Source organism: Nelumbo lutea, chromosome 7 (genome assembly GCF_056320005.1).
Source record: "Nelumbo lutea isolate HS-2025 chromosome 7, American lotus-T2T, whole genome shotgun sequence".
NCBI classification, from domain to species: Eukaryota; Viridiplantae; Streptophyta; class Magnoliopsida; order Proteales; family Nelumbonaceae; genus Nelumbo; species Nelumbo lutea.
The window spans coordinates 29,988,172-30,043,161 of NC_142690.1; the positions used below are offsets into that span (position 1 = coordinate 29,988,172).

General features: G+C 39.3%; 1 protein-coding gene across 3 annotated transcripts; it reads right to left on the reverse strand.

Moving 5' to 3' along the window:
* Nucleotides 1-298: 298 nt before the first annotated feature.
* Nucleotides 299-54,595, reverse strand: LOC148845931 (stress response protein). 3 transcript variants are annotated; one of them, XM_088954933.1, is made up of 6 exons: nucleotides 54,352-54,595; nucleotides 53,995-54,273; nucleotides 51,238-51,339; nucleotides 20,514-20,655; nucleotides 20,373-20,419; nucleotides 299-833 (listed from the first exon to the last, which is right to left on the reverse strand). In XM_088954933.1, exons 2-6 carry the CDS (start codon nucleotides 54,079-54,081, stop codon nucleotides 612-614), a joined length of 600 nt encoding a protein of 199 aa, XP_088811059.1. In that variant the 5' UTR covers nucleotides 54,082-54,273; nucleotides 54,352-54,595; the 3' UTR covers nucleotides 299-611. The 3 variants fall into 3 exon arrangements, with proteins under 3 accessions (XP_088811059.1, XP_088811058.1, XP_088811057.1); XM_088954932.1 differs by having other exon boundaries at nucleotides 51,238-51,345; nucleotides 54,352-54,589; XM_088954931.1 differs by lacking the exons at nucleotides 51,238-51,339; nucleotides 53,995-54,273; nucleotides 54,352-54,595 and adding an exon at nucleotides 42,056-43,630.
* Between the last annotated feature and the right edge of the window lie 395 nt (nucleotides 54,596-54,990).

Here is a 54,990-nt window from a genome sequence, read left to right on the forward strand (position 1 = left end):
TTCTATCAGGGCAAATGTAAGGCACTAAAAGCTGCTCGAATGGGCTTTGCTCTGACTGAAGCCGAACTCCTTCAACGCATCCCAACCCTAACAAACAGTAATATGATGCAGAAGCATTTTGAGCTGCATTATAATAGGCATTTTAGAATCATGGATTTGGAAATTGGTTTTGAATTTTGTGACGTTGGTAAACCAAATCGAGATGCAGACAACCGTCCAATGCAAAGCTACTGATGACTTAACCACAAATATCAGCGCGAACCATTTGGTTTCAAATCTGACAGTTGAACAAGAAAAATGAAACAAAGTACAATAATTTGATATTAACCCAAGGGCAGTTTTATATACTGCAATTGCTTTATCAGTTATCTCCCAAGCTTAGTTATATCATTCTGAGAATTTTGATCTTCACTTCTTTTTATTAGACATTTTTATCCCAACTTACAAGATAAATTTTACCAAAAAAAGGCAAGCAAATATCTTAACCAAAGAAAAAAGAAAAATTTTTGACAAGGAATAAATTCAAGCTCGTTTTGATAACGGAGAAAGAACACTCCACTCATCCACCGCCAGGGGGATCAATAAGATACAAAGAAACCTTTGAGAGCCCATTAGCTCTTCATGCTCCCAAAGAATCTGGAAAGTGGCAAAGGGCCGTTGTTCTCTTCAGTATCGCTACTAGAATGCTTTGTTCTCGACTTGTGCTTTCTTTCCTTTCTTCTCTTTGACCTTGATTTGGATCTCTTGGTTTCCTTCTCATCTTCACTGCTGGAAGACTCGGATGATGAACTTGAAGACGAGGAACTTGATTCAGAAGATCTTCTCCTCGAATGCTGTAAACCAAAGTCCAGTAAAATCAAAAGTCAATGATGATAAGTTACCCTGAAGAAATACCAAGATGAATGACGGTATGCCTTCCTTTCTAACCAACATAAAGAAAGATAGGGTGACAAACCACAATTTACATTTGGTTAACCATCAACCAATATTTTAACTTAAATTGCTTCAAAGCTCAAATGCTTTGAAGTCAAATGAGATGAGCCAATGGCAATTGTTCCCATCCACCATGGGTGTATATGTTTTTGTAGATGATGTGACTTAAATCAATCAAGTCTATGTTCATCATCCCACTTGGGGCCCTGCTTTCAGGTGCCAAAAAGGCATCAAAACAACTTAACTGTGGTATCATACAATAGGATCCATCAAAGTCCAACATTACATGATGTGTAAATGGTTTAAGAGCAATATGGCTAGATCAGATATATAGGTATATTTTTCTATCTCTAAGATTAGAAAGTTCATATTTCTGTTTTTCTTGAATTCTAAAAATATTTCTTGATGTGACTGGCTTTACAATTCATAAAAAATTTATGCTCTGCATCAAGAGTCAAGACCTCAATTTCTTTTTCTTTTTCTCTCCAAATCTGTTTATTTTTTTAGTAATCTTTTAGGATTAAAAATTCTAGCTTTTTTTTAATTAATATGTTTATGGGAACAAGGGATGTTGGTGCCCCACTCCAATGGTGTATAAAGAATTAAACTTTTTGTCAACTCAAGTCAAATTTTAAGTCCTATTATCATTTCTTTTCTTTTTTTTTTAAGATCATTTCTTATCACTTTAGAGTTTAGACCACATTTTTCTTTGGTCTTCCTGCTCTTTCTTGCACCAAGTCACTCCTCACCTGTGCAGTCATTGGTTGTATATACATATAACCAAGCCATCTCAGTCAACTTTTCCTGATCTTGTCACTAAATGGAGCCATCGTAAGTCCTCTCTAGAGTGTCCGTTTCTAATTCTGTCATTTCTAATCTTGTTGCTCATTCATTTCAACATCCTTTTCTCAGCTATGTTCATTTGTTAGACACATTGTTTCTTTATTGCATAATGTTCTACTCCATATAGTAAAGTTACAACTGTCTTGCAAAGCTTTAAACAGCATATCTCATGCACCTCTCCATTAAAACCACCTTTCCTTAATTCTATGGGCAGCATTCACATTGGTTTCTCTCTCATTATGGATGATTCATCCAAGATACCAAAGTGGTAGTTTGAGGTATCTTCTAATCATCAATCTTAATTGCACCACCACCACCATCTAAGCCTTGTCTCAACTATATAGGGTCAGATACACGAGTCCTGTTCCACTATTCATTCTATTCAGTGCCATATCCATTTTTAATTGCACCACAATTATTACTATATATTTTTTTAATAAAATTGCATTATGTATATTCTGTCGTAGTCTGACTTATCCTGAAGCCTTTGATTCTAAAGCATCAACATTCACATTGGTTTCTCTCTCATTATGGATGATTCATTCAAGATACCAAGGAGGTAGTTTGAGGTATCTTCTAATCATCAATCTTAATTGCACCACCACCACCATCTAAGCCTTGCCTCAACTATATAGGGTCAGATACATGAGCCCTGTTCCACTATTCCATTCTATTCAGTGCCATATCCATTTTTAATTGCACCACAATTGTTACTATATATATTTTTTTAATGAAATTGAATTATGTATATTCTGTCGTGGTCTGACTTATCCTGAAGCCTTGATTCTAAAGCATCTCTTTCATTGTTCTAGCTCTGCATTGAGCCCATCTATTGTCTTATCAATCAATACTATATCAGCAGCAAACAATATACACCATTGGAGCTCCTCCTGTAAATGCCTACTTAATTCATCCATAAGTAATACACAAAAAGGGACTGTGTGCAGACCCTCAATACAAGTTCATTGTGATTGGAACTTCTCTCATCTCCCCTCTTTGAGTTCTCAAACTAGTTATTGTCCCTTCATAAATATCCCTACTGACATCAACGTACTTGAAGTCCTTTCCTAAAACCTTCCAAATGACTTCTCAAAGAAACCTATCATATACTTTTATAAGTCAATAAATACCAAGTGGAGGCTTCAAAAATAAAAATAAATAAATAAATAATAATAATAATAATAATAATAAATACCAAGTCGAGATTTCTCCTCTGTTCCCTTAACTTTTTGGTTGATTATTGATCTCCTAAGTGAAAAAATAACTTCCATAGTTGATAATATCTCTCTAACATGATTCCTAATTGATTTTCTGATATACTAATTTCATGTCTTAAACATTGCTGAATCATCATTTACCAAAGTTTTATAACATGGCTCATGAAATTAATCCCATAACAATTGTTGTAATTGAATTATCACCGTTGATTTTACGTATGGGGACCATTATACTTTTCCTCCACTTAACAGATGCTTGGTTTTGCTTTTTTGTTTTAATAATCATGATAAGTCAATTATAATAATCTCATCTCATCCATACATTTCTAAATTTCTAATGAGATATCATCAGGTCCTAGAGCCTTTCTAATCTCCATCTTCTTTAAACTTTGGAGCCCTGATTCTACAAATATATCTATGCTCTCTAGGAATATGGAGAACGGTAGTGATTTTTATAGCAGACTTCACCAAAACTGAACTGGAAAATCAAAGTAGAAAGGTGGAAATCAAGCAAGCAAGTAGTTGCTGTAACCTGCAAGTTTTCTGGCTGACACATTCAAATCTAATCTCCCTGTGTGCTTTGCAGATGCCTTATAAAGTGTTGTACAGGAAGAAGAGAGAAAGGGAGAGAGGAGAGGAGAGACGAGAGGACTGAGAGCCCAAAAAGATACTGCAGGCGGCACAGTATGTTATATTTATACTAGGGCGACAACAACTAAACATAAAGAAAAGGAAAAGTACAATAGTACCCCTGCAGTACTATACATATATAAAATAACATCTGTTAACACTCCCCTTCAAGTTGGAGCATAGATATCAATCATGCCCAACTTGTCACATAGATCATGATGTCTTGAGTGGTGTAGTCCTTTTGTAAAGATGTCTGCAAGTAGGTCCTCAGAGCTGACATAGGGAGTACACATTTCGCTTGTGATGACTTTCTCTCTGATAAAATGCTTGTCGACTTCGATGTGTTTTGTTCTATCATGTAGCACTGGGTTAGCAGCAATGTTTATGGCTGCTTTGTTATCACAGAATAGGGTCATAGGCTTGTCCACTGGAAAACCCAACTCACTCAACAGATTCTTTATCCACATACTTTCAGCCACTCCATGAGCCATTGCCCGATATTCAGCTTCAGCACTGGATCTAGCCACCACACTTTGCTTTTTACTTCTCCAGGTAACAAGGTTTCCTCCTATAAAGGTGCAATAGCCACTAGTAGACTTTCTGTCATTTAGAGATCCAGCCTAATCTGCATCAATATACACTTCAACTTTCAAATGCCCGTGTCTTTGAAACAACAAGCCAGCACCTGGAATCCTTTTAAGATATCGGAGGATTCTTTCTGCTGCTTCAAGATGAGTGGACATAGGTGCATGCATATACTGGCTAAGGACACAAACAGCATAAGCAATGTCTGGGCGGGTCATAGAAAGATATAACAATCTCCCTACAAGTCTCTGAAACTGCACATCCTTGATAGGTTGACCTTGGCTGTCACCTAATTTATGGTTGGGATCAATGGGAGAGTCAACAAGCTTCACTCCCATTTTTCCAGTGTCCTGAAGTAAATCTAAGACATACTTCCTTTGGGAAACGAAGATACCCTTTTTTGAGCGGGCAAATTCAATTCCAATGAAGTATCTTGGAGGCCCTAGATTCTTTACTTCAAACTGTGTGGCAAGAAAACTCTTCAACCTATGGATTTCATCCTTCCAGTCACCAGTGACAATTATATCATCAACATATACTATCAAAGCAGCAATTTTACATTCTCCTCTTTTCACAAACAGTGTGTGATCAAATTGACATTGCTTGTATCCTTTTTGCTGAACCACAACATGGAATCTGAACCAGGCTCATGGTGATTGTTTTAGCCCATATAAAGACTTCTTCAACTTGCACACCTTCTGTTCATTGCCTTGAGCCTGAAAACCAGGGGGTTGTATCATGTAAACTTCCTCTTCAAGATCACCATTCAAGAATGCATTCTTGATATCAAGCTGATGTAGATCCCAATCCAGGTTAGTAGCAAGAGAGAATAAAACTCTAATGGAGTTCATCTTGGCAACAGGAGCAAAAGTCTCTACAAAATCAACTCCGTACACTTGTGTAAACCCCTTTTCCACTAAACGAGCTTTATACCTCTCCACTGTGCCATCAGCCCTATGTTTGATGGTGAACACCCATTTACATCCAACTGGATCCTTTACCTTAGGAAGATCTGCAAGTTCCCATGTGCCATTTTTATGAAGGGCATTAATTTCTTCCATCATGGCATCTATCCACTCAGGTACTGAAAGAGCTTCTGCCACATTCTTAGGGATAGGGACACTGTCAATGGAAGTAAGAAATGCATGAAAAGAGGGTGAAATGTTTTATAGGAAACAAAGTTGGAAATGGGGTGTTTAGTGGTGCACGATCTAACACCTTTCTTGTGAGCAATAGGACAGTCAAGGTCATTAGCAATAGAGGTATCAATTGTAATGGGGTCAGGGACATCATTGGGAACCAAGGTACCTAAGTGAGTATGATCCGCCCCCGAGGAGTTTGATGGCACTGGAGGTACAGCTTCTACATTCTCCACAGCTCTTGAATTTGGTTGGCTTTTGCGACGACAGAAGAAGACACGAAAAGGCGGAGGATCAGGAAGAGGAGGGAGCTGAACCAGTTTCTCCTCATTCCTACACTCCCCCTGAGGAGAAACAGGGAAAAAAGGCTCATTCTCAAAGAAAGAGACATCCATGGAAACATAGAATTTCCGAGAAATAGGATCAAAACAACGGTATCCCTTCTGAGTGAAGGAGTACCCCAAGAATATGCAAGGAATAGCACAGGAATCCAATTTCCCACGAATGGAAGATAGATTTTGGACAAAGCACCGACAACCAAATACGCGAGGAGAAATGGGAAGGAGGGCCTTAGGGAAGAAAAGTTGACGTGGGGCTTTGCACTCTAACCAACGAGAGGGGATACGGTTAATGAGGTAGGTAGAACAGAGGACAGCCTCAAGCCAAAAACGTTTGGGGACATTCATATGGAGTAGTAAACCCCAGGCCACTTCAAGAAGATGTCGGTTCTTTCGTTCAGCAACACCATTTTGTTGTGTTGTTCGGGCATAAGAGCTATGGTGAAGTGAACCATGCGAAACAAAGAATTCCATGAGATCACTATGAAAATACTCTTTCGCATTATCTTACTGAAAAATTTGGATTTCAGTTTGAAATTAAGTGAAGACCATCCATTGAAATTCTTGGATAATTTTTGGTACTTCCTCCCTGGTTCGCATGGGATATACCCAAGTATATCTAGAATAATCATCAATGATGGTAATAAAATACTTGTAACCACTCTCAGATGGTAAAGTAATAGGGCCCCACACATCAGAATGAACAATGTGAAAAGGAAATTCAGATTTTCTATTTTTTGGAAGAAAATGAGTTCTACAATGTTCACTCAATTGACACGTTTGACAAGAGAAATCCAAAACGGACACTGACTTAAACAGATCTGGAAACACAACTTTCAAAGACTCAAGAGACAAATAACCAAGGCGACAATGCCATAAATAAACTTGACTCTTACAGGACTGACTCATAGACTCTGTAACATGAAGACCAGCCTTATTCTCCAACATGTAAAGTCCATCAGCCATACGTCCTCTACCAATCGTCCTCCCCGAAACTAGATCCTGGATCACACAGTAAGAAGGGAAAAATGTCACTGAGTTGTTTAAGGAATTAGTAACACTACTAACATAGAACAAATTAACGGGAAATTTTAGAACATGTAAAACATCAGAGAGGGTAAGGCCAAGGGGAAGAGAGACGGTTCCTTGACCAGCTATGGAAGCATATGATCCATCAGCTAGTCTCACCTTGTCTCTTCCAGAAAGAAGGTGATAGGTTTGAAAGTAAGAGGACGTACCAGTCATGTGTTTTGACACTCCAGAATCAATGATCCATGGAGAGTTACTTGATGTAGACGTAAATGAGGATGAGGGAGGAGCATCCATCTGACAAATTGCTCTACCATAGAGCTCTAAATGGTCACGGAAGGAATTCATAATATCCTCCCTTGGGCCAGATCCAGATGAATGTGTCTGAGTCACAGTATGGATGGGGGACTGATTCTCTCAAGTGGCTATGTTGGTCATAGTGTGTTTCTTTGTACCTTGTTGTCCTGACCTTTTATTCACATCTGAACTTTGCTTCTTATTCAGATCTTGAGCCCATTTCGGCTTTCCATGAAGATCCCAGCATGTATCTTGGGTGTGTCGGGGTTTCTGGCAATGAGTTTACCACAATTTATCTTTGTCATCCATTTTTTCTGAAGATCTCCTTTCCTGGAAGAATTTCCTCCACTAGTAGTAACACTCCCTTTTGCGGCCAACACAACTGCATCTTCACCAGAACTGTTCATCAAATTCCTTCTGCTTTCTTCAGATTGTACAAGAGCATAAACTTCCTGGACTGAAGGAAGATCTTTAGAACCGAGGATTTGGACCCTGATAGACTCATATGTAGGGTTCAAACCATGTAAGAAAGCAAACACTCTCTGCTCGGAGACGAGTTTTTTGTACAGCTTTGCATCTTCATCACACTTCCATTCCACACTCTGATAATGATCCAACTCCTTCTGGACAGAAGTCAAGTCAGAGTAATATACAGATAGACACCTCTCCCCCTGTTTACAAGTAGATGATTTTGCCTATAATTGGTAGATTTTTGCATAGTGTCGCAGTTCCGAATATGTTGATTTTGCTTGTTCCCAGATCTCATTTGTCGTTTCAGCCCACATGAAATTCCTCCTTATTTGAGGTTGCATAGAGACTAAAAGCCAAGACATAACCATGTTGTTTTCCTGATTCCATCTATCATATTCAGCACTCCCATAGTGTGGTTCTTTTATTCTCCCATTAATATAACCTATCTTCCCCCTTGCAGTGATGTACAGCTTGATCCCTCTTGACCACTCTAAATAATTTAAACCATCAAGAGGGACAACAGTCATGGGAAAGGATAGGTCCACACCCCCACTCATTTCATTCAGCGTTGAGGAAACTCCGGATGTAGCAGAATCTTCACCGCTCATGATTTCAGTTTCAAAAACAACACCCAAAAGAGGAACATAGCCTCAAAAAGTTGTTACAGAAGGTACCAGCCACTTCCAGACCTTCAGTCCACCAAAAAGCTACTGTCGTAGCACATAAACAAGGTCCTTATGACCCTACGGTTTCACAGGGATCAAACGACCCCACAAAAAGAAGGAAAAGAAAGAGGTGCATCTCACCTCACATCCAATCGGCAGACCTAGTACAGGTCTAGCACAGGCACATGACCAGAAAGAAGAGAGTAAACAAAAGGTACTTCAGTCAAACATCAGGACAGCCGAACAGCAAATAAGAACAAAGTAAAAAAAAAAAGGTTACTTCAGTCGAACATCAGGGCAGCCGAACAGCAGATGATAACTTCTGAAAGTTTGTCACCCTCGAAACAAAGTCTTCTACATGCTGGAAGAGGAAAAGACAGACTGCTCGACTTCACCCTTCAGACCTAGACGTCCTGCTCTGATACCATGTTGTACAGGAAGAAGAGAGAAAGGGAGAGAGAAGAGGAGAGACGAGAGGACTGAGAGCCCAAAAAGATACTGCAGGCGGCACAGTATGTTATATTTATACTAGGGCGACAACAACTAAACATAAAGAAAAGGAAAAGTACAATAGTACCCCTGCGGTACTATACATATATAAAATAACATCTGTTAACATAAAGTAAGGTAAGAACAACTTAAAATATGTAGAAAAGCCACCTCCGTTGCTTAAAACAAAAGTGCAAAGTGTGCACCTGTCCAAAAATCACTAAACTAGTCCTGTTTTATGACTAATAAACCTTAATAGCTAATTCAAAGACCCTTTAACAGCAACAAATCAACTAGAAATCATCAAAATATAATTTTAAAACAATTAGCTAATAATTGTGGATGTTTCCCTTGATCGTTTGACTTGTCAAGTGCCTCTTCATACTTGACTGAAGCCTTTACATCAATCCTCTTTACTTTTAGAGGACTCAATCTACAAGTCTTGTAAAGCTAGCATGAGCTGGCGGTACTATAAAGATCAACAATGCTTCAAGTCTTGGATATATCCATGGAAGTAGGTAGGTCCACCATGTAGGCATTATCATTAATCTACTTCAAGATCTTGTAAGGTCCAATCTTTTTTGGCTGCAATTTGTTGTATTGCTTGTAGGCATTATCATCATTCCTTTAACCAAGAATGCTAACATACTGCTGTACCATTCATTTTTAAAATCTCAGCATTGCTATGCCCAGTTTAAGCCTATTGAAGCCTTAAATTTCCTCCTGATTGGGAGCAGGCTATGAAGCTACTCCCAATCACAGTTTACAAGGAAATTTCATATAATGCATCAACTGATTTTAGTACCCTTTAACCAACAATGCTAACATACTGCTGTACCATTCATTCTTAAAATCTTAGCATTGCTATATCCGGTTTAAGCCTGTTGAAGACTTGAATTTCCTGCTGGTTGGGAGCAGGATGAGAAGCTACTCCCAATCACAGTTTATAAAACCTTTTTTTATAGACCAATCTTCTAGGCCCAACCCTACGGGCATAGTTTTCAAGGCGCCAAGCCAAGGCAAGGTGACAGGGGGGCACCTAGTCACCTAGTCGCCTAGGCGATGCATTTTTTTTTTTTGAAGTAAAAACATGTATCCTAGGGTAGTTCCCTAGGTTCCATAATCATATTTCCTTAATAAATATCCATAATTTTCGTAAGAAAAGTATAAACTTCATGTTAAAGTAGAGAAAATCAACATATTCCAACATATTCATGAGAAGAAAAAGAAGAAAGAAAAGAAAATTCGAAAAATATAGGGGCTGAATCCCTATTTCTTTTATAGGAAAAGAAGAAAAGAAAAGGTGGAAGAAGAAGAAGAAGAAGAAGAAGAAGAAGAAATTAGTATATAAAAACACAAAATTAGTAAAGAAAATGAAAAAAATGTGTTGATTGGACAACATTTTATGTTCTTTCATACTTATTGGTTCAGGTTTTTGAAGTCTTTGAGGGTTCAATACAGCATTTAGCAATGTTTATGTTGATTAAACCCTAACAAATAAGAAAAAAAAAAAGAAATTAGTATATAAACACACAAAATGAATAGTTTAGTTTGAAAATGTCTATTTTATAATTATAACCTCAAAAAATTAAGAATATAAAAGTGTGTTATAACACACTACAGAAAATTGTTTGGCAATTAGGCGAGGCGAGACTCCAAGGGCGCCTTGTTGCCTAGGCGTCGCCTTGACAACTATGCCTATGGGTGGGTTGAAACAAGTTATTTAAGAGAGGGGCCTGCAGTAAACTCTATTTAAGACTTTTCGGTGGACAGCGTGCCCTAAATTAATTTAAAAGGGATTTGGATCCTAATAACAAGTTGTTAAACACTTAGGCGGTGTTCTGTATTGTGGATATTCCTTGGATCAGTTGGTTATGAATCTGAAACATGATACACCCATTAGGTGTTCCTTTAGGGGTGTACCATGTTTTAAAACCATCTAATGAAAGGTTTTGAAATACAAAATATCACATTTTTTATTCCACACCAAAATCTTGTGTATCAATCCAGACCACAGTAAATTGGATAATTACCACAAGTTAATAAATGACAAATATTTTATTTAAAATTTTGCCAACAATACATCCAAACCATAGTGCAGAACACCCTATGGAGTGTGATGTGAGTAGAAAAGTTTTGATAACCTGTTTTGATATAAAATCTGTAAAAGAAAGAAGAGAAAGAAGAGAGGAAAAGGTTTCTGCTAGAAAGAAAGAGGAGAGATAGAAGAGAATGGGGAAAAGCCAAAAAACTAATATGGCTGCCCTTTTCATTAGATTATATGCTCATAAAATAAAGAGTGTACACGTACAAGTATGCCCTTAGTAAGTCGGCTACTTGTAAGAAGCTGAAAAATTACACAACTTAAACATAAACTAATGGACCTAAGACCCAACAACAACCTAACCAAGTTATGTAGATAAAAAACAAGTAAAATCAGCCCACAACTCAACACTCCCCCTCAAGTTGGGAATAAATGTCACTTTCCCAACTTGAGTAGATCATGCTCCAGCTTGTTTCTTGCAACACCTTTTGTAAGAACATCAGCAAGCTGCAAGTCAGATGCAACATATGGCAAGCAAACCTAAGGAATGGATCCAGAGGAGCTCTGAAACACCATGTGCCATGGCTCTGTATTCAGCTTCTGCACTTGACCTTGCTACAACTGTTTGTTTTTTATTCTTCCATGAAACTATATTACATCCAACAAAAGTGCAAACTCCTGATGTAGATCTCCTGTCATCTAGACACCCTACCCAATCAGCATCTGTGTAAGCCTCTAATTTCAACTGTCCATGGTCAACAAACAATATGCCTCTACCTGGGTGTCCCTTCAAATAGGTAAGTATACTATCAATAGCCTCCCAATGCTGAACTCATGGAGCATACATGTATTGACTCACCACGCTCACTACATAAGAGATGTTTGATCGTGTCATACATAAGTATAACAACTGCCCCACTAATCTCTGATACCTCCTAACATCCTTCACTAGTTCACCATCTTAAGCATTTGCCCTGTGGTTCTGATCAATAGATGTATCAACTACCTTTGCCCTAAGTTTCCTTGTCTCCTGTAGTAGATCTAGAATATACTTTCTTTGTGAGATGAAGATCCCATGCTTGGACCTTGTCACCTCAATGCCCAGAAAGTACTTCAGCTCCCTAAGATCCTTAATTTCATACTGTGTGCAAATTCTTCTTTAAGGTATCAATTTCACTCAGATCATTTCCTGTAACTACAATGTCATCCACATACACTATCAAAACTGACACCAATAACCACCTCCTCTTCACAAACAAAGTGTGATCAAATTGAGTTTGAGTATAGCCAAATACAACCAATGCACTTCTAAACCTGTCAAACCAAGCTTCGGGTGATTACTCCAAACCATATAGAGACTTCTTCAACCTACATACCTTTCCCTTTTCCACATCATTGTAGAAACCAGCTGGAAGATCCATATACACCTCTTGCAAATCCCCACTGAGAAAAATATTCTTCACATCAAGTTGGAAGAGTGGCCAAGAGTATGTAGCTGCTAGTGAAAGAAGAATCTGGAATGAGCTCATCTTTGCCACTAGTGCAAAAATTTCAAAGTAGTCTATGCCATAAGTCTAAGTGTACCCTTTTGCAACCAACCTCGCCTTATACCTTTCTATACTTCCATCAGCCTTGTACTTCACTGTATAAACCCATCTGCATCAAACTATCTCCTTGCCTTCTGGTAGATCTACAATCTCTCATGTTCGATTCAATCAAACCTTTCATATCCTCCTACATATCTACCTTCAACTTAGATTTGGAGAGAGCCTCATTAACACCCTTGGGTATAGACACGGAGTCGAGGGAGGAAAGGGAGGCTCGGTAGGAAGAAGGTAATTAACTATAGAAAAGATAGTGTTCGAAGCAATGAGCAATACACTTTCTCTTCCCTTTTTCGAGTGCAATAGGAAGATCAAGGCCATCTACAATGGGGTTAGGAGCAAGGGTAGTAGTATCAATAGGAACTAAACCATCAGAATAAGGGGCATACCTGGATCACTGTCAATCGAACCTGGAATCTCCGATGAACCGATAGGGAGTGATGTGGATTCCCCTACTGTGGAATCAACCTCATTGTACAGTCGTAGGTGCTGTTGTGTAAAACACTGAGAAACAAGACACAAGGGAGGTGGTAAAGTGGGTGAAATAGGTGGGTCTAACACTAGAGTGGACAAAGGGGTTGGAACCAGAAGTGGTATAGATGGCTCACTTCCTTCCCCCAACCGGAAGTGGTATAGAGTGGACAAAGGGTTTGGACCCTCTACGAAAAAAAGATGTGGACTCAAAAAAGGTGACATCCATAGTAATATATCGACTCCCGAAGACTGGGTCATAGCAACAATACCCCTTCTGATTTCCTGCATACCCAGGAAGGCACAATACTTCGCCTTAGGGTCCAGCTTTGAGCGGCAAGGACCAAGAACATGGACAGAGCATACACATCCAAACACCCTTAGAGAAATATGGAACATCTCCCCCTCAAGAAAAAGAAAGCTGAATGGAGTGTTATATCCAAGAACATGAGAAGGCACCCAATTGATCAAGAAACTGTTGTAAGAACTGCATCACCCCAAAAACAAACTAGAACAGTAGAGCTCAACATCATGCTTCTTGCAAATTCCACAATTTGTTTGTTCTTCCTTTCTACTACACCATTCTGTTGTGGAGTGTATTGACAACTGCTTTGATGAATTACTCCATGCTCCGATAGATATGATGCTAGTTTTCTTTTTTTTTAAATATTCCTTGGCATTGTCCGACCTAAACACTTTTCACTCATACCCCAAACTGCGTCAGCACCATCTGATGAAACTGTCAAACCAAAGGTGGTACCTCATCACGGGATCTCATCAAATATAGCCAAGAATATCGAGAATAATCATCCATAAACAAAAGGAAATACCGATAGCCACCCAGAGAGGAAACATGATATGGCCCCCACACATCAACATGAACAATATCAAAAGCAGAAAAGCATCTTTTATTACTTGTTTTAAAGGAATGTCCATAATGCTTTCCAAGTTGGCAACCTTCACACTCCAAACTAGACAAACTGACAGACTCAAACAATTTCGGAAACAAGAAACACAAAGAAGCAAAAGACATAAATGCCCTAACCGATTATGCCAAAGCATAAGCTGACCCACTAGCTCTAACTCAATACCCCTGCTGACATGATGACTCTGATGACTAGGAAGCACATCAAGAAGATAGATTCCATTCACCTCACGACCACTCCCAATCGCCCTCTTTGATTCTACATCCTACAAAACACAATGACCAGTAGAAAAAAAAAACACTAAACAATTCAAATTCTTTGTCAAACTACTAACAAATAAAAGGTTAGTACTCAGTCTAGGGACATGAAGGACAAAGGGTAGGGTAACGGTGTCAGATATCTTGAGACCCTTTCCCAGCAATGGGAACATCTAATCCATCAACTGTGGAGACTTTATCTCTTCCAAAGTAGAGGTGGTATGAGGAGAAAATGGTGGAAATGTTGGTCATATGCTCTGAGTCTCCTAAGTCTATAATCCAAGAAGGTCCCTCCTTACCTGTAGTGCAAACATATTTTGCAATGGCATGTGAACTACCTGTATGTGCAAACGAAGTAGAATGGCTACCTCTTGATCCATCTGTACCTTGATGTCTACCTGATAATGGGTTGGAACTGACTGTATCCCTCAAATTCAGAAATGCCCATATCTCTCCAATTCGGCCCTCACTGCAGCCACTGCAACAAACTCTAGGAAAGTTGTAGTAGGTGGTCCTGATAAGTCACCAGTCACTGCCATATTTACATTTCCCTTCTTGTTTCCAAGTCAGCTTAGCACAAGGTGTGGGTAAAGCTTCCAAAAGGTATCTCTGGTATGTTTAGACTTTTTACAGTAGTCATAGATCAGATCCTTCTTGTCCTCCTTCCTAGGTTCATTCCACCCTTGTCTCCACTGGGCTTAGGCTTCACTGTGCTAACCATAGTTAACTACTTAAGACTTGGATTTCTCATCATCACATTCCTCCTGCTCTCCTCTCTAGACACAAAGGCATATGCCTGAGAGAGAGTTACACCATCTCTAGAAAGAATATGTTGTCGTGCAATGTCATACTCAGGGTTAAGTCCAGCTAGAAACTTAAAAACCCTATTCTTCTCTACCAGCTTCTAATAAGTTGTTGCATCTTTGCTACATTCCCAAACCACAGTCTCCAAATGATCTTATTTCCTACCATAAGGTTTTGAGAATTGAAAAATAAATAGCAACAGATTTATCTCCCTGCCTGGTAGCAATCACCTGGTTTCTCAACTGGTAGGCTCTAGCAACATTCTCATTCTGTGAATAAGTTTCTGCAACTCCATCCCAAATCTCCTTAGTTGTGTTAGCCCATAAAAAGTTTTTACTTATATGGGGTAGCATGGAATTGCACAGCCAAGTCATCACCATGTAGTTCTCATGTACCCACCAGGAGTAGTTAGTTTTAGGTTTCTTTTCCTCACTAGTGACATATCCTAATTTCCCACAAGCACCAATGGCCATCTTTGCAGATTGTGACCACTCTAAGTAGTTTGTACCATCTATCTTGACTGTAGTGATGGCCCTAGCCCCGAAGAGGTGTCCAGCACCAATTCTCCCTTGTCTGATTTCACTTCCAAGTTTGTTTCCAACTCCACAACCCTCCATAACTCCCGAAAAGGATTGAGAAATCAATTTGAGATGAAAAGATAGGTATTTATCTCCTTCAAAAAACCTCAAACACCTTTATGGTACCCTAGAAGCCCATCCCTCCAAAGATTCCTTTTTTCCATAGGAACAGGAAAAGAGAGAGAAGAGGTTGTCGCTCCCTCCAAAGGCCTCCAAAAAAGTTGGGACTTGAACCGCCCCCTTTAGAAAAACTCAAGGAACCCTAGAAAACTAGAGCGCCACTTCCTAGGTCAAAATTGAAGAGTACTACTAAATCAGGACTCTCTCCCTTTCTCTAGTTCTTTCTGATTTTGGTGTTAAACCCTAGACCAGCTACAAGGGATTGCAAATCCACCTAAAAATCCAAGAACTGGGCTTACCTGAAGTCTTCGATCAGCCCTTTACCTCATCACGTAGTTGGCTGATCTAGGGTTGCATGATGGAGCAGCTTAAGAAATCTTTGAACTTGCTCTGGTACCAAGTAGAAAAGTTTTGATAACCTGTTTTGACATAAAATCTGTAAAAAGACAGAAGAAAAAGAAGAGAAAGAAGAGAGGAAAAGGTTTCTGCTAGAAAGAAAGAGAAGAGAGATAGAAGAGAATGGGGAGAAGCCAAAAATCTAATATGATTGCCCCTTTCATTAGATTATATACTCATAAAATAAAGTGTACAAGTACAAGTATGACCTTAGTAAGTCGGCCCACAACTCAACAATGTGGTTCAAACAATGTAATTTCAACCACACTACAATGGAGTCTAGTAGATCCAAACACACCAAACCATGTGAAATACAAAATACCACACTAATGAACACTCCCTTAATGGGCCTGCAGTAAAGCCCATTTGAACAGACAACAAGCCCTAAAAGAGTTAAGCATGTGTTATAAAGGCCCACTTAGTCTACAAGGAGAATACAAATTGTACTTCCTTTTGTCATGGACATGGAAACCACCTAATTATTTGAAGTAGTTTTGATCTTCAATCCTTAATAATCTTGACAATCAATTTTGATAAATATTTTTTGATAAACACCACTTTTGATTTTGATAAATATTTGATTATTGATCTTTACAGGTTCTATATGATGATCAACACTTGGAGATCATTGGAATCATTATCTTGATAATTCAAATTTTTATGTTAATATTTATGAGTTCTATATGATGGTCCACATTTGGGGATCCTCAAAACCTTTGATCTTGATTAATCTTCATAAATCTTTGATCTTTAAGTATCCATCATGATAATTCTTTTAATCTTTGATTTTTGATGCTATATAATCTTTGTTGATGATGGTCTATGCTTAGAGATCATCAAACTATTGATCTTGATTAGCTTTATGAATCTTTAAATTTTAATCATCTATCTTGATAATTCTTAAAATCGTCGATTGTTGATTTTAACCTTGGTAAGTTTTATATGATGATCTACAGCTAGAGATCATCAGAACCACTGATCTTAAACATTCTTTATAAATTGTTCATTTTAACTCATAATATTGATGGATGTTCAAATCTTTCGTTCATCATCATAATCTTTACATATTTTGTATGATGATCTTTAGGATTCTTAATTGTCAATCTTGGTTCTCATCTTTAAGTGTGATATACACCCAAAGATAGGAATGATAATGAGACAGGATTGGGGAGGGGATCATATTCCCCATTCTTAACCCTGATTTAGAAATAAATCCCCGTCCCCGACCCCAATCACCGCCGCCAGGGATAAAAATTGTTCTCTATCCCTGATTCCCAACAGAGGTAGATTCCCTATAGGGACCCAAATCCACAAAAGTTTTTAATTAACAAAATTTTTTGAAAAATAAATTTACTTAAAATGGAAGAAATTTTAAAAATATAAATAATATTTTAAACATATATATATATAATCAAGGTCGGGGTGGGGTGGGGACTTCATTCCCCATCTAGTCAGGGAGGTCGTGTACCCAATGGGGATGGGGAAAATTGACATCCCTACCTAGAGATCACTACAACCTTTGAATTAATTCTTTGACCTTTGGTCGTGATCTACACCTAGAGATCACCTTAGATCTTCAAAGCTTGTAGTTATGATCTTAATATAGAGATCACCATGGTGGAACAAGAGTATCCCACACTTGTTTTGTAGGGAAAGGGGTAGGGACAACAACAGAACCAAGTAAAGCATTGAAAAACGAAGAGCAAGAAAATATCCCTGAGGACTCTGACCATATTCTATTATTTGGGCAAGACTAGCCTAGAAAAACAACATCCAACAAAGAGAACAACTCATTTTCAAAAGCCACTTCTGAGTCTCTCAACCCGCTCCTCAAACCCAAGTCCCAAGAACCCTCATTCACATGAAAAGAAGAAATAACCTTCAATTTGTTTAAAGATAAAGAATACATAACTAGGAACCTATCCTTAAGAGGAGCATTCCCAACCCAATTGTCTTCCCAAAACAAAATTTTATTACCTGAGCAAGCATCATACCTTATGAACGGTTGAAAAGAAGGTAGGAATCCAATTATTGCTTTCCATGGGGATAAATGAGGGGCCCTGGGGTCGATGCCAGCATCCCATCCATTTGCTGCCATACCATGAATGCTCCCAACCACTTAATGCCACAAGCTCTCCTACTCTAAGAGTAATCTCCATAACCACTTTCCTAACAAGACTAGGTTTCTTAACCTGATATAACCAAATGCCTAAACCACCATCCTCTCGCTTCCCAGTGACAATTTCCCACTTCACTAGATGATCCTTCTTTGATTCACCCGGTTCCCAAAGAAATCCCTCATCAGCTTTTCAATTTGACTTGCTACCTTAGCAAGGATCTTGAAAGTGAACAAGAAATATACCGGTAGGTTGGCCAGAGTAGACATGATTAGAGTGATTCTACCCCCTAGTGAGATGTAATTTCTCTTCCAACTTGGTAATTTCTTTGTGATTCTTTCCAAAACTGGGTCCCAAAAACTCTCTAACCTAGGATTAACCCTAGAGGGAAACCCAAATATATCAAAGGCCAGTCACTTACCCCACAACCTAAAGATGTTGCCACAGGTAACACCTCTTCTTCTTGCCTATTTATTCCCGCTACACAGCTCTTATTTCAATTGACTTTCAAGTTAGAGACCCATCTGTAAAATAAAGAGATCTGAAGGAATTTTTCACACAAAAAAGCTGCCCTCAGATTCAAACCTACATCTCATGCTTGCCAGCCTGAGATTTTATCATTGCACCAAGTAATGGCCCCATCTGTAAAATACAGAGATCTGAACTCATAACTAATCCAGGCTTGATTTCTCCACTATATGATGTCATTCTGATTATCGAAATATAATTTCAGATCTGGTTTCACTGCTATACCTTATACACCACCTATTTCCGAACTTAGAACACCCAAACAAAACAAGTAACTAATTTTGTGGTTTACTGATATACTAGAAACCAGACCTGACACTTGCTTTAAAACATATAACACCAAATCAGATTTCAGAATTTGGACTGGGAATTACTTGATAATCACTGCTACAGGTAGACAACACACATGCATCACCAATTCTGCTATATATACCAGCACATATGTCTGCAATCTGTAATCAATTTCTAGGTGGGGTCTTCAGGAACTTTGAAGGCAGGGTGGTGACTTTATTCAGGGCCTACTGGAGTAGGAAATTCTTTGAAAGCTTAATTGAAGGCCATGTTGCAAGGCCTAAAATTAGAAAAGCAATTGGGTTTCCAACAGTTAGAGGTGGAAGGAGACTCAAAGTTTATTATCTTATGGGCAAAGTGCAGCAGACATGTTCCCTGGATATTTAGGCATTCTTTTAGGGAAGTGGAAAGTATTTCAAAGAATTGGCGAAACAGGATTCATGTAGCCAACCCCATATAGTTGGGATAAGGCATGGATGATGATGATGGTGATGAAACTATTTCAAAGGACTTGAATGTTCAATTTAAGTGGGCGAAAAGAACTGCAAACAGGATGGCGTCATGAGACAGGAACCATTTTGGGCATCATTGTAAACTTGTTATTGGGTTGATTATTAATCGCAATTTTCAGTTAATAAAATTTTCCTTTCTGATTAAAAAAAAAATCAATTGCTAGCATCATTCTTCTATTACACAGTTTCTGAAAATTTAATCTCTTTTTATATAGCCACCAACCACCACAAGCATACCCCTCTTTGATTTCTCAAACAGGGAATCTTACCACAATCTCACGCACAGCACATCCACTGCTTTTGACCATTTAAAAACACACCAAATTACACACTATTTCTGATCAAACTCTAATACAAGGAAAAGCACCAATACCATGTAATCAAATCTATGGTCTCTTATTTATAAAACATTAAGAAAACAGAAAATAGGAAAAGAAAGAAGAGATGGAGGAGAAGAAGAAGAGCAGTTTTGATGGGGAGGAAAAATTAACTCCTACCTGCATCAGGTTGTTATTTATAAAAGGAAACTGATTGCATTAGGAAAATTTATTTTTTATTTGATCAATACATTATATTAGGAAAAATTATTAATCTACCCTAAGTAAAATATGAGTGGATGGACATAAATGCCCTGCCACCCACTCTCTCTAAGCAAACATGTAGTATTCTAACAGAACTCAAAATACAAACATAGACATACATACGTGGACCAATCAATCCATCAGTCACTATTCGATGGCCTGCCAAATCTCTCAAAACAAATTGTAGTAGGATTATGCTAGCCATCCAATAGATAGCATTACTCCATATTTTCAAATGATTGCTTAAGATCATGTAATACATGCAATGTTAGGGGAAATAATCCAAGAGAACCTGTTGATGGGCTGCAAAGTTCAACAAGATGGAATGCCATCTATGTCAGAAGTGCGGGAGTAAGCAGTTTCTTTGATATGTTGCATTACTAAATAATGCTACAAGTAATTTAATCTAAGGAAAAAAAATGCACTTTTTGGTATTTATGCATTTAACCCTTTAGACAGGAAAAGAAAATGAGCACATGAAATAGTATAGTTGTTAAACGGAAGAACCTTTCTCTTTTTGCTGCTCCTTTTCTTCAAATCCTTGTCCTTCCTATCTGCATGGACATGTGTCAAATCAAGAAAAGAAGCTACTTAAAATACTACAAATAAAAAGAACTTGGCATACTGCACTTCTTAACTTATACTTACCTTTTTTGTGACCAGACTTACTGCTAGAATGGTTTCTCCCATGGGCAAGCTTGCTTGCCCTTTCAGCATCTAATTGAGCTCTGTATTCTCTCATCATCCTATCTTTATCTGCCTCCAACTCTCCTTTTCTTGCTTCATCTTCCTAGATAAGTAAATTATCAGTCAGCATGTGTAAAAATGGGATTCAGAATTGAAGGTACATAGTATAAACAACATGGAAACAGGGAATTATTCCAGCACAATGTTTTAAAATGTGGAGGGGCATGATGCAAGATGTTCCACTAGCTGGAGGCATCAGGCGTAGTTCAGAACATAAGAGGCATAAGCCTCTCAAGTACAAGGAGGCATAAGCCTCCTAAAGAGGAGGAAGAATAAGAAGAGGAAGGGATTTCATTTTGTTTTTCTATTTTTGTTTCATTTTGTAGTGATACAGTGGACCAGACCTGATATATTTACGTGTGGTCCCATAAGTTCAGTCTTTTGTTGCTTATGTTTGCTTTCTTGTACTGTTATAGGTAGCAGGGCATTTCTGTCCTTTAACCTAATGTTATGTTAAACACATATAAATAATACTGCTTAGGGCAGCAGTAATGTAACATTTTTCGCCCATTTCTCTCTTGTTCTTCTACGTTCTTCTCTCTTCTTCTTCTCTTTGATTTCTGGGTTACTTTTCAACCTAAAAGTTCTGCTAACAGCAGTAACTTCAACTTGGTATCAGAGCAGGTTTAGTTCTGCTCGTGAATCTCATGTGAGCTCTTACCAGCCGGCTACATGAGATTTTAATGGGGCTGGAGATTTAGTTCTGTCCATGGCCTGATTCTTGTTGCTTATGTTCGCTTTCTTGTACTGTTATAGGTAGCAGGGCATTTCTGTCCTTTAACCTAATGTTATGTTAAACACATATAAATAATACTGCTTAGGGCAGCAGTAATGTAACATTTTTCGCCCATTTCTCTCTTGTTCTTCTACGTTCTTCTCTCTTCTTCTCTTCGATTTCTGGGTTACTTTTCAACCTAAAAGTTCTGCTAACAGCAGTAACTTCAACTTGGTATCAGAGCAGGTTTAGTTCTGCTCGTGAATCTCATGTGAGCTCTTACCAGCCGGCTACATGAGATTTTAATGGGGCTGGAGATTTAGTTCTGTCCATGGCCTGATTCTTGGAGATTGGTGGAGTTTGAAGCCTTGCCCAGGACACTTCTGTTCTTGGAGATTGCCCAGCAGTCGGGAAGAATCAGAGAAAACTTATTTTGAGATGAGATTTAGGGTTTAAATCTCAGATTGAAGGTACTGCCCAGAAGTTTCTGGGTAGTTCTTTCAACTCTCCTGAAGTTTGTAACAGGAAGTAGGGTTTTTTGAAATCTCTGTGAGGTGTGGCTGCCTTTTTTTTAAATCTACTGGACTGGGTAGTCTTTTCACTTCTGTCCCCAGCCTTTTTTATTCGAAAGGGGAGTTGAGTGTGTTCCTTTTCTTCTCTGTGTTGAACTCAGCATGGGGTTCTTTGGGGGTGAACAGAAACCTACTGGCAAAGGTGTTGAAAGGGCTGTTAGTATGACTGATAACAACCAGTTTCAGATTACCACAATCAGGTTTGATGGTTCTAACTATTTGGAGTGGGCTCAATCTGCCATGATGGCCATTGGAGGAAGAGGAAAGTTAGGCTATGTGACTAGAGACACTAACGAACCAGCCAAGGATGACCCTTCCTATAAAAAATGAATTCAAGAAAATTATCTTGTGATGACATGGTTGTGCAACTCAATGCAACCCCATATTAGCAGAAATTACCTTTGGGCAAAGACAGCCAAGGATATTTGGGATAATATGAAAGAGACTTACTCATAGCCACTTGATGTGGCTAGGGCTTATGAGTTGAAAACTGAAGTGAACAATCTGAAGCAGGGGGAGTAACCCGTATCAATTTATTTCTCTACTCTGAAATCCTTAGGGCACGAGATAGATCATCTTGAAACAATTAAGTGGGAGAGTAACAAGGATGTAGCAACTTATAATAAGTTAGTTGAGAGAAATAGAGATTTTGAGTTTCTTGCGGGTCTGAATTCTGATTTTGACATTGTTAGACAGCAGCTTCTCACTAGGGAAAATGTTACCATGTCTCAAGCCTACTCCCTAGTACATAGTGAAGAGAGTAGGAGGAAGGTTATGCTACAAAATTCTCAAATGGATGTGGCATTAGCAGCTACAAGACACAAGTATAGTGGTGAGAGGGAGAAAGAGATGAAAAATGAAGGAAAGACCGAAAGAAAGGTGTGTTTTGTGAATATTGCAGAAAACCTAGACACTCAAAAGACACTTATTGGAAGCTTCACCCCAATCTTGTACCAGAAAGACTCAGGAATAAGAAGGGAAATGCAAACGCAGCTATTACATCAGATGGTTCTTCCCTTCAAGGACCTCGGTCTACTTCTTTGGAGGCCTTAGTTGTAGTCAGGTACAACTTCCTCCACATCAGCCTATCTTTGGAGAATGAAGCTGGGCTTGCAGGATCATCTCAGCCTATCTTTGCTACCATTGCACCTCCTTCCTCCACATCAGCCTTCGCCCACTCAAGTACAAGAGCCACTGCTTTTCATGCCTCTACCCCAGGTAACACTAACCCTACTTGGATTATAGACTCTGGTGCATCAGATCATAGGGCAAGCTTGTCTTCATTATTCACTTCATACAATCTATCTTCAGGCAGAGATAAAGTATCCATTGTTGATGGCTCCCTTGTTCCCATTTCTGGCAAGGGAAACATCAGAGTCTCTGATGCCATTACCTTGTCCTCAGTTTTGCATGTACCTAAGCTTAGCATTAATTTACTTTCAGTCAGTAGTCTTACAAGAAGCCAGAATTGCTCAATAACCTTCTTTCTTGACCATTGTATTTTCCAAGATCTGGTGATAAGGAAGGTGATTGGGATTGGTCATGAGATGAATGGAACCTACCTGTTTGAGCACCCACCTAGAAGTGATAAAGGAGTTGCGAAGTCTTTTTGTTTCTCAGTCTTTGTTTAAGTCAGTTCAAATGTCTTTTTTGAAGTGTGAAAGTTGTGAGCTTACAAAACATTGTAGATCCTCCTATTTTTTGAGTAATAAAAGAAGCAACACTCCTTTTGAAATTGTGCATACTGATGTGTGGGAGCCAGATCATATTCCTTCTAGGGGGGGTATAAGTATTTCTTATTGTTTGATACTGATGTGTGGGAGCCATATCATATTCCTTCTAGGGGGGGTATAAGTATTTCTTATTGTTTGTTGATGATTACTCTCGTTTCTCATGGGCGTCTCGAGATGAGGTTCCCACCTTAACTCGTGCTTTTCATCAAATGGTCCTCACTCAATTTGAAGTTAGAAACAAAATTTTCAAATCCGATAATGCCAAAGAATACTTCACTAAACACCTGAATTCAAATTTTCTTGAGTATGGGGTTGTTCATCAGAGTACTTGTCCCCATACACCTCAGCAAAATGGGGTAGTTGAGGGAAAAAAATAGGCATATTTTGGAAGTTGCAAGAAGTATTATGCTGAATTCTAATGTTCCCATTCGTTTATTGGGGGATGCTATTAATACAGTTGTGTATCTCATCAACCGAATCCCTTTCCGTGCTTTGGATATGAAAGCTTTTTTTTCATTATTGCATCTTGAGAAAGATTTGTACACCATCCCTCTTAAAGTTTTTGGATGCACTTATTTTGTTCAAATTTTAGGACCTCATCATTCTAAGTTTGATCCTAAAGCTGCTAAATGTATATTCCTTGGTTATGCACAGAATCAAAAGGGATATTGTTGTTATGATCCTAGTTCTGGCTCTCGGTTTGTGTCCATGGATGTTACATTTTTTGAGGATGTCCCTTATTACCCAGGTGTTTCTTCTCAAGGGGAGAACAATGAGAAGGATAGCCCTTGTCCTAAAGTTCCTCAAACTATTCCTATTCCTGAAGGAGAGTTATGCAATGAGGATGCTTGTCAAAGGTGTAGGGAGTTGAGAGTTTACCACAGGAGGAGGCAGGTTGATTTTGGTGCTCATAATCAGTCCAGGTCAGTTCCTCTCTCCTCTGTAGTTCCAAATTCAGGTACTTCTCCCTCCTTGTCTGTTGATACATCACTCTCACCTTTTGATCCCCTACCCCCTCCAAATGATCTTGATCTTCCCATTGCAGTCCGCAAGGGAAAGCGTCGGTGCACTTCATCTACTGCCCATTGCATATCTCAGTTTATCACCTATGATCATCTTTCGCCATCCTATAAGTCCTACTTGGCATCCATCTCTATTATATCTATTCCTAGGTCTATCCAGGAAGCTTTTGCAGTACCTGAGTGGAAGAATGCAATGGAGGAATAGATGGGTGCTCTCGTTAAAAATAAGACCTGGGAGCTAATTAACAAGCCAGAAGGGGAAGAAACCAGTTCGATGCAGATGAGTGTTCATTGTGAAGCATAACGTAGATGGCTCAGTTGAAAGGTACAAAGCTTGGTTGATTGCAAAGGGGTATACTCAGACTTAAGGAATTGACTACCTAGAAACCTTTGCACCTGTTGCCAAGATGAATACCATTAGAGTTCAACTATCCCTTGCAGAAAATTTTTCATGGCCTCTGTTCCAACTAAATGTCAAGAATGCTTTCCTTAATGGCAATTTGCAAGAGGAGGTGTATATGGAGTTACCTCCTAGTTTTATGATGAATCTATAGGGAAGAAAGTTTGCAAATTGCAAAAGGCTCTATAAGGTTTAAAGCAATCTCTAAGAGCTTGGTTTAACAGATTTAGATTGGCTCTTGAAAGGTTTGGTTATGTACAGGACCACTCCAATCACACTCTCTTCATCAAGAGAAATTGTGCTTCTGTCACCCTTCTTGCAGTGTATGTTGACGACATTGTTGTGACCGATTGTGATGCTGATGAGATTGATTCTCTCAAACAATTGCTTAATGAGGAATTTGAAGTGAAAGACCTTGGTGACCTGCGATATTTCTTGAGAATTGAAGTGGCCTGCTCTAGACATGGTATCTTCATTTCATAGAGGAAATATGTCCTTGATCTCCTTGAGGACACTGAGAAACTAGGAGTTAAACCAACAGACACACTTATTGAATTGAATCATAAGATAACTGCCGAGGGGGACAAACCTCTTGAAGACAAAGTCATGTACCAACGACTAGTCCAAAAGTTCCTTTATCTATGTCTTACTCGTCCTAACATCTCCTATGTTGTCAATGTTGTCAACCCATACATGCATTCTCCTAGAACCACTCATCTATTTGTTGTGGAAAGAATCCTTGCTTACTTGAAGAAATGTCCAACTCATGGTATACTCTTTAAAAACAATGGTCATATGAAAACCAAGGTGTATACTGATGCTGGTTCGGCTGGATGTGTTGATGATAGAAGATTGACTTCAAGGTACTGTGCATTTGTTGGAGGTAACTTAGTGTCATGGCGTAGCAAGAAGCAAAATGTTGTTGCCCATTCAAGTGCTAAGGCAAAATACAGGTCCATGGCTCATGGTGTGGCTGAAGTGTTATGGCTGAGATCCCTTCTTGAGGAACTAGGGATTGAGTATGAGAAACCATTGTGGTTGTATTGTGATAACCAAGCTGCTATAAATATTGCTCACAACCCCATCCAGCATGACTGAACTAAACATATTGAGGTTGACTGTCACTTCATCCGAGACTGAGAGAAAGTTGCTTCTCAAGATGTTTGCTTGCCCTATGTTGCCTATGATATGTAGCTTGTCGATCTCTTCACCAAAACAGTCACCAAAGTCAAATTGGAATCAGATTTGTGCAAGTTGGGAATGATGAATATCTATTCCCAACTTGAGGGGGAGTGTAGTGATACAATGGACCAGACCTGGTATATTTACGTGTGGACCAGACTTGCTTTCTTGTACTATTATAGGTAGCAGGGCATTTTTGTCCTTTTACCTAATGTTATGTTAAACACATAAATAATACTGCTTAGGGCGGCAGTAATGTAACATTTTTCGCCCATTCCTCTCTTGTTCTTTTTCTATTTTCTTCTCTCTTCTTCTCTTCAATTTTTGGGTTACTTTTCAACCTAAAAGTTCTGCTAACAACAATAACTTCAAGTCATTTTATGAAATATGTTTTATATTAAGAAGAATGAAGTGCAAGTGGGCTAGAGCAGAGACCCTAAAACAAAATAAGGTGTCATGGAGGGTGTTTGAGAGCGAAGCCCCCTACCCAAACTTTTTATCCCTTTTCTACCCTTTCTTTCTTTTTTTCCTTCCCTTTCTTTTTTTCCTTCCCTTTCTTTCTTTTCTTTCTCTTCCCTTCCCTTTCCTTTTTTCTTTTCTTTCTTTCTTTTCATATGAGGTGTGCATGAGGCATACACCTCGGAGGCATCAACACCTTTGGCTTGCTCTTTAGGGTGTTTTGAGCGTGCCTCACCTAGGGGCTCCCACACCTTTTAAAACATTGTTCCTGTTAGCGTAGGGGTATTTCTGTCTCTATACTTATATTAAGCTTGCTGATCTGTAATATTATGTTAGACCAATGCTCCTTACTTAAATAAGGGCACATATGTCTTTTCCATTATTCTAATAATAAAAGAACATGTCTGGTCGAATGAGAGTTAGGTTTTGACTTCCAGTTCAAACTAGACTCTCTCTCTCTCTCTCTCTCTCTCTCTCTCTCTCTCTCTCTTCTAACTTTCTACGTGATTGATCTCAGACAAATATAACTCCAAGGCAGGCCGAATCATAACATGGTAACAGAGCAACTTGAATCTGCCTAGATTTCTATTCTCTGCGCACCCAATTTAGGGTTTCTCTTGGTTTTCCTGCATTCAGCAGGAGATAAGGGAAAGGGCTAAAAAGGAGCGATCGCCCTCTCCCCTTGGAGGTTTCTATGCCTCCAGTCGTGTCTTGTGGGGTCAGTTGTTGTGGTTTCTAAGCCCTCCCCTAATCAATGTAGGGCTGATTCATGTGGTGCAGTGTGTGTCATGTGTGGACTGATTTTCTTCTCGTGTGGTTGTTCCTTCAGTAATAAGGTAAGAGATTTCTATGCATGATTTCTGTTGTGGATCAACTACGAAGTATGTTTCAGATCATATGTTGGGGTTTCAGACAGTAGCGTGCTAGGGTTTATGCTGTTTTTTGTGTAATTCAAATGAAGAGTTGTGATCATATAGTGGTGAGATTTCAGGTAGCCATAGGAGTAGGGTTTGTAGTGAAACGAGTACAATTTTCAGCAATAACAAGCGCTGAAATCAGTGTGACAAGTGTGATCTAGTAGTGTGCAATGTGCAGAATTCAGTGATAATAGAATTCAGCAAGTGTGCAGAATCGGTGATAACAGAATGGGAGATAACAGTGACTGTAAACCTAATGTGACGGTGCCTACAAACTACCTGAATGTTCAGATGACCTCCATTAAACTAAATGGAGAGAATTATGTGCCTTGGGCTAAATCCGTTGAAGTCTTTCTAAAGGAAAAGAAGAAGGTAAAACACATAAGAAAGGAGAAACCCTCCACTGACTCTCACGAGTATGAAGACTGGGAGCAAGAGGATGCTCAGATCATCACATGGTTATGAAATAGTAGGGAACCCAAGATTAGTGTAAATTTCATGTTTCTTGACACTGCCAAAGATGTGTGGGACCATGCAAAGAAATTGTATTTGGGTCAGGACAACACAACCAGAGTGTATCAGCTGTATCAGGAGTACTTTAATATGAAATAGGGCAATCAGAATCTTGAGTACTATGCCAGTATGAGAAACATACGTAAAGAGTTGAATGTCTATCACCCTCTCACTTCTGATGTCAAAATTCGGCAACAACAGAGAGAACAGCTTGATGTGACTTGATTTTTGGTGGGACTAAAATCTGAATTTGAACCAGTAGGGGCTTAGATACTAGGAAGATCAGCTCTTCCCTCTTTAGAAGAGGTACTTGCTCGACTCCGGAGGACTTCTACCAGATCTACTGAGAACTCGAATATCTCAGATAGATCTGCCTTTTTTGTGTCGAGAGGCCGTGGTGCTAGAGGTGGAGCTCGAGGAGCTCAGTTTGGCCGTGGTGGTAGTAGTGGTCCGGTGTATGGCCGAAGTGGCAATGGTGAGCATACTTATAATCGTGGCAGTGGTCGTACTGAGGGCAAAGATTCAGGGGGAGCCCGTGGTAGAGAGCGTGGTTCAAGCCCGAGGAGGTGCACTCATTGTGGTATGGATGGACATACCATTACCTATTGTTATGATCTACATGGTCCACCCTCAACCTGGGCCAATCATGCCGTGACTAGTGACACCAGTTCTAGCTTTAGACAAGAGAACCATTCATCTGATCAGATACCTCCTCCATCCACAGATGGTCCCCTGAAGGAGATGATGAGTGTTCCCCGTGATGAATATGAGAGTTTATCCAATACACATCACAGCAGAATACGACGACTTTCGCCCACTCAGGTATGGCTTGTTTGGCATCCACACCCAATCCCTGGATCATTGACTCTGGAGCCTCCGATCACATGACTGGAACTCTAGGTGTGTTTTCTTCCCTATCTCATTGCTCAACATCACAATCTGTCACCCTTGCTAATGGTTCCACATCCTCAATTTGTGGTGTTGGTAATGTTGACCTAGACCCTGTATCCCTCTCCTCAGTTTTGTATGTTCCTAAATTGCCTTTTAATCTTATGTTTGTTAGTAAACTGACCAAATCACTTAACTGCTCAATTACTTTTTATCCTTCTATGTGTGTTTTTCAGGATCTCAAGACGGGGATGAAGATTGGTGGAGGGCATGAAGCTGGTGGACTGTATTATCTTGACGGTGGTGGAAGAACTTCAACAGCTCTCCAGTCATCTCTTTCTCCTCTCCAGTGGCACTGCCGATTCGGTCATCCGTCGCTAAAAGTTTTGAAGTCTTTGGTTCCGTCTTTGAGTCAACTTTCTGTTTTGGATTGTGAGTCGTGTCAGTTTAGGAAACACCATCGTGTTCCCTTTAAGTCTAGGGTTGATAATCGTGTGTTGAGTCCTTTTTCTTTGATTCACTCCGATGTTTGGGGTCCTTAAAAAGTGATGTCATATAATGGATATAGATATTTTGTCATTTTTGTCAATGACTTTTCAAGGATGACGTGGCTCTATCTAATGAAAGAAATAAGTGAATTGTTTACCGTTTTTCAGAAATTTTATGCTGAGATTCGTAATCAATTTGGTGTTCACATTAAAGTTTTCCGTTCTGATAATGGCCGTGAATATTTATCCTCATCATTTCAAGAATACTAGACCAACACGGCATTATACATCAGACCTCATGTACCTACACCCCACAACAAAATGGGGTGGCTGAGAGAAAGAATCGCCATCTCTTGGAAACATCACGATCCCTCATGCATCACATGAATGTTCCCAAACCCTTTTGGAGTGATGCGGTGCTTACTTCTTGCTTTCTGATTAATCAGATGCCCACGTCCATCCTTGATGGTTGTTCTCCGTTTACAATCTTGTTTCCCGCCTTGTCTCTATTTCCTCTTACGCCTAGGGTATTTGGGTGTGTCTACTTCGTCCATAATTTGGGTCCCAGGATTGACAAGTTCGATGCCCGTTCTCTCAAGTGCATCTTCCTTGGCTATTATCGGACCCAGAAAGGGTATAAGTGTTACCATCCTAGTTCTCGATGGTCCTTTGTGTGTGCTGATGTCACCTTCTTTGAGTCTACTCCGTTCTTTTTGGGGTCCGGGGATGCTTCTCCCTCCTCGTCACCTCCTCCTCTTCCACTTCCCGTTGTCGATCCTCTTCCCCTTGTTCCAGCAATGACCAAATCCTTGCCTCCAATGCCACCACCTGTTGAACGCCCACCTATCCGTCAAGTGTATACATATCGCCCACGCGTACCAACTGCTACTCCTCCGGCTACATCACCATCAATAGATCCATCTCCAGACCTGAACCCCACATCTGAGCTTGATCTCCCCATTGCCTTGCGGAAAGGTAAACGCACTTGCACCCATCATCCTATTTCTACTTATGTTTCACTTACTCACCTTTCCGCATCCCATCGCCAATTTGTCACCTTGTTATCATCAGTAGTTGTCCCTAAAGATGTCAAGGAAGCCCTTGCCTCTCCAGGGTAGTGCCGTGCGATGGATGAACTTTCAACGCTTCATCATAATCACACTTGGGACCACATCGTTCTTCCTCCTGGGAAGCAAGTTGTTGGTTGTAAATGGGTGTATACAGTTAAGTATTTGCCTGATGGTAGTGTTGAACGCTTGAAAGTGCGATTGGTTGCAAAAAGGTACTCGCAAAACTATGGTATTTGATTACACAGAGACCTTCTCACCAGTTGCTAAGATAGGGTCAGTTCGTGTTGTTATCTCTCTTGTAGCCATGTATGCTTGGCCGCTATATCAGCTTGATATCAAGAATGCCTTTTTGCATGGCAACTTACTCGAGGAGGTCTGCATGGAGAGACCTCCAGGGTTTGTTGCTCAGGGGGAGGATGGTAAGGCGTGCAAACTAAGAAAGGCTATATATGGGCTAAAACAGTCTCCTTGAGCATGGTTTGGTAGGTTCAGTGAGGTGGTAAAGAAGTTTGGTATGAGACAGTGCCAAGTTGATTATTCTGTATTCAGTCATGACTCTCCGGGAGGAAAAGTACTATTGGTGGTGTATGTAGATGATATTGTTATTACCGGGAGTGATAACATGGGTATTGCCAGGCTGAAGACTTATCTACAGGATCATTTTCAGACAAAGGACCTTGGTAAACTGAAATATTTCTTGGGGATAGAAGTAGCAAGATCTAAGTATGGGATTAATCTGTGCCAGAGGAAATATGTGCTTGATTTGCTGGAAGAAACAGGCTTGTTGGGTGCTAAACCAACCGAAACACCTATGGACACAAATACTAGGCTAATCAGTGATATGGGTGAAGTGTTTGAAGACCCCGGCAGATACCGACGACTTGTAGGTAAATTGAACTACCTAACCATTACTAGGCCAGACATCTCATTTGCGGTTAGTGTGGTAAGTCAATTCATGCAGAAACCTCTGATTCCTCATTGGAATGCAGTTCTGAGAATTGTGAGGTATTTAAAAGGGGCTCCGGGTCGCGGTTTGATATACAGAAGTGGTGAAAAACTTGAAGTAGAAGGGTATTCTGATGCTGACTGGGCCAGTTCTGTGTCTGATAGGCGATCTACCACAGGCTATTGCACTTTCCTGGGAGGTAACCTGGTGACATGGAAAAGTAAAAAGCAGACAGTCGTGGAAAGAAGTAGTGCAAAAACAGAATATAGGGCTATGGCGCATACTGCTTGTGAATTAGTGTGGCTAAGGAACCTTCTACCAGAAGTAGGGTACAACATCAACACTCCAATGAAGCTCTATTGTGACAATCAGACTGCAGTTCATATTTCTTCTAATCCAGTGTTTCATGAAAGAACCAAGCACATTGAGGTTGGCTGTCACTTTGTGAGGGAGAAGGTGCTGAATGGAGAACTAAACACTGCATACGTTAATACAGGAAACCAGTGGGCAAACTTATTTACAAAAGGTTTGAGTCGGGGAAGAGTGGACTACATATGTAACAAGCTGGGATTATATGATATATACTCACCAGCTTGAGGGGGAGTGTTAGCATAGGGGTATTTCTGTCTTTATACTTATATTAAGGTTGTCGATCTGTAATATTATGTTAGAACCAGTGCTCCTTACTTAAATAAGGGCACATATGTCATTTCCATTATTCTAATAATAAAAGAACATGTCTGACCAAATGGGAGTTAGGTTTTGACTTCCAGTTCGAACCAGACTCTCTCTCTCTCTCTCTCTCTCTCTCTCTCTCTCTCTCTCTCTCTCTCTCTCTCTCTCTTCCACCTTTCTACATGACTGATCTCAAACAAATAGAACTCCAAGGCAGGCCGAATCATAACAGTTCCAACATACATTAAAGAGGCACACATCATGGAAGTCCAATACTGGAGATTGAAAAAGATAACGAGGTGAAACTACAAACAGGTGAAGCTAAAAAAGGAGAAACTTGAGGAGTGTAATAAGGTGCAGCAAAGAAATACTACAAGCATGAGAAAATTCAATGAGTTTATTAATGTGTTTGAGCTCAAAGAACTAAATCTGTCGCATAGTCATTTTACATGGTCCAACCTCCAAGCTGATCCAATTTGTTCAAAATTAGACAGATTTCATTTTACTACTGATTGGGAAGAACATTGGGGAGATTTGATGTCAAGGACAATGCCTAGAGTCACCTCTGATCACTGGCCAGTCTTGATTAGTAAGGTGGAGCCTAGGAATAGAGGACCAATCCCTTTCAGATTTGAGAATATGTGGATTTCCCACCCAGGCTTTAAGGAGAAAGTGAAAGAATGGTGGGTAGCAAGTAATCCAAGGGCTAACTGGGAGAGTACGAAATTTCAATGGAAGCTGAAAGATTTGAAAAACAAAATCAAAGAATGGAATATTCTTTGTTTTGGGAGACTTGAGGAAAGAAAACAACAGTTGATGAACATGATTGAGGAGTTAGATGCAAAAGAAGAACAAGGTTTGTTTGGGGAAAGGGAAAAGGAGCTTAGGTGGGAGCTAAGAAAGAACTTGGAGGATGTCCTCTTCAAAGAAGAAATTAGTTGGAGACTGAAGTCCAGACATAAGTGGGTGAAGGAGGGTGGTAAAAACACAATTTTTTCATGCTATAGCCAATAGTAGGAGGAAGAACTTGACTTCTAAGCTAGTGATTAATGATGCAATACTGACTCAGCAAGAGGAGATTGAAGAAGCCTTTGTGGACCATTTCAAATCAATCTTTAGAAGGCCTATGTCTAGCAGATTACAGATTGAGGGTTTGGAGTGGCCAAGAATCCCAGAAGAATCAAGGGTGTGGTTGGAGAGAAGCTTTGAATTGGAAGAAATAAGGGTAGCCATATTTTCAATGAATAGATCTAAAAGAAGGATATTCAAAAGGTCTTTTTTGAATTCTTTGAAAGAGGGGTGATTAATCTAGGTCTAAACTCTACCTTCTTGGCTCTGATTCCAAAAAAGGGAGATGCTTGTCATCCCAAAGAGTTCAAACCCATTAGTTTGGTACACAACCTCTATATAATCATTGCTAAGGTGCTTTCTCAAAGGATTAGAGAGGTACTACCCTTAATAATTTCCCCAAATCACGGTGCCTTTGTGAAAACAGACAAATCGTGGATCAAATCCTAATTGCAAATGAGAGTGTGGAAGATTCAAAAGAAGCAAGAAGAAAGGGCTCTTGTGCAAATTGGATCTCGAAAAGGCTTATGACTTGGTGGATTGGTCATTTCTATTGGAAGCCTTAGAGTAATTTGGATTTGGGCAGAAGTGGTGCAAATGGGTGAAAGGATGTATTAGGATTTGCCACTATTCCACTTTAGTGAATGGTAGGGTGGTGGATCATTTCCAAGCTACCAGGGGCATCAAACAAGGAGACCCCCTTTCTCCTTTTCTTTTTACCCTAATTGTTAAAGTCCTAGGAAAACTCGTTGAGAGAGCAGACTCTAGAAACTTGGTGAAAGGTTGGAGGATAAGGAGGAATAGGGTTCCAGTAACACATCTACAGTTTGCTGATGACACAATTCTTTTCTGTGGTGGGGATGAGGTAAGTTTCGTGAGTAATCTGAAGCAAGTGATCAATGTCTTCGAACATGTGACTAATCTTAAAGTGAATCTAGACAAGAGTTGTGTGATTTGCATTAATTTGAGTGAAAGTGAGGTGGAGAATAGAGCCCGAATTTTGGGTTGTAAGATCGCTCATTGGCCATTGATATATTTGGGGCTGCCACTAGGGGATAACCCAAGTAAAAAGAGTTTCTGGAACCCAGTGATTGAGAGATTCACTAAGAGGTTAGCATCTTGGAAGAAAAATTACCTATCCATGGGAGGTAGAATAACTCTGATTAAGTCCACATTGACAAATCTGCCTGTGTAATTTTTTTCGGTGTTTAAAATGCCCAAAGGAATATGTGGAATTTTGGAAAAGTTGATGAAAGACTTCTTATGGGAACCAGGAGAGGAGAAAAAGGATCGTAAGGTCAGGTGGGATATAGTTACCAAAACCAAAAGTGATGGTGGGCTTGCTTTAGGCAATTTGCAAAAAAAGAATGAAGCTCTACTGGGGAAATGGCTTTGGAGATCGACTTTGGAAAGGGATAAATTATGGGCTCAAGTTGTCTTAAGTATTCATGGGCAAGCGACGGATGGTTGGGACTCTGGAGTTTCAACTAGGGCTACGAGAGCTTCTCCTTGGAAATCAATTCATGCCATACTTCCTTCTTTTCTTCCTTTAATAACGGTATGATATGTGCTTCGATAACCGCATGAAATTTTGGGATCATGTTTGGGTGGGAAGCACTCCGCTAAAAGAGCTTTTCCCTTCCTCGTATTCTTTATCACGTTTTAGAAATGAGCCAGTCTCCACTGTTTTTACCACCTCTAATTCAACCATTGATTGGAATTTGGGTTTTACAAGGGCCCTTAGAGAACCGAAATTGAACCTCATTGTTGACCTGCTAAATAACTTTGAGGGGGTGGTTATTGCCCCCTTAGGAGGGATAGTAGGATTTGGGCTCCTTCTCCTTCGGGTATCTTCTCTTGCTCCTCTTTCTTCAAGGAATTGGCTCATTCCCCTCCTGTCTTTGGAATCCCTTTTCCGGTTTTGGAAGTCTGAGGTAGACCAATTCCTCCCAGAATTAGTGTTTTTTGTTGGGAAGTTTTCCTTGAAAAGTGTAACACTTGCGACTTACTTCAAAGAAAAAGGCCTAATTGGTGTTTATCCCCACACTGGTGCATCCTTTGTAAGAAGAATGGTGAGACTTGCTATCACTTATTGGTTTCTTGCCCATTTGTTTCAGAAATCTGGTGTTGGCTTTTCTTTCTTTTGGGTGGCAGGTGGACCCCTCCTCCAAATGTACAAAGCCTATTTCATTCTACTACTGTTAGGGGGCTTTAGAAGAGGGAAAATTATGTGGAGGTGTGTAAGAGCAGCTGCATGTTGGACAGTCTGGGAGGAAAGGAATCAACGGACCTTTCATGGGAAAGAAACAAATAAGGGTGTAATCATTGAACTGATTTCTATAAGGGTGATCCATTGGGTTAAAACTTTGCAAAGTTTTGAAAATTATTCAGAAGGAGACATCATCAGAAAGTGGAAAGAAGTGGCTTAGTCAGCTCCAAGAAAGAATGTATCCCACCCAATTTGGTCCCCTCCAGTTTCAGGTTTCACTAAACTAAACTTTGATGGTAGTAGTGAAGGAAATCCAGGTCTGTCGAGTATAGGGGGAGCCTTCAGGGATGATTAAGGTCAAATTAATGCATTGTATTCTGGTTCTATTGGATTGGGGGACTCTCTTAGAGCTGAAATATTGGCTGTCTTGGAAGGGTTAAAAAGATACTCCTAGTCTGTGGAAGGTGACTCTAAGTTGGCTATAAATTGGTTGATGAAGGATACTCCTAGTCTGTGGAAGTTTCTGAATGAAAAAAAAGAAAGTTAGACATCTCACCCAAAATATGGAAGTCAAGTTTCAATGGATAAAGAGGTGCGCCAACTCCTTGGCAGATTCATTGGCCAAACAAGGGGTGGGAAGAGTTAATTTCTTCTGGGAAACATTTTAATCTGAATTGCTTTCTTGGGAGGGTTAAGATTTTTTACCCCTCCTTTTGTACCTTTTATATTATTATCTTTTAATAAAAGTCTCTGTTATTTATCAAAAAATAAAGGAGAAACTAGGCAAAAATAACTTTTTAGTTCAAATAAAAAAAAAAACTAGCATTTTATATATGAAATTGCAATGGAAAAAATATGGCATAAGTTCTACAGCCATGATTGTCATGGTTCCTAAACCGGCTTCCATGGACCAGATAGATTGATAAATATGACAACAATGCTCAAGTACCATGTTGTTGAATAGTTTCTATTTTCTTTGAAGGATAAAATTATCATATGAACATACTATTACAATATAAATACAGGACATATATGGCTAATATTCAGCGCAACACATTGATACAGTCATATGTACAAAACTACAAAGAGATGAAAAGAAACAACAAAGGTATTTTGCAAAGCATATGAGGGTCACATTGTAGCATCGAGAATATTTTGAGGTTCAAATTGGAAGCTTATTCCTCCAAAGTATATGACATTCGCCGCATACCATCAGGTAACTTATGCTCACAAACTAGTAGTATAATGAAGCTCCTGGTGGCAGGACATAACTGGACCAATTTGGTCATTGAAGAGTGTTAAAGTGAGCCGAATAAGGGTAGTTTAGTCATCTTATCTCTGTTAAGTTGTATGCTTATGTGGCAGTTTTATTAGAGACACTCTGCCCCACACTTAAGTAAGGGCAGTTTAGTCTTTGTAGAAGTGATTAGAGACTAACTATTATTAAGGGGTCGACTGATAGGGTTTACCAATCAGATTCGACAATCCCTTTTCCTTCTTCTTCTTCTCTTCTTCTTCCTCTTCTTCTCCTTCCTCTTGCTGGTTCAGCTTACTATAGATCACCACTGAACGACCACCAATTCCAGTGCACATCACCACTGAACAACCACCGTTCCGACAAGTGTATACACGTTGAACGACACCGGCTCCTCCTCCATCTTCTACCTTATCTGCGGATCCTGTCATGGCTCCTGTTGCTGAACCCTCAGAACTTGACCTACCCATTGCCCTACGGAAAAGTAAACGCAGTTCTACTCTCCATCCCATTTCTAATTTTGTTTCATTATCTCGCCTTTCCACCTCACATCGTCAATTTGTTTCATTTTTGTCATCTATTTCTATACCTAACAATGTCCAAGAAGCTCTTAGTTCACCTGGGCGGCAGCAGGCAATGGAGGAGAAACTCTCTGCTCTTCAACATACTCAAACATGGGTAAGCATGTTGTGGGCTGTAAATGGGTGTATACTGTTAAATACTTGCCAGGTGGTAATGTGGAGCGTCTGAAGGCCAGACTCGTTGCTAAAGGTTACTCATAGTTGTATGGAGTGGACTACATGGAGACATTCTCTCCGGTGGCTAAGATTGGCTCTGTTCGTGTGCTAATCTCCCTGGCAGTTATGTATGATTGGCCTCTGTTTCAGCTTGACATCAAAAATGCCTTCCTTTATGGTGACCTTGTGGAGGAGGTATATATGGAGCAACCACCTGGGTTTGTTGCTCAGGGGGAGGATGGAAAGGTGTGTAGACTAAAGAAGGCAATTTATGGGTTGAAACAATCGTTGCGTGCTTGGTTCGGGAAGTTTAAGAGTTTTGGAATGAAGCAATGCCAGGTTGATCACTCAGTGTTCAGTTATGACTCAGAAGCTGTAAAGATTTTATTAGTGGTCTATGTAGATGATATTGTCATTACTAGCAGTGACAAATTGGGGATTGACAAACTAAAGGTATTTCTGCAAAATCATTTTCAAACAAAAGACCTTGGGACATTGAAGTATCTCTTGGGCATAGAAGTTGTCAGGTCAAAACAAGGTGTAAATCTGTGCCAAAGGAAATATGTTCTTGATATACTGGAAGAAACATGACTATTAGGTGCAAATCCGGCTGAAACCCCTATGGAACCAAATGTAAAGTTGAGCAGTGATACAGGGGAAGTATTTGAAGATCTTGGAAGGTATAGACGACTAGTGAGGAAGCTGAACTATCTGATTATCACGAGACCCGACATCTCCTTTGTAGTCAGTGTTGTGAGCCAATTCATGCAGAACCCTCGTATACCTCACTGGGATGCAGTTCTTAGAATTGTAAGATATCTGAAAGGAGCTCCAGGCCGTGGACTATTGTATAAACCAGGAGGAAAACTTGAAGTAGTTGGGTACACAGATGCAGACTGGGCAGGCTCAATGAATGACAAAATATCTACTACAGGCTATTGCACTTTTCTTGGAGGAAATCTTGTGACATGGAAGAGTAAAAAGCAGACGGTTGTGGCTAGAAGCAGTGCCGAAGCCGAGTACTGTGACAATCAAGCTACACTCCATATCTCATCTAACCCTGTTTTTCATGAGAGAACGAAGCACATAGAGGTTGATTGCCACTTTGTGAGGGAGAAGGTTCTTGCTGGAGAGATAAGATCAGAACATGTGGGCTCGAATGATCAGTGGGCAGATTTGTTTACAAAAGCTCTAAGCTCAGGAAAAGTGAACTATCTATGTAACAAGCTGGGATTATATAACATATATCTCCAGCTTGAGGGGGAGTGTTAAAGTGAGTCGAATAAGGGTAGTTTAGCCATCGTATCTCTGTTAAGTTGTATGCTTATGTGGCAGTTTTATTAGAGACACTCTGCCCCACACTTAAGTAAGGGCAATTTAGTCTTTGTAGAAGTGATTAGAGACTAATTACTATTAAGGGGTCGACTGATAGGGTTTACCAATCAGATTCGGCAGTCCCTTCTTTTCCTTCTTCTTCTCTTCTTCTTCTTCTCTTCTTCCTCTTCTTCTCCTTCCTCTTGTTGGTTCGGGTTATTGTAGCAACAGTCGAAACAAAGAGGATTCCCACGTAGTTATTTCATGTTTATGTATAAATGAGGAGTCAAACTCCTTGGTTGCCTCAGTTTTCTGTTATAGAAGCTAAAGCTAATGGAAGAAGCTTGAATTGGTTGTTCAGGTGGATTCATGAGTCTGCCAAGTTCTTTACTAGTGACCAAAATCTAGGGTGACAAAGCAAGTTCTTCAATGGGGAATCCCAGGCAAGGTTCAAAATTTCAATACGTATCAGACCGTATCGGGAGCCTCCCAATACGCCCCTACAGGGGGCATCTCGGGGTATAACCCGGTTCAGGGGCATAGTTGTCAAGGCACACGCCTAGGCGACTAGATAACCTTCTTTAGTTGCAAATTGATATGAATTTGCTCTATTAAATACTTATTATAGTATTATTATTTTTGAAAATAATAAAATTAATATATGTAAAAGATTTTTATCTTTTAGATGTGATGATTAGCCACATTTTTAGAGGAAATTTAAAGTTCTTAATAAAGAGAATTGCTATTTTTTTCAATTAACATACATGTTGAATGGTATATAAAACTAGGAAGCTAGCCAAAAGTCAGTTTTTAATATTATAACATTTTTATCGCCTAGGTGCCCCAATGTCGCCCAGAATCGCCTAGATGCCTTGAAAACTATGTTCAAGGGGTAGAAGGGCCTTAGACCGATCCCTCTGAACCAGTTCACAAAGAAAAAAAAAGGAGCGAGGACCGATACAGCCCAATACACCCCTACTGGTGTATTGGGCTGTATTGGTATTTTGAACCTTGATCCCGGGACCTGCGGATGAATTGTAATCTGTTAATATGAAGACATAATGATTAGTCAGCTGAGGCCTTAGAGCCATTTTTTTACTTTCCCTGCTGTCTAACTTTGGACAGCATGTCACCATCAAAAATTCTTAGAGAGAAACCTAAGGAAAATCACCTATATGGCAAATTTAAGCAATAGAATTTCTTCTAGGTACTAAGGGCCAAAATGCATTTTTTTTCATTTAGTAATGAAAGTAAGGAACTTTAAATATCTGAGCATTGTGTTTTATTCCATATATTAATCAAATTCTATGTAATTGATCAAAAAATAATTAAATTGAGGAACTAAAAGGAAAATTTTATATTTATTAATGAAAGTGGAGAATGAGTTGGCTCAGGAAAGAGAGTGGTATCCTGGGAATGGGTGGACTGGAAGACAGGAATACCTCATTGCTAGGAAAAATGGCTTCAAAAGTTCCCTAAAGAGGAAGGTGGTCATCTATGGCATTCAGTGATAAGGAGCAATATGCAATCAATAAATGGAAATGATGCAGGTCTTGCCAACAGAGTCATTTGTTGCACCAGTAAAAGCTAATTGATGTCATTCATGCAACTTTTGACACCTTTCTTAGGTAGGATTAGTATTGGTCTTCAGCTTCAGGACTAGGAGCATCTATGGTGGGGGGACAGACCTTCATGTCAGAGATTTCCCTTCCTATGCTCAACCACCCTATATAAATTCCAATTCAAGCTCTTAATTAAAAAAAAAATGCAATTCAAAGCCTCTTAGGTTTGTATATATTCTTCAGATATTACATGGGACTTGAGGTTTGGAAGAGGAAGGAACTAAGGAAAATGAAAGTGAAGCATTTTTGTCTCCCATGAACTTGTTAAAAGGATGCCTTCACAGACTGAGAAGGTGGAGGTCAAGGGTTAGGGGGCTGATCCTATTAGTTCTTTCTCTTGTTCATAACTTCTCAAATTTCTAGACAGCAATGCCTCTAATCCTCATATTTATCCTGGTAAAGTTATCTAGCTAGGCCCATCCCTGCAAAGCTTCAATCCTTCTCTTGGGAAATCATGCAGTGGAAATTAATACTAGAGATTTGAGCCAATGGAGGCAAAAGAATGGGTATTTATTCCCACATGTGTCTTATGATAGAGAAGCAACAAAATTATCAACCACTTGCTTATCTTTTGTTCATTTCCACTTGCTCAAGAGGCCTTTTGTCATCTTTCTTTGGAGAAGCACAAGATCATATAGAACCTTTGCTAAGCAAGACTCAAACAAATGATGAGACAACTTTTATATAAGAAAAGGACACATGATCAAGGTAACAATGCCAGAAAACTTATTGGTCTTTATTCCTAGTAGTAGAAGAACTACTAAATCCCTTGGAATGGTGAGATGTCAAAGATGTTGATGCAGATTGGAGGTAGAAAAACATTTACCCGTATGAAAATATATCAAAGTGCCAGAGCTTTCCTATTGAGATACATTATGGTGCATCATCTCCAATTCATCCTCAAGAAGGTAACTAACCTCTTGGAACAACCAAATTAGATTTTCATGAGAGGGGATCAAGAAGAGACGAAGAGAAGAGAGTCGAGGAAAAGAGAAAAGAAGAAAGTGACTTAAATTGTCAATACAATTGATTAGTCAACAAAAGGAGTGCTACATATAGTGAAAAATGAATTTACAATATTGCCCTCATTACAATCAACATAAATATTCTAACACTTTCCCCTTAAGCTAAGCATGTATATCAGTCATGCCTAGCTTGCCCATTACACCCATACATTTATTCCTTGCAGCTCCCTTTAGGGGTGATCATTTCTAGCCCCCCTATCATGCAATATATTTATAAATTACATATATAAACTATATGCACATATATGTTTTATTTTATACTATATTTATATATTATAAAATGGCACGTATAATATATTATAAATAATATTTTATATTTGTCAATTATAAAATCTATTTTATAAACATATTATGTCATATAATATAAAATATACATACATATAAACATAGGCCCAAAGCTCGGATTGGCCTGGCCTGCCACCTGCCCTGGCCCAGCCCAGGATCATCCCTAGCTCCCTTAGTAAAAACACTAGCTAAAAATCAGATTTGAGATATAGAAAATAAATGTCTCCGGTAGGACCTTCTCTTTCAAAAAATGTCAATAATGTGTCTGGTGCTATCATGCTGCACCAGATTATGAGCAATATTAATGGATGCATAGTTGTCACAATACAGCTTCAAAGGTTCTTCTACCTTCATACCAAGGTCCTTCAGTATCATCTTCAGACACAGTAATTCAACTACTCCATGGGCCATAGATCTATATTCCACTTCAGCACAAGACCTCACAACAACCACATGCTTCTTGCTACTCCAGGAAACTAGATTTCCTCGTCCAAAGATATAATATCCTGAAGTGAAGCACTTCTCTTTTTTTTTATCAACAACCACAGAATTCATCAATATTGGAAAAAAGTTACAGGGAAGAGGAGCTAAAGATTCTTAACACCCCAGAACATAAATACATCTGATTTAAACACTCGGAACCTTACAATTGAGCCCAAAACCCAGAATTTCTAAAAACTCCTTGCCTAGCCAATCCATCAGCAAAGGAATTAGCATTTCTTTTAGCCCAGGTACATAGGACTTCCATATCCTTAATCAGCCACTTGAATTTTCTTTTCTCATTGCTGTAGCTCCACATCTTGGAAGTGTCTTCTTTCAACCAATCCACAACCGCAGAATCTCCTTCTATAATCAATTTCTTAACTTTAATTTTCTTGGCCCTTTGCACCCCTTCCAACACTGCTAACACCTCAGCCCTCAAGGAGTCTCCCACTCCAATTGGACTAGAGAACAAAGCTATTACATTGCCTCTCTCATCCCTTAGGACCCCCCCCCCAAATACCCAAAGGCCCTGGATTCCCCATGCTACTGCTATCAAAATTTAGTTTGATAAAACCAAGAGGTGGAGGGTTCCACATGAGATTCAAACTCTTCTTCCTTGTAAATGAGCTAGCAACTTCTTTCCACTTTCTTAGCAAATCGTTTGTTGAAAAATCTGTAAACTCCTTCATTGTCTTCAGCCAGTGTATTACTCTTATATGAATCAACTCTACCATATTTTCCAAGCCTCTCTCCTTTTCCGAGAAGATCCTTGCATTTCTTTCCTCCCATAATGTCCAACAAACAGCAGCTCTCACACATCACCACATAATTCTTGATCTTTTCATTGAGCATTCAATGGGTGAAGAGGAAAACAAGCTTTGCAGACTAGTTGGAGGTGTCCACCTACACTCAAATAAAGAAGCAAACCAATCCCAAATATTTTTTGCCAAAACACAAGATAGTAGTAAGTGGTACCCAGACTCACTAGCAGCTTTGCATAAAACACACCAGTGTGAAGATAAACAGCTATTGGATCTTTTTCTTTGAAGTAGGTCACCTATGTTGATTCTTTCAAGGAAAACTTCCCAACAAAAGATCCCAACCCTCGGAGGTATAGGTTTACACCACACTTCCTTGACAGGGAATGACAGTCCAATAGGAGTTTCTGGTTGTATCAGGGCTTTAAAGAAAGATGCACAAGTAAAGGATCCAAAAGGAGACAAAGACCAGATCCTACTACCTGTCTTTGTGGGTTCCAAGAAAATCCCATCAAGAATGGACAAAGGAGTTGAAACATTATCCAATTTTGTGTCCCTGAGTGCTCTTTTCAAACCCAAGTTCCAAGCAAACCCAAAATTTGAGTTTGAGGAAACGAGCAAATTGGTAATTGGTTCATTTTTTAGGGTGGAGATTGCAAATAGAGCTGGAAATTGTTCTTTCAAAGGGGTCTCCCCAACCTAAACATGTTCCCAAAACTTTATGAGATTACCCGAGTGTAAGTCATACCTGATCCAAGGAGAGAAGAGGGGCAAAATATCTTGGATGGATTTCCATGGTGATGCTCTTGTAGCCATAGCCAGAATCCCAAAGTTCCAACCATTCTCTACAAGCCCGTCAATACTACAAATTATCTTAGTCCACAGTTTCTCCCTCTCCAAAGAAAACCTCCATAGCCATTTTCCTAGAAAAGCCAAAATCCTCTTCCTTATATTCCCAATGCCTAGCCCTCCATCCTGCTTATTCCTACACACCATCTCCCATCTAACCCTATGATCCTTTTTTTCCTCCCCCGGCTCCCACAAGAAGTCCCTCATTAATTTTTCCAACTTGCTAGCCACCCCCGCAGGCACCTTAAAGACTAAAAGGTAATAGATGGGCAGATTAGCTAGGGTAGACCTGATTAAGGTAATTCTCCCCTCAAGAGATAGGTAGTTTTTCTTCCAAGAAGCAAGTCTCTTTTCAAACCTCTCCACTATAGGAGTCCAAAAACTTCCTTTTTGAGGATTATCTCCTAGAGGAAGACCGAGATAAATCAAAGGCCAATTCGATACTCCACAACCCAAAATATTTGCACACTCAAGGATCTCACTTTCCCCCATATTCACACCTACAACACAACTTTTATCAAAATTAACTTTCAAATTGCACATTTGCTCAAATAGTTGTACTGTAAGTTTCACATTCCTAATCCAATTCATGTCCCGCCCCCCTCACAAAACAAAATCATATCATCTGCAAATTGCAAGTGTGTTAGTGGTATACTCTCCCAACCAACTCTCCATCCCTTAATTAGCCCTCTAGAATCTACCTTAGAGATTAAACTCCCTAATACTTCAGCAACCAAGGTGAACAAAAAAGGAGAAAGGGGGTTTCCTTGTCTTATTCCCCTCAATGTTGGGAAGAAGTCTACCACTGTTCCGTTCACCTAAATAGAGTAGTGACAAGACCGAATACACCCCAACACCCATTTGCACTATCTATCTCCGAACCCAAAATTAGTCATCACCTCCAACAAAAAGGACCAGTCTACCAAGTCATAAGCTTTTCCAAATCTAGCTTACGGACCACCCCCTTCTTCTTAGATCTCTTAAAGTCCTTCACACTCTCATTTGCTATAAGAATTTGATCAGTGATTTGCCTGCCCCTTACAAAAGCTCCTTGATTAGTTGAGATGATGGTATTGAGCACCTGTCTAATCCTAAGGGACAAAACCTTCGCAATGATCTTATATAAACTGTTCACTAAGCTAATAGGTCTATAATCCCTTGGATGTGTTGCCTCTCTCTTCTTAGGAACCAAAGCAATAAATGTGGAATTCAACCACGGGTTGGGTTAGTCACTCTTCTTTGGAACTCTTCAAAAACTATCATTAGTTCTTCCCTCAAAACCTCCCAACAATCCTAGTAAAATGCCACCGTAAAACCATCTAGGCCCGGAGCCTTTGATCTATCCATGGAAAATACTGCCTCCTTAACCTCTTCCACCTCAAACTTTCTCTCCAACCATTCCCTATCTTCTGATCTCAGCCTTGGCCATTCCATCCCCTCAATCCATACCCTATTACTTAAGGGTTTTCTGTATATAGACCTAAAGTGGTTAGCAAACTCCCTAGAAATCTCCCCCTGATCAGATAAGGTTATCCCCTCTATTTCCAAGTTTGAAATAAAATTCTTCCTTCTTCTCCCACTTGCCAAATAATGAAAAAATTTTGTATTCCTATCCCCCTCCTTCAACCACCTACACCTTCACTTTTGTTTCCAACTAATTTCTTCCTTAAACAATTCATCCTCCAGTTGTTTCCACAAATTCCACCTCTGTTCTTTGTCCTCCTGTGTTATATCTCCCCTCCCCTCCTTCCCATCCAGCTCTTCCAATTGATCAATTACAATTTGCTTTCTTTCTTCCAACCTCCCAAATTCTAAGTTGTTCCATTCCTTGATTTTACCCTTCAATAGTTGTAATTTCTTATGGAACCTCATTCCCTTCCATTCTACTACAGGATCACTCTCTAGCCACCACTCCTTGATTTTATTAATAAAACCTGGGTGAAGTAGCCACATGTTCTCAAATCTGAACGGGACAGGCTCTGTGCTTCCCATCTCTTCCACACCAATCATGACGGGCCAATTGGACCAAGTGTAACTACTACGGGCCAATGGAATCTCTTTAAGTTAAAAGCTTTCCACAAATTGATCAAACTTCCTCATGCCCGTAGTCACCCTCTGTCTAGGATTATTTGTTTCTTCCGAAAACCTAATTACATTGAAATCGCCTCCTAAACACCACGGTCCATCCCACAATCCCCTTACATCCCCCAATTCTTCCCACAGATTCCTCCTCTCTCTATAATCATTAGGTCCATAGACATTTGTTAACACCCATTCAAAACCATCCTCCACTTGCTTAAATTTCAACGAAACTGAGAATTGGCCTATTAATTCCTCCATTGCTATACACACCTCATTCTTCCATAAAGTCATTATTCCCCTAGCAGATCCCCATGAAGGTGCAGTAGCCCAACTAACCCCCCTAGCTCTCCATATACTCCTAGCCCACCTAGCATCAAAATCTGCTCTCTTGGACTCCCGAATCATAATTATATCTAGGCTAACCTTTCCGATTGCCTCTTTAATTACTGCCCTCTTCCTAGCACTACCCAACCCTCTAACATTCCAGCTGACAATTTTCATCTTACTGTCTTATTCTTTTCCCCTCAAGCCCATAGACTCATTACTTCACCCCCTTCCTCCTATCGCCCTTGATACCAGCATTCTTATCCCCTCCAATATCTCTCATCAGTCTTTCAACCTCATTCAGTTTTCTCTTCCTCACCTTACCCCCTCCTTTTGCGGAAAAAATTTGAGATCATTTGGGTCCTTTAATTTGCACCCCAGTTTCCCCACAAAGGCTGCCACAGTATCCTCACTATTCACCTCCATAATCTCTTGCTCTTCAGAGCCCCCATCCTCATTTATTTCTTCGCCTCTTCCCACCCCCATAATCTCATTTCCTATACTTAAGTCTTCTGCCCTCTCCTTTTGCGTGTTATTTTCCCCAAGCTCATTCATTAACCTCCTAAAAATTTCCCAAAGTCTTGCATCTCTATCTCTACCTTCCTCTACCCCTTCACCTTTACCCCTACCCTCACCACTTCCATTCCTCTCCTTTGTTTCCCAAAGTCTCCCGCCCTTTCCTTTCCCTCGAATTTGTTTGCACTCTGCTATATTGACCTCTTCTCCTCCAACAGTTCGGGACTTCTCACCAAAGAGGACTTCACTTCCAGCTTCTTCCGAAAAGAGGCGCCCTAGGTTTAGCGTGTCTTCCACTTCTTCTAGCTGCCAGATCTCTTCCCTTACACTGTCCAGACTGGTAGAACCATCCGAATCATCTTCTTCGTCAACCCCCTCCACGCTACAAGCCACCCAATCAACTTCCGCTTCCTTCCCAACAACCGCACTAGATTGAGCACTCCTTGGAGCTCGCCAGTCTGAGACGGAATGCTCCGCACATTGCGAATCTTCCATCTGAGCGTGCAGCCCACTGCAACTGACGTTTGGGGCCAATCTTCGACACCCGGTTGAAACCAGCCCTAACAGGCCTCGGTGGAGAAGAAGCTAAACCAGTCTTTCGGTCTATTGTCGCACGAAAAATGCCCCTACCCACGTGATCACTTAAACAATCACGTGGGCCGGCTTTTACCTCCAATATTGAATCGGGTGATCGGGTCTGATCTGGTTTGGTTCGGAATCGCCCTTGCGCCCCTTAATACTGACAGACCCACCCCTTCTTTTGGCCACATCAGCATAGGAAGCCCGGCCCACCTTCTCACTTGTTAATTTGAAATTTTTTGAAAATTTTTCCTTAATAGAATTACTTGATGCTGGGTTTTCCTCTGCTAACTTTTCAGCTTCCCCAAGGGGACTTCTCTGCATGCCCCTGTTGTTCACCACCGAGTGTGCGCCACGTGTACCAGCCCGCCACGTCAGCATCTTCAACCTTGGAACTTCTTCCCCAAAGAGACGCTTCCACTTCCGAAACTAGCCACACACGATACCAGCAACCTTCTGAAAGTATGTACAGGTTAGCAAACCAAAAGGTCAAGGGGGTCTAGTATTAGGAAACATTGCTCATAAGAACACCACCTTGTAGGGTAAATGGTTGTGGATTTCCTTTGAAAGAGACAGGTTGTGGCACAAAGTAATTGCAAGCATTTATGGTCTAGATTGTACTGGAGTCTGGTTGGGATGCTAAATTGGCTGATCACTCAACTTCAGCCTCTCCTTTGAAAGCTATTCACAAAGCTTACCCTACGTTCATTAGTTACATCTGGTATGATGTGGGAAAAGGGGATAGAATCCGCCTCTGGGAAGACCTTTGGGTAGGGGAGTCACCACTAAAAGATCAATTCCTCGACCTTTATGCTATTTCTGATTTCCAGAATGGAACTATTTCTGATTTCCAGAATGGAACTATTTCTAATCTAGGCGTGGCTTCCCATTCAGGTATCAACTGGAACCTTGGTTTCAGAAGAGGCCTTAGGGATAGAGAGTGCAATTTGTTGGTTGATCTTCTTGGAACCTTGTAGATAGTTTACTTAAAGGATTCTAGGTTCTGGGTAATCTCCCCAAATGGGCTCTTCTCTTGCTCCTCTTTCTTCAAACATCTTGCATCTACTTAGACCCCAAGGGATAGTTCTCCTGGACCATTTCCAATAAGAAAAAAGGGGGTGGTTCTCCTGGTGAAAGAAATATGGAGCAAGCCTACCCCACCAAAAATTCAAGCTTTCTGTTGGACTCTTTTCCTTGTTAAGGTAAAATACATGTGATTTACTGCAGAATTGGTATTGGCTCTATATTCAAGGCCAATTGGCATTACAAATTCAACCAAGGCAGAGTTATTGGCATTACTGCAGGGGCTCCAGTTGGCAAAGCAATTGGGTTTTCGATAAGTGGAAGTGGAAGGGGATTCACAAGTTGTAATATCTTGGGCAAGATGTAACAGACATAGCCAGTAGCTACCTATCTTTACAAATTCACCCAAAACAATTGATTTCTATTCACCCCTTGCTTAGTTGAATTATCAACCTACCTAAGAGTTAGCCAGTAGCTACCTTGTTTCTTTATCCCATTTCATATATACATAAGGTTTTTTTCCCCATTCTTTAGAAAGCTGATTATCACCTTCAAGTCTCCTTCTATAACTAGTTTCAAAACATTCATCTCATCTGCTTCTTGAATGCCTTCTAGGGTTGCCACTAACCCAGCCCTAAAAGAACCACTTTCCCCAGTTGGTCAAGAAAAAAATAGCTCTCACAACTCCTTGCTCATCCTTTATTACCCCTCCCCACCCCTGAAGGACACAGATTCTCCATGCTACTTCCATCAAAGTTGAGTTTGAGAAATCCCACCTCTGGAGGCTCCCACCTTCTATTGATCTTATCCTTCTTAAAGATGAATTAGTTCGCCCACCTCCAAATTACATCATCAAATGAAAATGTCTTGAAGGTCTCCAAAGATATGATCCAAAAGACTGCTCTAATCTTAGTGCATTCAATTACCATCTCTCAAGTTCTTTTTCTTTGAATATTCCTACATTCCTTTTCTTCCCGCACAGTCCATAATATGGACTATGGCAGCTCTTGCACATCTCTATACTACTCTTCCCCTTCTTCTTCTTTGTCTCATTGTCGCAAGAGAGAACAATTCTGCACACTAACCAGTTGAAACCACTTGAACCCAAAAAAAATGAGAGAAACCATTCCTAAATATCAACAATAAATGGACAGGAGATTAGTAGGTGATAAATAGGTTCATCACTAACATTGCAAAGAATACACCAATTAGGACTCACCAATACATGCACGGGAGAAACTGTCTATGATTTACTTATCTTCATTTCAAGTACCTTTTGCACTCCTTGGGTTATTGCTAGCAACTGTAGTCCGTGCACTTAAGGAATCACCATGCCCAATAGAACTCACTGACTTGAGAAAATTACTATCACATGACCCTCCTCATTTCTAAAAGCCCCCTCCCACCCCAAATGGCCCCAAATTCCCAATGCTACTGCCGTCAAAATTGAGATTAATAAATTCCTTTTCTAGTGGTGTCCCAAATCCTTGCTGCTTGCTTTTCCTAGAGGAGGATTCGGCCACTTCACCCCATTTCCTGAATACTGATAATGTCTTCAACAAATAAAGGTGAGAAAATATTCATGGATTTAACCCACGGTACCACCCTTGTTGTGATCCATTGAATTAGTGCCTCATTGCTTCTCTCCTGCTCTTTGAAAATCCATGAATTTCTCTCTTCCCAAACAGTCCAAAGAATAGTTACTCATGAAAGCAAGACTCACCAGAGGCTCTAGAAAGAGTGCACTAGTGAGGAGATAGTCACTAATTAGGTTTTCTTTTTTGAAGAACATCAAAGCTATTAATCTCATAAAACTTCCCAACAAAAAGCCACAATCTTGGGAAGGACAGGTCTACTCCAAATCTCTTTTGCAGGAAAAGGCTACTGAGGTGAGGGAAATAATAATAGTGACCATTTCTGCTAGAACATAACTAGTAAGATGTAAAATAGGACATACCAGTATGTGGTCAAATGCCCCTGAATCAATGATCCAAGGCTATAAAGAGGATGTGGAGGCTAAATTTGCAGTAGCAATAGCACCTGACTACATAAAGGAGGTAAAATGGGAGGTGGAGATGCTCTACAACCATTGTTACTAATTTCAATATCAATGAACATTTCACCATGCAGAGATGAGGAAATTTCAAGGATACTTTTTTTAGCTTCACTAAAATATTTGAATATTAAAAAAAATAAGGAAATTTTCTAAAAACATGGAATTGGAAAATAAACCTTCAAGGAACCTTTAGAAAAAGTATAATCATGCATTCAACGCTCAAAAAAACCATGGCAAGCAACCATATAAATCAAACAAGAGAAGATTAAGAGCCTTAAAGAGGTATCTTTCTCTCTATCCCTCCTTTAGTATCGACCCTACCCTACTGTCAACTCTGAACAGTCAGGGCTTCTGCCTTTTTCTGGCATTTTATACAATATATCTCTATTAATTATCAAAAAAGAAGAAACAAAAATTAAAAAATAGATGATTTAAATAGTTAAATATTATATTTATCACATGAATAACTACTTCTATTTATCACCATAACTAAATATCCAATTATTATAATTATCAAATAATAATTGGGTCCATAACTAAATATCCAATTAGTTATCACCATACCAAGAAAATGCAGGCACAGGTCCAGAACCAAAGGGTGCATTTCTATACCTGGACCAGGACCCAATTGAATCCATGCCCTCCAAATACAATAGGGTCTAGACATAAGCATGTATGGATCTTCCCCAAACCCAACTATTACAATGATTGATGATAGTTTTCCATGGCTAATATTGCAAGGGTTGGCATGTTGCTAATGGAAAATCAAAATGGAAATACAAAAGAAATACAAAAGGAATTAAAGTTTCAAAATTGGCTGTTCAAAAGACCAAAAGTTTTTGCTTTTTAGGAGATATTACCTTCTGTTTCTGTTTGAACTCTTCCCAGGTAATTGTGTGAGAAGTTTTGAGACTAGCCAAACGAGCAGCATGCCACTCTGGTGAATGAAAAGAACCATCCACCTGTGACTGTCCTCATCAGTAAAAATCCAGGAAATGAAAATAGTTCAAGATACTACTAAGATCCTCCCAACAAAATCAATAGTAAGAATAGATTGCAACAAATTCACTGAAAACTATGGTTGCATTGCACACAATATATTACTTTGTCATGCAATTAAAGATTTCTATCACAGTCCACCATGGTTTAAAGTATTGAAACACCCAAATGTATTGGCAGGGGTGTATTGACACTTTAAACCATGCACATTTTTTTTAGTTTTTTTTCTTTCATTTTTATAGATGTTTTATATTATTTAATAAATAAAATAAGTGGTTTCCTGAAAATACCTTTAAACAGGTGTATCCGAAACCTCACAATACGATATGATATGCCCGTTACAGGGCGTATAGTATAAATAATTTGAACCTTGAGGTCCACATTCCCAGAAATTTGCTGAATTCATGAAAATTTTCCCAATTGAGAGGGTCTAGGATTATCCTTTAAATGTATTTCCAATATATTTTTACATTTCCTAGATGATAACTAATAAGATTCTATTAAGTTAGAGTATAAACAATGTGGTAAGAGAAAAATATGCAAGTCAAAACAATAAATGTATTTCCAATATTAGATAAATGCAGCCAGCAGCTCATCAATCAACGATAGTTCTAGTAGTACTTTGCAAAATTCAATATTACTAAAAGAAACTCATGCAAAAGCAAGAAATTTACAATAAGAATTTATGTGTTTAATCACAATTGGGTACATTTTGACCCATACTAGACCAAAAAAATCTAAAACATATATATAAAAATTTCTATTTTAATATATTTGTTCTGTTTATTGATATTTTTAGGAGAGCCAACAACTTCACTTGAGTTTTTCTTTTCATATGCATGAAAAACTTCACTCGAGTTGTTTGAGATAAAGTTAGTAATATTTGGAGAACTGAGTTCAAGGCACCAAGATCCTATAGCAATTCCAAGTCTACTCAAAATTAATAAGAATACCATCTGAGGGAAAATTTAACTTAAGTTGGAAAATGAAATTCAAGCATCATTCAATTTATATCCCTACCAAACCATCTCAGTTCAAAGAATTTTATGAGATTATCAACAGATTTTTAAGTCAACCCAGCACGTAATTTTCTAAGACTTTGTTTTGACAGGTAATTTTGGTAAATATAAGCAATGCTCACTCAAACAATAAGGCTTAAGCATCATTGGTTACTAATATTTTAAGAAAAACACCAAACTAAAATGAATGAAAGTATATAGGAAATTTCTGTGGTACTGAAAGGTACCTACCTAAAACGAATTTAAAAAAAACAAAAAAACTCTTTGGTTGGTTATGAATTTGTAAGGTACATACCTTTTCAGTACCATAGAAAGACTCAAGTACACAAGTAACTTTTATGTAGAAAAGCATGTAAATGAATAAATGATCACATAAACAAGGACTATAAGAATATAAAACTACAGAGAAAGCCATCACATTCTTACACATTGAAAATCTCCAAAAATTAAATAATATCCCCAAACTGTTTTAAATATGTTGAAGCATAGATAAGTGCAGAACAAGCACACATAAGGAATCTGACATTCATATACAAGCACACATAAGGAATCTGAAGGTATGAAGAATATGCCTTATATGTTCAGATATGAACCTCAACCTTGAGCCTCCAGGTATTTTCCTTGAGGCTTGCCTTGAGGAAAGCATCAAAAAATAAGCCTCAAATGCCTTTTAAAACAAGGATGAGATCTCAACAGCAATGGTGGTCAATATGGCATGAGCAGAACCAAAGAATATCTGTTAACAAGAAAATGCCAACTGAAGCTTTGATTGGCGAGATGGAAAGGCTAATTATTTTTTGGGCTAGAATTCGCAAGGAATTTGTTGGTATCACTAGAAAAGAACCATTTGGGAACAGGTGTATGATATCAATGTATATAAAAATGACACACAGATATAGCAGCTTTGCAATTCTTTCCGCGTGAGGACCCCCTCCCTCCATTAATACAATATCATTTTAGCTTTCAAAAAAAGATCAAGAAATTACTGCATAAAAAAGGTATTTCTTGATAATAGAACATGTCACCCAGAATAGTGATCTACATGTCACCCAGAAATTCTTTTCTTCCTATAAATTTTTAGTAGTGATCTACATGTCACCCAGAATAATAGAACATATTAAGGCGTTTACTTACCTTTCTATTTCATCACCTCAATTTCCAAATCATCATATTAAATGAAAGCCCCAATTGTCTCTAAGAAACCATAACTCTATGTTTCCAAATAAATTATCAATTGAATATTGAATGGTTTTAAAAGCATACCTCGATGGTAAGTTTCCAGGAGGTTAAATTACTTAGTACCCATGACAACACAAGCAACCCAATCACAAAAAGCCTAGAATCTCAGACAATCTAAATTCTTTATCAGTTCTCAGTTCTCATTGCCCACTACCAACATACCCTTAAAACATTTGACAGAAGCCATCAACAGGAAAAGGGTATTTCCCACAAACGCAACCAAGAAATACGAGGAAACGGATAAAGAGAGACATTGTTTCTACAAACAAAATAGCCATGACCAAAAAGTGAAACTCTTTGGTTGCCAATACAGAAGAACCATAAATTACAAAATCAGAGATAGTATGAAAGGGTACAAACCATGCCGTCTTCCATCTCTTCCGGCCCGGCCGAGCTTGAACCCAGTCTCGCCCTCTGCATAGCTTTGTAGGCTTGATTTTTTCCCATTTTGGAAGAAACCCAGATAAGATGAAGCAAAGAAAAGGAAAGAAGATAGAGCGTGTCTATCAATTAACAGAGACCAAGGCTGAGCTATTTGTACACAGTGGAACTTGAGTGGATTCTTCTGCTATTTTGCTGGTTCATACATACTCATTAGCGAATTGAGCACCCAAACGGTAGACAACTCCCAAATTTTGCCTGAGGGTGGACAATCAATTAGATTTTGAAAAGGAGATGATGAGGAAAGAGAAAGGATGCCCGAGAGAGACTACGAACCCAAAAACTGAAAAACGTGAAGAAATAAGAGGAATGCAACTAAACAACGATTTTAGGCATATTCTACACTTATCCGCTCTACAGACGACATGGTGGAACCCATAGAAATAGATCAATGAGACAAAAGGCTCTTCGTCTGTAGGGCGAAGAAATCAAGAGAGGGTAACCGTTGCAACCGGAGAAATCGAAAAATCTGTAAAAACTCCGTGTGTACAAGAAACTCAAAATTGAGCAACTTATTAGATAACCATCTGTACTTTAGAGCAGATACACTTAACCCCTTGAAAGTTGAATTTTGTTTAATTGTTTTATTACAAAACCCCCTCCGACTTACTTAGATTTCAGCAGTAACCCCTGGTTCGTCAATCAGGTGTTTTTCCTATCATGTTATTTGGCAGTTTTAAATAGTGATAAATTTTTGTCTTGATTAATTTTGGGAGAAGTTTTATTTTAACACTTCCCCAATGCAAAAATGTTTATTTACCATTATACTGATGGGGCGCCTAATGTGCTTAATGGCATCTAATTGTCAGAAAAAATTCCAAAAAAAAATATATATATATAGATATATATATTCATCAACCATATCAACCACTTTTTGTTGATTTTGAAGACAAATCAAGTAACACATACTAAAAT

What these genes read in the sequence shown, in the direction of transcription:
- LOC148845931 (XM_088954931.1), bottom strand. Translation starts at nt 42,262, where the DNA reads ATGAATTCTGTGGTTGTTGATAAAAAAAAAGAGAAGTGCTTCACTTCA. An exon ending in TGAAGGACCTTGGTATGAAG is followed by an intron (nt 20,656 to 42,055) that starts GTAGAAGAACCT and finishes TTACTTATCTAG; the next exon opens with GAAGATGAAGCAAGAAAAGG. An exon ending in TAAGTCTGGTCACAAAAAAG is followed by an intron (nt 20,420 to 20,513) that starts GTAAGTATAAGT and finishes ATGTCCATGCAG; the next exon opens with ATAGGAAGGACAAGGATTTG.